General features: G+C 35.8%; 7 protein-coding genes across 7 annotated transcripts; 5 read left to right on the forward strand and 2 right to left on the reverse strand.

Moving 5' to 3' along the window:
* Positions 3,762-4,549, forward strand: LOC109234109 (nucleoporin NUP159-like). Its single transcript, XM_019399958.1, has 2 exons — positions 3,762-4,139; positions 4,343-4,549. Exons 1-2 carry the CDS (start codon positions 3,762-3,764, stop codon positions 4,547-4,549), a joined length of 585 nt encoding a protein of 194 aa, XP_019255503.1.
* LOC109221778 (calmodulin-binding protein 60 D-like) lies at positions 17,810-22,459 on the forward strand. The gene is made up of 9 exons (XM_019386245.1): positions 17,810-17,915; positions 18,435-18,572; positions 18,652-18,727; positions 19,551-19,591; positions 19,706-20,196; positions 20,452-20,612; positions 20,724-20,927; positions 21,007-21,175; positions 21,607-22,459. Exons 2-9 carry the CDS (start codon positions 18,484-18,486, stop codon positions 22,068-22,070), a joined length of 1,695 nt encoding a protein of 564 aa, XP_019241790.1. The 5' UTR covers positions 17,810-17,915; positions 18,435-18,483; the 3' UTR covers positions 22,071-22,459.
* LOC109221858 (dnaJ homolog subfamily B member 6-B) lies at positions 29,824-33,382 on the forward strand. The gene is made up of 5 exons (XM_019386312.1): positions 29,824-30,244; positions 30,385-30,472; positions 30,631-30,698; positions 32,772-32,831; positions 32,939-33,382. The coding sequence occupies exons 1-5, from the start codon at positions 30,137-30,139 to the stop codon at positions 33,122-33,124; spliced, it is 510 nt and encodes a 169-aa protein (XP_019241857.1). The 5' UTR covers positions 29,824-30,136; the 3' UTR covers positions 33,125-33,382.
* Positions 49,389-54,794, forward strand: LOC109221931 (importin subunit alpha-2-like). Its single transcript, XM_019386378.1, has 11 exons — positions 49,389-49,766; positions 50,343-50,439; positions 50,542-50,633; positions 50,730-50,861; positions 51,007-51,192; positions 52,095-52,258; positions 52,379-52,457; positions 53,342-53,470; positions 53,620-53,747; positions 53,838-54,210; positions 54,329-54,794. Exons 1-10 carry the CDS (start codon positions 49,557-49,559, stop codon positions 54,205-54,207), a joined length of 1,587 nt encoding a protein of 528 aa, XP_019241923.1. The 5' UTR covers positions 49,389-49,556; the 3' UTR covers positions 54,208-54,210; positions 54,329-54,794.
* LOC109234125 (proteasome subunit beta type-6-like) lies at positions 55,816-56,505 on the reverse strand. Its single transcript, XM_019399981.1, has one exon. It carries the CDS (start codon positions 56,503-56,505, stop codon positions 55,816-55,818), a length of 690 nt encoding a protein of 229 aa, XP_019255526.1.
* On the forward strand, positions 60,905-61,992 carry LOC109240429 (GATA transcription factor 17-like). The gene is made up of 3 exons (XM_019407079.1): positions 60,905-61,084; positions 61,160-61,261; positions 61,376-61,992. Exons 1-3 carry the CDS (start codon positions 61,067-61,069, stop codon positions 61,706-61,708), a joined length of 453 nt encoding a protein of 150 aa, XP_019262624.1. The 5' UTR covers positions 60,905-61,066; the 3' UTR covers positions 61,709-61,992.
* On the reverse strand, positions 66,496-67,032 carry LOC109234131. Its single transcript, XM_019399994.1, has one exon. It carries the CDS (start codon positions 67,030-67,032, stop codon positions 66,496-66,498), a length of 537 nt encoding a protein of 178 aa, XP_019255539.1.

The raw sequence follows: 71,787 nt of genomic DNA on the forward strand, positions 1-71,787 counted from the left end.
CTATATGACTCATTTGATTAAATATCTATAAAGATCCCTGAAGGATTTAAAATGCCTGAAGCATATAGTTCAAAGTCTCGAGAAATGTACTCGATCAAATTATAAAGATCTTTGTACGGTTTAAAGCAATCTGGGCGTATGTGGTATTATCGCCTCAGTGAATATTTGCTGAAAGAAAGTTACATATATAATGTTATTTGTCCATATACTTAAAATTTGATATACTTGCTGTTTATGTTAATGACATAAATCTCGTTGGAACTCCAGAAGAGCTTCAAAAGGCAACTGAATATCTTAAGAAAGAATTTGAGATGAAAGATCTTGAAAAGACAAAACTTTGTCTTGGTCTGCAAATTGTACTCTTTTTTCTTGACTAAGGTTTTAATGAGGCACATAATAATGAACATCCAAAGAGGAATGCTTTGAAAATATTTTTGTGGATGCCCATTTATTACTCCGTTGTAGATAATCTTCCTGAAGAAGATTATCCATTTAGTACTCCATTGAAGTTTTCTACAAGCAGCTGATGCAGGTAAGTTGCAAGGAACTTAATGAAATGACTTGTACCAGCTTCTTGGTTTGATGAGAATAATTTAAATCGATCTGAAATAGTGGTGGATAATATTCTCTACAAACTCAATTTTTTGAGAAGATGGCATACAAGATTGGAATGCGGATATTCAAATATTTGAAACAAGGTTTTCATCAGGGGGAGTAAAATACGCGATGCACTCTTTTTTCCTTACTAAGGGTTTTTCCCACGGGGTTTTCCTTATAAGGTTTTTAATGAGGCACATTATCTTTTTATGAACATCCAAGGGGGAGTGTTATAAATATATATTATATTATGGATGTTCATTTAGTACTCCGTCGTAAATAAGCTTCCTGAAGAAGCTTATCATTTCGGTACTCAGTTATGGATAAAGATTACCTCCGGCAGAAGATTATCTATACCTGGTACAGAAGCAGCTTACAAGCAACTTAGAAGCAACTTACACAGCAGCTTGCAGTAGCAGCTTACACACCAGCTTGCAGTAGCAGCTTACACAGCAACTTCCTTTCTTCTATAAATAGAGGAGATTTCAGTTCATTATGTACATCAGTTTGGAATCAAATAATATATCAATTTCTCTCTATTTGTCTTTACTTTACGGTATTTATTTTATAACAGAAATGTTATTGAGCTCGTCGCTGCTCAAAATTAAGGTTTGGACAGGTTTTCAAATTTTTTGTTTTAAATATCAAAACCAAAAGCGTCTGCTTTTATTTTCGGAAATTTTACATAAAATGTGTTTTGAAAGAATAGGAAACAATCCAAAGATATACTTTTCACAAAAATTAATTTAGATATTCGTTAAAAATATCTTGTTTTGATTAATCTAAACACGCGATCTTTTCTTCTTTTTTTTATTTTGAATTTTTCTTTGAAATTCTCTTAATACTATTTTACCAATAACTATTGGCCAATTAGTATACTACCATCATTCATTATCATTCACATGTATAAGTTACGTATCACCTATTTTTGTACCTAACTAAACGTTAGAACATGATACATAAAATTATATTTACACAGGAACTGGGAAGTTGCCTATATTACTTATTAGAATAAATTTCACTGGAAAAAAAAGGGGAAGTGGTTGATAATTTGTAAAACGTTTAATACTTTTATTAGTCCACACAGAGTTGCAACTTAAACATCTCTCTACTGGATAGTTGATTGCATATTTACAAATTACAACGTCTGTTTTTTTATTTAATATGTTGTACCTGTTTACCCTTGAAATTGGATAACAATTAAATTTATAATGTGATTTTAAAGATACATGAATTCACCTAATACCAATTGATAAATGTAAAGACTAGTGATAGAAATTAACAGTAAGATAAGGCAAACCAGTGTTTGAACCGAATTCAGCCCTCGAGTTGAGTACTCTCGAACCGATCGATGCAAGAACAGTTAAAAATATAACAATCCGATGAACAAGAATATAAGCTAGAGAATATCGTATTGCTTTGATATGCGTGAATGTAAGGTGTTTACAAAATGATCAGAACCCTCTTTATATAGTAAAGAAATCTTTTCTATGGTATAATTCTAATTACGGAAGTAAATCTCATGATTAGCCTAAACAATCGCCCTTGATTTGATATGTTCCACGATTTCCGCCGTGATCTTCGACCGGTCACGGATATCTCGCTTTTCTGTTATTGCGCTTTGCTCGAAGTCTGCCATATTTGATCTCGATCGTTGCTGGCCTCGATCTCAACAGGCACCTCGATCCTTGAACTCGATACCTTGTCTTCGTGCTCTGGTCTGATCTACTACGAGGCTGGCCTTCGATGCAATTCCCTGGCCTCGATCAAATAGTAAAATCAGGTAGGCTCGGTTTTAGCCGTATATAGATAGTCCCCTCGTTTCTTGGAGTGTAATGAGAAGAAACGAACTGAGTCTTTGATTTCATACCTCAATCTGTCATGACGTCATCCTCGTGACGCAAGCGACGGAAGTAACTGAAATGTCCCGTCGGTTCATATATCGAGGCATTAAATGCCTGTCAGTTGCCGTCGGCCATTATTGGTTCTGAACCGTCATCTTCACCCTATAAATGTGCTTTCCTTCTCGTTGCCCAAACTTTACTCTTGATCTCTGCTCTAATCTTCAAAGCTTTTTACATCTTTTAAGCTTTCCCGTTCTGCTCAATCTCTAGGCTTAGTTATCAACCTTCCCACAAAACACCAAGCCTTATCCTCTTCTTCTTTCGTTAAACTTGCATAAAAATGGCGAAAACATCGAAAATTGTTCCTCAAAGGAAAATGCCTCTTCATCGTGGCCGGCCGGCAATAAAACACCGGTGGAGCCACGCCCTGAGGAGTGTGTTCCCGATAGGGGGTGTGTCCTTGATTCCGACTTCAAAGTCGAGAAGACTTCGTCGGTCCTTGGTTGGTGTGAGCCTATGTCGAGATATATATGTTCGATAAATGAGAGTGACCTTGAGCAAGTAAAGAAAGACTGCCATTGGGAAGATAGAGAGGTGGTGATTCCGGCCCCCGAAGAAGACATCACTACCCATGTGGAAGGGTTCCTAAGTGTTTACACTTACCCTTTCACGATGGGCCCTGTCGATCCTGTCATATCGATTTTTTGTCGCCAATATCAAATAATCCTCGGTCAGATCCACCCTTCTTTTTGGCGGATCGTCATTCTGCTCCGATTATTTGCAAACAAAGCCGAAGGGATGCCTTTCACCCTCAACCACCTCATCAGGTTGTATAGACCTTGTATTTTTCAAGGCGGGTTAATAAAACTCCAACGTCGGGCCACCAAGGTGCTGTTCTCGAGCATAGATGAGGACAAGGATCAAGGGTGGATGGGAAGTTCGTTCGAGTGAAGACTCCCGACCTAATCCCGACCGAGAAAATGCCATTTCCCGAGGAGTGAAATATGAAGCGTAAGTACACTCCTGCCTTTAGCTTTCATTTATTGTTTTGTTTTCTTTGCTTCTCTTTATCGACATCCCTTTTGGCGATGTAGCAGTTTCTTGGATGCCCTATGCAATTCCTAACCTCGAGAGTTGGGTTCGGAAACTGGCTTCGACCTCTTCGTATGCTGAGCGCTCATGGCATGATTTGGAAAGGGGCTGATGGAAGGCCAAAAATCACGGTAAGCCCTTTTTCACATACTTGATGATTTTCGCTAAAATGTTCCTTTTCATACTTACTTGACTTCCTTTCATATAGGCCTCAGAAAAGACCCTATCATGAGGCCCCCGTCTAGAGAGGAGGAGGCTTCGCCCCCGGCCCCGAAGCTGGCAAAGGATAAAAAGAGAAAGAGGGTCTCGACCTCCGAGACTCCAAAGTCCAAGAAGAGTAAGGCTCGTAAGTCGAAGAAAGACACCGCCGTCCTGCCTGCGGATCTAGTTCAGCGACTAAGAGAGAAAGAAGAAGAAAATGAAGATGCTGGCTTCGAGCTGGTGGCCCGAACGAAGAGGATCACCGAGGCTCCAAAAGCCGCTGAGCCGGTGAGGGTCGAAGAGATTCAGCCTCGAACCGAGGAGATCTCAGAAGAGGGCCCGAGCAAAGTCCCCGAGTCGTCGGAGGATGAAGATGCCTCCCGCCGAAATGAGCAATCGATGGGTGTACGTGAAGGAGGAAAGCTCAGCCCAATCCAAGAAAATTGAGGAGCTAGAGGCTCGGTTGGCCGCCGAACTCGCAAAGGTCACATCTGAGGCAGAAAAAGTAAAGGTTGATACGGAGGCGATCGTGGCCGTCTACCGAGCTGATGCTCAAGCTGAGCAAAGCCAAGGAAGTTACTGATACCGCCCAGACTCGAGCATACTAGGCTGCCGAGCGTGTCAGGTACCAGTCTCGAAGAGAGACTCTTGAGGAGATTCATGCTCGTGGCTTTAACCTTGCTATCGAGATCGAGAATGCGAAAGAGCTCGAGGCCAAAGCCAAAGCGTTGCTATCCTCCAATGATGATGATTCTAGGAGCGTGAGTGGATTTCGATGGCGAAGGCGTAGCTCCCGAGGGAAATTAGGCACTTAGAATTTTTTCCTTTTTTGAATTTTTTGTGTAAGATCCTGATCGATCCATGTAAATAATTTCTTATATATAAAAGATCTTTTTTCTCTTTGATTTGTCTTTATTTCAATTTTCACCTCGTACAAATTCTGTTTTGACTATGTCTTGACAATTTTCATAAGTATGAGGTTTGGGTAATTTGATCGAAGTTGGACTAGTGTAGTCTTTATAATCGAGCGAGTATTTGCTCGAGCTCGAAGTAGGATGACCCTTAGGTTTTAGTTGAGTGAGGATGACTTCTCGAACTCAAAAATAAAATGGCCCTTAGGCTCTTGAATTAGGCCGACATGGCCTTAAAAGAATGGCTTTTTTTCCTTTCCGGCTTAAAAGAGTTAATCATATAAAATTTGTTATGCCTTAGCATAAGATTGTTTTGAGAGTTCGAACAATCCGGTATCCCTTTAGGGTTTCGAGGGTTGATGTTATCTAAACCCTTTGTAACTTTGCCGAGGGTAGCCTTTTTAATCGGTTTTGTGAAGATATTAGTAGGACTGTTTTTATTACGGAATTCGGACGTTTTTGAACCGTGGTGGTTTTGCCGTAGCCTTTAACTTGGGATTTTCTGCTTGGGCTTATCTCCCGGTTACACTTCGAACTTGGTCAAAGTGCCAGTCCGCGAGTGGGGTAGCCGTGGCCTATAAAAACGAGGGTTGCCTTTTTAAGGTCTTATAATCTTGAGATTCTAGTGGTTCGATTTCATCGATTTTCGGATGGTAGCCCTCGAGTATGGGGTGAGTTGTTTGAACTTCAGTTGTGATAGGCCCTTAAGCCAGTTTCCACAATAGATCAAAGTATGAAATTGTAAAGTAAAAATTTCTTTAAGGCAAGAAATATTTGACGAGGAAAATTTTTTTTCTCAATAATTTATACGTGCGTACATGTTTACTTTTAGGGCTCGAGTGATCTAAATGGGCACGGCTCGTTTGACCGTTTGGCCTTACAAAGTTTTACCTATCGAGACCCTGCCGACACGAAGTACCTTCCTTGTAACAAAGTTAACATCCGAGGGTGATGCCCCCCAGTATTCGAGGTTGTTTGTAAAGAAGCCTCAGATACTGTTGAGTTGCTCTAAGTTAGCACGAACAATGGTTGCCTAATAAAAAATCTCGTTGGAAAAACCTATTTAGGATAAAAACCGGTCTAAGAGAAAAAGAGTACAACGCGTGCGTTCAGACCTAAGGACTTTGCTGGAAGATCCTTTGATATCTTCGGTTGAACACCTGCAATTGGTTAGTATAAAATGTAAACGAAAATAGAGAAGATCATACCTTAGCAGTAGTATTGTTTGAGAAGTGATATGTTCCAATTGTTTGGTAATTTCTCGCCGTCCATCGTGCCAAGTTTATAGGATCCTTTTTCAAAGATATCGAGGACCTGATACGGTTCTTCCCAGTTCGGGCCAAGTTTTCCTTCCTTTGGGTCTCGATTATTGATGGTGACCTTTCTTAGGACTAAGTCTCCGGTTTTAAAGTGTCGAAGATTGGTTCTTAGATTGTAATACCTCTCAATCTGTTATTTTTGTGCGGCCATCCGAACGAGGGAGGCTTCATGTATTTCATCTATCAATTTGAGGCTCATATTCATAGCCTCGTAATTTGATTCTTCCGTTGCATACCGATTGAAGCTGGGTTCCCCGACTTCAACCGAGATTAGAGCTTCGTCACCGTAGACTAAAGAGAACAGCGTTTCCCCCGTACTGGATTTTGACGTTGTTCAATATGTCTAAAGGACCTTGGGCAATATTTCTCTCCATTTTCCTTTAGCTCCGTTCAACCTCTTCTTCAGATTTTGGATGACGGTCTTGTTTGTCGATTCGGCCTGTCCATTTCCACTAAGATGGTACGTTGTTAACAGGATCCTTTTTATTTTGTGGTCTTCGAAAACCTTTTTCACTTTTCTACCAACGAATTGCTTTCCATTATCGCATACGATCTCGGCAGGCATTCCGAATCGGCGTATAATATGGTCCCAAATGAAGTCTATGACTTCTTTTTCTCTAACTTTCTCGAAGGCCCGTGCTTCAACCCACTTAGAGAAATAGTCAGTCATAAACAAAATGAATTTAGCTTTACTTGGGGCCGTTGGTAGAGGGTCGACGATATCCATCCCCCATTTCATGAACGGCCACGGGGACTGAGTAGAGTAGCTCTCCGGGCTGGTGGATCATCGGCGCATACCTTTGACATTTATCGCACTTTCGAACAAATTCTTTAGTGTCCCTTTCCATATCGACCCAATAGTATCCTGCTCTGATGACTTTGTAAAATGATTCAGCGTCGGAATGATTTCCATAAGTACCCTCGTGAATTTCCCATAGAACATAGTCGGTGTCTCTTGGTCCCAAACATTTCGATAACGGTACATCGAACGTTCTCCTATACAATGTTCCATCCTCGGCTAATGTGAACCGTGCGGCCTTCGTGCGCAGAGTCCTCGATTCTTTAGGATCCGATGGAAGCTTCCCGTTCTTTAGGTATTCTGTGTATTATTCCTCCAATCCCAGGTTAAACTTGTGGAGTATATTTCGGCATGTCCTTCTTCGATAACTGACTTTGAAAGTTGCACGAAAGTCCCCGAGCTAAGTTCATCGTCTTCGATCAACGACCCCAAATTTGCAAGGGCATCGACCTCGCTATTTTGTTCTTGAGGTACGTGCTACAGGGTCCACTCTTTAAATCGATGTAGAGACACTTGTAATTTGTCTAAGTACCTCTACATTCGATCTTCTCAAACCTCGAAAGTTTTGTTGACTTGATTTGCCACAAGTTGGGAGTAACATTTGTCCTCGATGACCTCAGCTCCCAAGCTCTTAGCTAGCTCGAGAGCTGGAATCATGGCCTCATACTCGGCCTTATTGTTAGTCAATTTTGAAGTTTTGATAGACTGTCTAATCGTATTACCTATGGGCAGTTTCAAAATGATGCCTAGCCCGGACCCCTTCACGTTCGAAGCGTCGTCTATGAAGAGGGTCCATACCCCCGATGACGTACCCGATTTTAATAGCAGTTCCTTTTCAACCTCGGGTACGAGGGCTGGCGTAAAGTCAGCCACGAAGTCTGCCAAGATTTGATATTTAATGGCCGTTCGAGGTTGATACTCAATATCGTACCCATTGATCTCGACGGCCCATTTTGCCAATCAGCCCGAAAGCTCGGGCTTGTGCAAAATGTTGTGAAAGGGGTTAGTGGTCACAACACAAATTGGGTGACATTGAAAATATGGCTTTAGTTTCGTAGAAGCGCTTATTAAAGTAAGCGCTAATTTCTCTAAGTGTTGGTATCGGGTTTCGGCTTCACCTAGGGTCCGCCTAACATAATAAATAGGAAATTGCGTACCTTGTTCTTCTCGAACTAAGACCCAACTGACAACTATCTCTAAGACCGCTAAATATAGGTAAAGTTGCTCGTCCGCCTTTGGGGGTGTGAAGCAATGGAGGGCTCGACAGTAACGTTTGAGTTCCTCCAAAGCCTATTGACATTCCGGGGTCCATGCAAAGTTGCTCTTTTTCTTAAGCAGCGAGAAGAAACGGTGACTCCTGTCTGAGGACCTCGAAATAGATCGACCCAGGGCGGCTATGCGTCCCGTTAACCTTTGTACGACCTTGACATTATCAACAACTGTGATGTTTTCGATTGCCTTGATTTTATCGGGGTTAATTTCGATTCCCCGATTTGATACCATAAAGCCGAGAAACTTGACCGAGCCAACCCCGAATGCACATTTCTCCGGGTTAAGCTTCATGTTGTACTTTCTCAGTATGTCGAAGGTCTCCTGTAAATGTTTCAAATGGTCATTTGCTCGCAGGGGCTTAACTAGCATATCATCAATATAAACCTCCATTGATTTACCTATTTGTTCTTTCAACATTCAATTTACTATGCGTTGATAAGTAGCACCAGCATTTTTTAGTCCGAACGACATTACATTATGGCAATAGGTGTCGTATTTAGTGATAAATGAAGTCTTTTCCTGATCCTCTGGGTTCATTTGTATTTGATTGTACCCGGAGTAGGCATCTAGAAAACTAAGGATCTCGTGGCCGGATGTAGCATCGATCATGCGATCGATATTCGGCAGAGGAAAGGAATCTTTAGGGCATGCCTTGTTTAGATCCTTATAGTCTACGCACATTCTATGTTTGTTTCCCTTTTTATGGAGTACAACGACGTTTGCTAACCATTCCGGATATTTTACCTCCCGAATGGACCCTATATAGAAGTTTTGTTACCTCGTCCTTGATGAATGCATGTTTTACCTCGGACTGAGGTCTTCTCTTTTGTTTCATCGGGCGGAACTTCGGATCCAAGATCAGTCGATGCGTAGTGATCTCCGGTGGGATCCCTGTCATATCTAGGTGGGACCAGGTAAAACAATCCATGTTATTTAAAAGAAATTGAATGAATTTTTTCCTGGGCTCGGGAGTTAACCTCGTGCCCAGGTATACCTTTCGATCGGGCAGATGTTCGATCAGCACGATTTGTTCCAGCTATTCGACCGTTGACTTCCTTACATCAGAATCATTTGGGATTATGAAGGTTCGAGGTATCATATAATCATCATCCTCGAAAGTTTCTTGCTCCTTCCATCGGGCCGAGGCAGCTGACTGTGGTTGCTATTTGACTTCTTTCTTTCCCTTCGACTCCGATTCCTTTGTTGATCAAAGCGTCGATACTGATATTACCTCATCGATTGCAAACATTTCTTTGGCGGCGGATTGTTCACCGTACACCGTTTTGATTCCTTCTGATGTTGGGAATTTCAAGACTTGGTGAAGGGTCGAGGGCACTGCTCTCATGTTATGAATCCAAGGCCTTCCGAGCGGTTTGTTGTACCTCATATCACCTTCGATCACATGGAACTTTGTTTCTTTGATAATCCTAGCCACATTCACTAGCAAAATGATTTCCCGTTTGGTGGTTTGGCTTGCCATGTTGAAGCCGTTAAGTACTCGAGTTGCGGGCACAACTTGATCTTGGAGACCGAGTTGTTCTACAACTGTCGATCGAATAATGTTTGCCGAGCTACCTGGATCAATAAACATATGTTTAACTTGAATTCTATTCCTAAGGATAGATATTACTAGTGCGTCGTTGTGAGGTTGTTCGATCCCTTCTAAATCCTCGTCGTTGAAAGACAAGGTTTCTTTCGGTAAGTAGTCCCAGGTTTGTTTTTCCCTTGTGATCGTCACCTTGGTGCGTTTGAATACCGGTCCTTGAGGAATATCGACCCCTCCAACGATCATATGAATCACATGATGTGGCTCTTCCTGCTCATTTCGCCTGTTCGAATCCTTTTTTTTGAAGTGGTTCTTGGCTCGATCACTTAAGAATTCTCGAAGATGACCCTCGTTGAATAAATGAGCTACCTCCTCCCTCAGCTGTCTGCAATCTTTGGTTTTGTGACTGTGGGTACCATGGTATTTGCATATTTGGTTAGGGTTCCTTTGAGCTGGATCGGTCTGTAGGGGCCTGGGCCATCTGGTATACTTTATCCGTCCAATGGCTGACACAATACCCGTTGCATCGATGCTGAAGCTGTATTCTAATAGTCGTGGTGCTTCCGGGAGCTCTTGCCTCGATTATTACTTCAATAATTTCGAACGGGATTCCGTCCTAGGCCGCTGCTTTTATGATCTACGCTGCATGGTTGGTTCTGATCTCTGTCGATCGGGGTTCTCTATCGATGTCCTTTTGAATTCTGTCGACGGGCCTATTTGAATAACCGGAACTGGAAGGAGTTCCCAATTGGTCATCCTCGACCCTAATCTTCGACTTATATCGATTATGTACATCGGCCCAAGTCACAACTGGATATTCAATCAAATTCTACTTTAGTTGTCGTGGCGCTATCGAACTTCATTCGTTCAAACCTTGAGTGAAGGCTTGGACGGCCCAATCAACGGTGACCGGGGGTAGGTCCATGCGTTCCATCTGGAACTGAGATATGAATTCTCTTAGCATTTCATTGTCCTTTTGTCTCACTTTGAAGAGGTTCGAATTCCTAGTCGCAACCTTTATTGCTCTGGCGTGTGCTTTTACGAACGAATCAGCAAGCATGGTGAAGGAATCGATGGAATTGGGCAGCAAATTATGGTACCATATTATCGCTCCTTTCGATAAAGTCTCTTCAAACTTTTTCAATAGAACGGATTCGATCTCATCGTCTTCTAAATCATTCCCCGTTATTGCGCATGTATAAAAAGTAACATGCTCATTAGGGTCGGTGTTCCTCTGGCATACGGAATTTCTTTGGGATGGGCTTCGGAGCTGCACTTGGAGAGAAAGGCTTCTGCACGAACTTCTTCGAATCCAAACCCTTTAGAATCAGGGGTGCTCCCTGTATTTGGTCAACCCGTGCATTGTGTGTTTCTACCTTTTTGTCATTAGCCTCGATTTTCTTTTCTCTTGATTCGATTCGTTTAGTGAGCTCCTCGAGCATCTTCATAATGGCAGGGTCGGTTCCCGATCCATTGTCGTTCGATTTCTCCGGTATAAGTTCGACCCCATGAATAACTTCTTACGATGTTTCGAGCTCAATTCTCTTTGGTGCTCGATTCTGATTTTGGAGTTGTCGCAGCCTGCTGAGTCTGCAATATTTCAAATATCATTCGAAGGCTAATCCCGCCTTCTTCACCGCTTTATTCATTCTGATCGGCTGCTCGGGCATCTCTGCAGATGCTATTTTCAAGGTCGACGCCCAAATTCCCATTAACAATATGAGAACTGACATCGATTGGGTCTACGGCCGGTGATCCATCGGGGTTGAATAGAGGTACTCCGTTTCCCGGGGTGACTATGTTCTCGTTCTCGCCATGAAGACCAAGGCCGATGTCTATGTGAGTGGGTGCTACTTGAGAGTTTGACATGTTGATTCCTGAAATCAAAGACACTTATGAGAACAAGCATAAAGCAGTGTGTGTTTTGAGGATTAATACCAGGCAATCACTATTATCCTTGGCCCCACGGTGGGCGCCAAACTGTTTACCCTTAAAATTGGATAACAACTAAATTTATAATGTGGTTTTAAGGATACTTGATTTCACCTAATACCAATTGATAAATGTAAAGACTAGTGATAGAAATTAACAGTAAGATAAGGCAAACTAGTGTTTGAACAGAATTCAGCCCTCGAGTTGAATACCCTCGAACTGATCGATGCAAGAACAGTTAAAAATATACAATCTGATGAACAAGAATATAAGCTAGAGAGTATTGTATTACTTTGATATGCGTGAATGTAAGGTGTTTAGAAAATGATCATAACCCTGTTTATATAGTAGAGGAATCCTATCTATGGTACAATTCTAATTACGGAGGTAAATCCCATGATTAGCCTAAATAATCGCCCTTGATTTGATATGTTCCGGGATTTCTGTCGTGATCTTCGACCGATCACGGATATCTCGCCTTTTCCGTTATTGCGCTTTGCTCGAAGTTCTGCCATATTTGGTCTCGATCGTTGTTGGCCTCGATCTCGACAGGCACCTCGATCCTTGAACTCGATACCTTGTCTTCATGCTCTAGTCTGATCCACTACGAGGCTTGGTTCGATGCAATTCCCTGGCCTCGATCACGGGATTTTTTCATTCATGTACACTATTGGAAACTTTATTACCCTAAATGTTCATGTTTTAGTAAATTACCCTACCTACACAAGTTTTGTTTACAAAATATATACATTTCACCTCAAAAGGCTCCCAATCCATTATTAGTGCCTTCAATTAAGGCTCCCTAATCTGAATCCTAACAGTGCAATTTTTCAATGGGGACAAAAAATTTTGGAATGGAGATAACGGAGCCATTGTTATAGGAACCCTCCCAAATCCTCGATTCCAATTTGGACGATCCAGAAACTATTCCTTATTGGAAGGATCAGATCACGATTAGAGGCCTAGTGGTGAGTGTTACGCTTGGGACTCTCTTCTGTATCATCACTCACAAGCTCAATCTCACTGTTGGTATCATTCCTTCTCTCAGTGCCGCTGCTGGTTTGCTGGGTTTTTTCTTCGTCAAATCATGGACCTACACTATCGGAGATGACATGAGGAGTGAGAGATGGAGCGTTGCGATCGAAAATCTATCGGAGATGGCGTCGAATTTGGATTCTCTCCAAAAGCTACTCGTGAAGAAGACACCTTTGCCAAAGCCTCTCTCACCTCCCAGTTATACAACTACAATATAATACCACTTAAATATAATTTTTATACAATATGTCTTTTATATATTTTGTATCTAATTTATACATAGTAAAATAAATTTCATACAACTAATTATATATTATACAACTTACTACAACTTATCTACAACTTTCACATATTATTTCTACCCAGTTAAATACAACTACAATAACATACAGCTTAAATACAAATTTTATACAATATATCTTTTGTATATTTTGTATCTGATTTATACATAGTAAAAACAAATTTCATACAACTAATTATATATTATACAACTTATCTATAAATTTTATACATTATTTCTACTCAGTTATATACAACTACAATATCATACAACTTAAATATAATTTTTATACAATGTTGTTCAACTTTCATACAATAATTAAATAAATAAAAAAAAAATATATAAACAACAGAATACAATTTTTCTACAATTTCTGCAGTATAATGTATGTCTCTTCTTCTTCTTCTTCTTCTTCTTCTTCTTCTTCTTCTTCTTCTTCTTCGAGTTTCAATCTGAAATTCAGCCAAAACCAAGTCTAATCTTCACCAAAACCCCTCAAAATTGAGATATAAACTCCAAATCATATTCCCAATCATTTGCAGCAACACCCAATCCAAACAAATAATGATTTTTGAAAAACCAAATTTGAATTCAAAGCTTCAAAGCTTTTTAATAGCTGTCAATGGTGGAATTGCTACTCTCTTTTCCTTTGCTTTACATTACTGAAATTTGGGATTGAGAGATAGAGAGAGACGTAGAGAGAATTCTCAATTCTTTGCAACAACATCCAATCCAAACAAACAATGTTTTTTGAAAACCCAAATTCGAATTCAAAGCTTCAAAGCATTTTAATTATTGTTAATGGTGGAATTGCTGCTCTCTTGTGCAAGATACGTGGGGAGGGGGGAGGGGGTGGGATGTGGAGAGAGAAATGTGGGGGAGTGGAAGATATGTTAGAGTAATTTTAGGACACTAATTATTATCATTAATTTCATTAAAATGTACATAAATAGTAATTGGGTATATAAAATATAATTATAGTAAAACTTGAGTAGGGAGGATAATATAGTTTCATATAGTGTATGGGAATGTAAAAATTGCCTCAATCAAATAATAAAATTGGGTAGGCCCAGTTTTAACCGTATACAGTACGAAACTGGCAAACAATTTTTTTTTCACTTTAAAACACCTTCCTTAAAAACATTCTTGCCTCCAACAATAAGTCTACTACGGTATGTATGAAGTAGTTGATGGTGTAGAGGTATTAATTTGTGAACTAGAAATTATCATTAGTACCTCTTTACTTGGTGTAAATCTATTTTGTTTATTTTTTATTTTCCTCAAAACACTCACACTATCTGCAGAAAGGTCTATAACGACATGCATCAAATAGTCAAAAAGCCGAAAACGACATATGTTTATAAGAATTTTGTCAGAAGTTACCAAATATTTATTTCATTAACATAAACAAAACAAGTTATCACTTTTTACTGAGACTAAGAGATTGTAATAATTTAATATAGTTCAATTGGAGGAGAGACAGGCATGAGACAAATATGAGCAAACAATCTTAGCATTTCTACACTGACAAGAAGTCAAAACAAGAGGGAATTGGACAGCTTCCAATAATATCTTCAAAACCTTGAATTTCCAAGAAAATAACATCTAGGAAAACTTTGTTAAAAAGGAGGAAAAAGTTTTCCTCAACTTTCCAAAAATAACAGGGCAGGTCTCTTTCCCGGTTTCAATGAAATTAACAATGACAAGTTCCTTTGACTGGCCTTTGGGTATTGGTGTAGTCGTGTAGACACTGATGCTGATACACTTGGCTTTCATTAGAAAAATTAATTCGAATTGTTGGTGTTGTCATTGGCAGTAGTTTTTGTAATTATTTATTAAGTACTCCTAAAGTACTTTTTAATCATTTCTCCGAACCCATTACTCAAATGGTCACTTAACTATCCCAAATTATCTCCTAAAGTTACTTTTCTTTCGTTTGTAACAATAAAGTTACTGAACTATACCTATTGCACTCAGAAGGTCATTCAACTAGATTTTCCAAATTTTGGATTGCCAAATACTTATTTTACCCTAAATTATAAACATTTATCTTCTTTGTATTTTTTTTTAATTTTTTAATATTATGATTTTCCCCTTTTTAATTTATATTATGGACTTACCTATAGAATACATAAATATTATTTATAAATTAAAAAATAAAAAGTATTTAAGCATCTATATTCTTGAAAATTATGCTCAATTATATTATATATATTTCATGCACGACTTAACATAGCATATTTTACCCTATATAGATAGCGCCCATGCTTTCCGGTGACATAACTTTGTGTCATCGGAAAGTTGGTAGAAACATAATAATATAATTGGGCATAATTTTCAATAATATATAATGTATATTATAAAAATACCTTTATTTATATAATTATTTTTATATTACGTGCATGTAATATATATTTTACAACCTTTATTTTTTTTCATTCTGAATTGTGTAAATAGATTTTTGAATTTTTGTTGTTAATACGAAGTTATTATTACGAACAAATTATTCAAATTAATTTTTTTACTATGCTCATTATTTTGTTATTCCAGCATTATAAATGCTTAAATACTTTTTTTTTAATTTATAAATAATATTTATTTATTCTATAGGCAAGTCCATAATATAAATTAAAAAGGGGTAAATCATAATATTAAAAAGTTTTTTAAAAAATAAAAAAAGATAAATATTTATAATTTAGAGGGTAAAATAGGTATTTGGAAATCCAAAATTTGGAAAATGTAGTTGAGTGACCTTCTAAGTGCAATAGGCATAGTTCAGTGACTTTATTGTTACTAACGAAAGAAAAGTAACTTTAGGAGATAATTTGTGATAGTTGAGTGACCATTTGAGTAATTGGATAGGAAATATTATAGTTAATATCAAAGACTTTTTGGTTTGAGTTCAAATTTGTTAGTCTCTTTCACGCCGGTAGGTTATCTCAACCAAACGCATTGGTTTTATCTAGTTTTAATTTCCACGCAAGACAATATGGTGTTTTGGATCAAATCTAGAAATACTTGCATAGTATACATGATTCATGTAATAATTATGGGTTTCTAATGTATGATTGATTATTAGGAGTAATAGATGTGATCACTGTGGTTGATATAAGGATTTGAAAGTGGCCAAATTAACGTTCATTTCATTGCTTAACTGTAGAAGTTTTTAAAATAAGATGCTTATAGAGAGACATGCCATTGTGTGGGGATATGCACATTCGCTTCATTACCTTTTTTTTCCCTCAACTTCTTAGAAGTAGTAAAACTGTAAACGTGTCATTTAAAAGTAGTATTTATGACTAATAGCCTTGGCCAAGCTTTTAATATCAACCCATTTTGAGAAGTATCAAAAAATACTTTTAGTAAGAAACAATTTGTGTTTGACTATTTAATTGAAAAAGCACTTTTGAGCAACAATTAGTGTTTGGTCAAGTTTTTAAAAAATGCTACTAATATTTTTCTAAAAAAAGTGCTTTTGGGAGTACTTTTTTCTGATTCTCAAAAATGTTTGACCAAAAAAGTGTTAAGCTCTTTTTAGTTAAACCGATTTTAATGAATAGATAAGGGGCGAATCCAAGTTAAAAGAAATAAATCCTAAATATGTAATTTAGCAGCTTAGATGGTGTGAACCGTGTTCTAATCAATAAAAATGCCGAGTTAATGCTCAATGATTAGATATAAATATGAGAATGAATGTATACAATAAATGTGGTAAAATGGCATTTAATGTAATAAGACGCAATAAGTCACCCAAATGTTGGATGAGGTGGACGATTCCCTCTTCAGAGATAACATGTGACGGCATGTAATGATAATGAACAATGCGCCATCGGATCTTGTGAACTAAAGAAGAATGTTGTATGATGGAACCAAAAAAGACAAGACAAGCCTTTTGTATGTTCTTGATAGTCAATTCTTTTACAGGACGTTCTTTTACAGAAGTTTCGAATCCCCTTAATATTTTCTCTCTCTTCCTATTTAAAAGGGATATTCCTAGAAAATCCTAAAAAAGTACAATGTGAGGGAATATTCAACAAAATATTCCCATTCATAGTCACAGGAACGTTCTAACAATTGTAGCCGTAACTCTGTACCCAGCCTCGGCACTGATCTTCCCCTTTGAGCGACTCCTCGCTACTAGACCGTACATAACCTCGACCTCGGTCTCAGCTCGTCCATTTGTGCTCGCCACGCTAGATCGAATTTTGGCCCATACAGACTATTTTAGCTTCTACTCAAAAATACTCTTTTTCCTTTTAATAGCTTGACCAAACACCTCAACTTTGGAAGAAAAAAAAAGCACTTTTGGCCCAAAAGAAACTTTGGCCAAACATGCTGCTAGGATTTCGTCTTAGACTGCTAGTGGTCAGTGTTGTGTTTACACTACTCTTCCATCTTCATAGTGCCGAGCCTTATTTACTGGTCATTATTTCTGCATTTCTTATATTCACTGGTTCTTGTGTTGTTATTATTTCTACGAGGGTATTGATATATTGTCTCTTTTTGTCTTTTCATCTTCTTAAGCCGAGGGTCTTTCGGAAATAGCCTTTTTACCCCACTGGGGTAAAGGTAAGGTCTACGAACACACTACCCTCCCCAAACCCCACTTGTGGGACTATAGTGGGTTATTGTTGTTATTTTCTCGTTACTACCAAAAAGACATTCTTTCCGACAAAAATAGATTAAAAAAAATGAGTTTATTCCTAGTAAGAAAATGGACGACAAAAATAGTTGATTGTTTGTGAGTGATTTTATTTTGTGTGTCACGCTAGTTGTGTGAGGCTTCTTTTTATCTCACATATTTGTGGATCCATATCTTACACATCTGGATCCACAAAATTCTGGGACTCACACAGTTGTGAGACAAAAAGAGGCGTCACACAACTAGTGTCCGTTACGCACAAAATAAAATTTTTGGACTTTGTCGCGAGTTGCGACCAAACAGACCCGAATTCTTTATCAGTCTAATCAGCAGCTACGCGTTGCATTAATTTTGTGTCTTCCCGCACTTCCACATACTTTGGGTTGATTGTGATTCCTCATTTTCTGCTATCTGCACTTTCCTTGTATTTTTCTGAATTTACGCGGTAGGTTGTTGATCGTTGCTTCTTCTGTGATATAATAATACTACTAATTTCGGTTATTTTCTTGGATTTTTCTTCTTCAAGTCTTGAAAACCCAATTGATGTAACCTATATTCCAAGTTGTAGCCTTGATTAATCAGAAAAAAAAGCAACAATATTTTATTCAAGAACACCCACCCACATTGTCTTCGTGTTATGCAGATGACGACATTGACTTAAAGAAGTCTTCCAGTTTGAATAATATAATTGTGAAGAACTACACGCGCACGCGCGCGCGCGCGCACACACACACAGCACACCACACCACACCGCACCACACCACACCGCACCCACAGTGTGTTTGTGTTAATGCATAAAAGAACCACACCATTCGTGTCTCACTCTTGTGATTAGCATATTAAATTAATTGGATATAACTGAAGCTTCCTACACAGTTCCTGCCAAATGGGGTCATTAGTTTAGTTTCTATATAAGACATTTGTAATTGGCAGTTGAACGTTACCTGTTGTCCATATTGAGCAGGACTATTTCATCATTAGTTGTTGTATGTTCACTCCTCAATTCAACTTTGATGGTACAAAAAAGGAATATCAATCGGGATAGTGATGGCGGCTCTGAGTTTTCAGCTCGGGAATCTAAGCGCCAACATCCTTGTACCCCGTATGTTGCTTAAAATTTCTGTATTTCAGCTGTTTTTTGTGAATTTGGATTCCTTGTTCTGAATGGCATTTTTTCACAGGCTTTTTACGGGGTTAAGGAGTTATTCTTCTCCACAAGAACTTGCACTAAGGCTGGAGCCCTCAATCCGAAAATGGGTATGATTCTATGCTCAAAGCAAGAAAATGTTATCTTTGTATTTGCTGAATAAATGCATTTAGTCTTTGTGGAGGTGCAAAGGGAAGTCATTCGTTAAATTTTGCAACTTCTCAAGCCCTTTCTTGATTGGAAGATTTATTTGGTTAATGAATCATCAGGTTAAAGCCTGGACTTCCTTGACAAGATATATTCACATTTGTTGATAAAGTTGCATTTATGTTTCTGTAAGTTTTGCCTACATTTGGACAAGTTACAAGGTTTTTCAGTTTTATTGCTACCCGAAGTGTTCTTTACCTTTTCTTAATCCTTTTTACCTGCCATTGAATATCTGTACTATGTATCAAAGAAGATTCCTATTTTCACCGTTTATTTCTCCAACTTGTTGTTCTTCCCTTTTATCTGATTGTGTCTTGTTCTTCATTGGATGATTGTTATTGCTTCGTGTTATTATTGATATGTCATCTCCTTGTGCCGAGGGTCTTTCAGAAACGACCTCTCTACCCTCCGGGGCAGGGGTAAGGTCTGCGTACACACTACCCTTCCCAGACCCCACACGTGGGATTATACTGGGTTGTTGTTGTTGTTGTTGTTGTTATTGATATGATTTATGTGCTTGTTCAGTTATTAGACAATACCAGTACATGTATGTAATTCTGCAGGTATATGAGATCCTGTGAAAATGTCCTTCACACGGCAAAATCTTGAAATATTTCTGTTCAATTTCCAATTGGAGTAATTTTGTTTTATTTTATTTCTTTCTTTGATTTGTCTTATGTTAAAGTTTCTGTATTTATCATCGTTTATTTTCTTAAACGGTGATAGGTGCGTGACGAGATTGAGAGAACTCTTCAATTAACCCTGAGGTTAGTTCTTGCTTTTAACCAAATGGCTGTTGATGATCTCCGTGACTTTCCTCTACCATGCTGATGTTTATCTTGTTAAACATGATTTGACATTATTTTCTTTGTTTGTTGCAGGTCCTCACCTAATGAGGAGGAGACTACTCAATCCAGGGCTATTCATCTACATTTTGACGATATACTTCCTTCTACCCTTTTCACCGGTAGTAAAGTAGAAAATGTGGACAATAGGCCCATTAAAGTTGTCTTGCATGATGCTAGTTCCAACCAGAGAATAACATCTGGGCCCATATCTTCGGTAAAGGTTAGCGTGGTTGTGCTTAATGGGGAATTTAATCCCAATGATCGAGAAGACTGGACTGAGGAAGAGTTCAGCAGAAAAATTGTTCGTGAGAGAGAAGGAAAACGTCCATTATTGACGGGAGATTTAATTATTCAGCTAAGGGACGGTGTGGGGCATCTTGGTGATATCAGCTTCACTGACAATTCAAGCTGGATAAAGAGCAGGACCTTCAGGTTGGGACTGAAATTGATTAACCGTTCTGGTGAACTGAGGGTCAGAGAAGGAGTTAGCGAGCCCTTTACTGTGAAAGATCATCGTGGGGAGGGTAAGTTCCTTTTCTGCATTACCTGCCCTATTCCTAGTAACCTATTGATAACTTCCTTCAATGTAGGAAAAGAGGACCGTTGGGTAGAAATTTGTGTAGGCTTTGCTATGTTATCCACTTCTACTTGTCTCAAGCGGATTAGAATAACCATTTCGTTGAGATTTGATTTTAATATTGCTTTCCAGGCTTTGTCCTGTTATTTTAATGTCACCTTTCGTACTGATATTATTTTGTTTTGTTATTCCTTTGGTTTAGCTTACAAGAAGCATTACCCTCCCGCTTTGGGTGATGAAATATGGCGGTTGGAAAAGATTGCAAAAGCTGGTGCATCTCACAAACGGTTGAGTCAGAAAGGAATATCCTGTGTGAAAGACTTCCTACGGCTGTATGTCACGGATCCATCTCTATTACGCGAGGTAAGGTCATCCTTAATAAAATTTAGAATCTGTCTTTGGTCTTAAAGTCAAACTTTTGTATTAATAAAGTAGTTGTTTGTGGTGTCATCTAACCTTATTCTTGATACGTAGGTGCTGGCTTGTGGGACGACAAACAACACATGGGAGAAAATCACAGAACATGCGAACACTTGTGTGTTAGACAACAGTGAGTGGTACATATATAATGCTGGAGAAAGCATAGTACTTTTGTTCAACTGCATCTATAAGCTTGTAGGAGCAATTCTTGATGGACAAAATTGCCAGTCCTTGGACAAACTAGATGTATTTCAGAAGGTGTGTATCCCACTCAGGTATTTATTTGGTTCTTGACAGTATGAGTTAAGAAGCTGATAGTATTTCTTATAACTGCCAGAGAATGGTCGAAGACTTTAAGCGTCGTGCTTACAAAAATTTGGATCACCTCGTTCTCCTTGAGGACCACTCTTTTATTGGCCAAGCAGTCCTAGCATCAGATCTGCGAATTGGCTTTTCTCATATTCCTAGTTCAAGCCAGCAGAATATGAACTACCGAGTTGAACAAGGTACGAACTGTCAGATCACCTTTCTTCAGTCATAAATCGCTTAGGTTACCCTTTACTTTCCATTTTTTATTTCCTTTCTAATTTTTTTTGGGTTGGTGGAAGAGAGGGGTGGGGGGTTAAGGGTTGGGGTTTGGCAGAAATATGTTACAGATAAGCATATCCATGCTTCTGTTTGAGCATAAATAAGTTGTATTCCTGAAAACATTCTCATTGTTTGGACTTTGGACCCAATAATAAACTTCTTTCAATGTTTTAACCATCTAAAGAGAAAAGACCAAAACACCTGCATTTGCTTACCTGGCCCTCTTTGCGGTTATACAGTTAGTCTAAGGTCTTGAGATCCAGTGATGGAATGGCTTTTGAACCAAACTTCGTTGTTGTTCCTCTTCTGCCTAAGAAATGATGGATGATTAAGAAAATGTGTTCTGCAGGTCAAGTGGAGTTACAGAGCAACTCCGACTGTACCACAATTTCACCATCACTAGCCTACATAGTGCAACAAGATAGTCCAACTGCAGTGTCCATGCCTGAAAGCTTTCATGGAATGCAAGCATTTAATTCGACCTTGGCAAGCAGTTTCTTGATCAGTGATCCCTGCTGCAGTATCTACCCTGGTGATTACGACTGGGGTTCCAGTGGTTCAATTGAGTCACTAGGGATGACCGATTTTCTACCTCCCAACAACAATTATCAGCTTGGAACACCAGCATTGCCGGGGAACGGATTGTTCGCGAGTTCAAGCATTCAGCCAGTTTCTCCTAATTTAGGCTTTCACATCGCAAGACGTGGAAATCCCAGAGCAATATGGTGCACAATTCGTGCTGTCCTGAAATGGAAAACATTGGTTAAGCGAAAATGTGTGAAGATGGGAAGGCTTTTACATGTAGATATCTGAAGTTTGTTGGAGATTTTGACAAGCAAACTTCACCTCCATGTCTCAGCCTATTCTTTGAACCTTTCGGTATCTTTCTATATGAATTGCATATAGCATCTAGCATCTAGCATAAGTGAGTAAATTGTACATATAGTAAGGGTTTTGTCAGGATGAAGGTGCATGTAGGATAAATTTGCTTGCAGAAACAATAGCAAGCATTCACATGTTATGCTACCCCAAATGCCATCGTCCTTATGGGAGTTTCGTGCTAAACTCTTTACTAAATAGTATTGTGGTAGACTTCTTGTGTGTTTCAGCATCAGATGTAATAACTGGTGCTTATGTAGGACGTAATATGAGATTATAATAATTAGATGTTGTGTCAATATTTGAATTATTTGCCTATGAAACATTTCTTCAGAAAGTTTTTTCATAGATTTCTAGTAATCAAAGAATGAAGCTCATAAAAAAAATGAAGCTCATGAAAGACGAAAACAATTTTCCTTCGTCTTCTTTGAATGTCTTAATAATCAAAGGGGGCATTCAGAGATTTTATTTTATATAGGCAGAATGTCTTAAGACAATCTTGAACTTGGCGCCGATTATTAGTTTCCTCCACAAACTATGTCTAGTCCTAATTACTCCTACACTTAGAATAAGTGAATTTAAATACCCCTCGGTCTACGACATGGCATAGCAAGTGGCCTCAAGCAGCCTTTGGCGCGTGAGGGTGTATTAAAACTCACACCTAAGCAGCTGAAATGGTAAAAAGCCCCCTAATTAACATTTTCCTCTATTTTCCCATCTTTCCCATGGCTGCTCCTCCTATTTCTTCCTCTTTTTAACTTCCTCCATTAAAGCACAACTAATGCCTTTTCTTTTCCTATAATTATGATTTTTCTTCTTTAATTGCAAAAGTTTTTAGACACATTTCTTGGTTTTCTTCCCAACTTTGTTCAAGAGAATGAAGATGAATCCACTCTGTCAATCCAAGACCGACCACGGCTGAAATACTATTCCACTTGATTGGAACTCACCTACACTGATTAAACACCAAAACCAACAAAATATAAACGGAAGCTCACTGAAATTGTTTAATGGAAATTTCAAGACTAGAACCCTAAGATTTCTAGGTAAATCGAAGGAGCAAATGGGAGAACCATACTAGGAGACCGGAAGATAAACGAAAGGGAGACAAGGTCCTAGCTAAATAGAACACAAATTCCATTCCATCTATTATATCAGTCGAGTCGATCCGATTCGTTCTTATCTATAGATAACGCAAGAGAGAACTTAAGACCTCGCGGATGGATAGGGATTCGAACCCCGGTAGTTCTACAAATACTTCAGTTTTCAAGACCGACTCTTTCAGCCACTCAGACATCCATCCCCTTCGGATTTCGCCCGCCCTATCCATCCGCGTGCTAGCAGGTAGGGGCTTATCTATGTGATTCGCTACTTTTGCCTGCGACTATCGGCTGATTCTATAGCCTGCCGGTTAGCCCGAGCCGCATCCCCGACACACTTGCTATATCTACTAACGCTTCATCCTAACCACCTCCGCACTATCTCGATTAATCGCCTTTTGCGCATGCTTAAAGATATCTCCTTGTTTTATATGTCACTCGATAACTTGAGTAGGAGCTCTCCCTTTCTTTCCCGTCTGTGCTTTCCTCTCCTTCTTTGAATAAAACAAAGCCAGGAAGTCAGCCAGTCTGTTCTTAATAAGGGTAAGCCAGTACGGTAATCCGTCTTTCTAAGAGTGTCTTCTAAATTTCAAATAGTATTCAAGATCCTCTGTTTATCTAATAATTCACTTAATGAAGTAGATTATTTTTTCATTCCTTTCCAAAATTCCATAATCCTTTCCCGAACCAAACATGAATCTTTCGATTCATTTGGCTCTAACACTCAATTACTTACTTACCTTACTGAGAGAGAGAGAAGAGTTTGGACATAATGATTTAATTTAGTTGTTTTTTACAACTTGTTTGGGTGGTCGTTACATGTTGTAGTGTATCGTATTATTACTTTAAATACAAAGTTTATTTTGAATGTTACTTATATTTAATTGTATCGTATCGTTAAATCTATTGTTGGATGAAAAGTGTCACTTTATGAAATGACCGATTTGGTGTCGAATTGTTACCTTTTTTTCTTCATCTTGCCCTTTCTTATTATTAAATAATCTTATTTTATCCTTTACCCTACTTGTTTATATAAAAATTCTACCTCGTAACTTATCTTTTCTTATAATATTGCAAGTTTATTCTTCATATTATTGGTGCATGGCATCATGAAACGAGGGCAAGCAATACAATATATCCTAATATTGTATACATTAAAATGATACAATACAATACAATATAATACTATACGATACATTATGAAACGATACATAACAACCATCCAAAGAAGCTATTAAGTTCATAGGTTTTAATCCGCATTTTTTAAATTTTTATTTCTTTTTCTTAATTTTGGTATAGGTAATACAAAATCATATTATTTATCCTATGTGGAGCACACATCGGATATAAGTGTCCAACAAGGCCAGCGTGTATATAAACTTAAAGTAAGGTGTATGAGATCAAGGGGTATTTAAATTTATTTATTCAACTGTAGGGTGGTAATTAGGACTAGGTATAATTTGGGTAGGAAACTAATAATTTATATTTATATATTACATTAAAAGCAGGAAGGCCTTAACTGAAAAGTTGAATTACATAATTACCCTTCTACTTAATTTAAATTTTCTGCTTAAAACAAATATAATAAAATACCAAATTTATTTGAAGAGGTGCAACCTTTCATAGTAGTATTACTTACTAATGTCAACCGTTGCTGCCTTAAATGAGCCTAAAGGAGGGAAAGACACGGATAAATCTAATTTATATTCATTCCTATCTATATTTGTCAAGAATTATGTTGTGGCAAAATTTACATGTGGGATAAATCTACATTTGGTTGCTGTTTTGTGGATCTTCGTCTTACACAATGGAGTCTATCTAACACATTTAGAAGATAAACAATTCACTTAGACCTTGCGGACAGAAGAAAAAAATAAGAAACAAAGACGAAAGGTTGCGATCTTTAATAACATGCAAGTCTCTTAGATGAGACTCAATAAAAATCGGGTTCTATTTTCTTAACTTCACTTTATTATTTATTTATAAATTTCTACCTTTTGTGACTTTTGTGAAATTTATTTTTTGTAAATATTAGGATACATGACTTATGATGATCCTAACATGCATGTTAAATTTATAATTTTGATATATTTATAACTGTTACTTCATTGCCAAAAAGCATTTAGTTGACAAAAATATATATGTTGCACACTTACATGCTTAAATCATGTGAAGTTTATTTTTTAATTGTGTGATGATATATTTTCAATTACAAAGGAATATTTACCCTTGACCAATGTCTAAATATAAAAATTTCTTACTATCGTGATCTGAAGCTGGTGTAAAACGTGTTTATTCCCAAAGTGATGTTGTCGTATAATTTTATACTACAACTATCCTATTATATTGTTATCTCTTAGTTGAAACTATTATCAATAAAAGAACCATATGAATGGTCTAATATACTAGAGAGAGAAATTTTTTATGAATATTTACCCTTGACCAATATCTAAATATAAAAATTACTTGCTCTCATAATCTCAAGTTGGTGTAAGAGTGTATATTCTCAAAGTGATGTTGTAGTATAATTTTATACTACAACTATCCTATTACAATGTTGTCTCTTAATTTAAATTATTATCAACAAAAGCACCATAAGAATGGTCTAATATACTAGAGAGAGAAAAAAATTTATGACTTTCGTATTTTATAGAAGTAGAGCAGAGAATAAATTAAAGTTCTTGTGAAAGAATAAAAAATGGTACAATAAACTATTATGATCGTAAACCTTCTAAGATTATCAAAGAAGTAAAGTAGAACTATATATTATAATGTGTAAAAATTTAATGTTAAAACTCAACGTTAAATTGATGAATCTTCAATCCATTATTTCCCATTCTTTTTTCCGAAAGAACAAATATGCCAAGTGTTTTATCTCCACTTTTCCCCATATAATCTCATTTATGACCACTACAAATATAAAATCTTAGTGATAAATTTATGGTGGACAAATAAATTGAAAGAAAGATATCCAACATACATGTTCGATAAAATCATTGATTCACCTTATACCGTTCAATATTGGTGGGAATGAGAGATGTTATGCTTGTTTGTAAGATTAAATTTTATGAAACTTTATTTTTTTCTCCACGATGAAGCTTTATATTTACCGTATGAGAATTGAGAAATATATTTGACGGTGAAAGTGAAGGAAAAGAAAGTGAAAATTAGTGCTACTTATTCTTATTTTGGCTGTTGAAATTTTTTTGCCATCCACTGTATTTTACAACTGAACCATCCCTTTAAATTTCCTACTGTATGGTTTAAGAGAGATTCTAAATATAAATATCCTAAAAAATGGAGGAGGATTTCTTTTAAAGTGCTAATAGTTTTAGGTTTTTCTAGGCACATTAAAATTTAAATGCAAAAAAATGAATACGATAAAGAAAGTTTCATTCAATTAAGATTCAATTGATGAATTTTGATGCAAAGTTGTAGAATATCGCTTTGTTCCTAGGTGTATTAGATTTTAAATGATATCACACAGAAGATATAATATCCCTTATGAAATTAGACCATTTAAAAGTTTACAGTTCTCGGATATCATTCATGAAATTTGAAATACTGGTTTTGTGCGTTGTTTAAAAACTTGCCACTGTCCCTATACAAGCGCTCACGAAGAAAAAATTACTTCTCAATATTTTATTTTGTTCAGAGATGTTTGGCGTTTTTAATAACAAAAACTTAACTCTTTTAGTCAATATTCTGCATATTCTACACCCTTCTTCTAACAAGTTACTTGGATTACTCGGTCACATAATTAGTAATACTTTTCCTTTTACTTAATTGAAATATTTTAATATACTCACTACAAAATAATAGCTACCGCCATCGTTAGAATATTTTAATTTATTTTCTATCTCAGATAAGAATGTTGGTCATGATTCACGTGGAAAGTACAAAATATATGTACACATATATATACACACATTATTGTTATTGTTGTTATACTTCTTTTGCTTTCTCTACCTAATCATATTATATTCAGTTAAAATGGCACTCAAAATAAAATTAAAATAATGTGTTCCTACAACAAGTCACAAGATATAACATATTAATAATGATTGATTAAATCGTGCTAACCCCAACAACATTTTAGTGCACAAAGAAGTTGAAATAACTTTTACTAACAACACCATTATAAAAGAATGAGCCAATGACAATGCCACCAAAAAATATTTCAAATGATTTTGTATTCTTGAAAGAGGCGGGAAGTTTTTTTGTGATGACACTATATTTGGTACTTATTTATAGAAATTTATGAATTATTTTTGTACACAATTAATTAATGCTTACCACTAATATTTTAATCCCACACCTTTTAGATGTAGTTTGCATGTTAGTAACACGAAAATCACTTATTGGAGCTAGGGGCGGAGCTAGAGTGCCGCCAGCGGGTTCGGCCGAACCCAGTAGCTTTGGTTCAAACCCTGTATTTGTCTTAAAAAATTCATTGAATATGTATAAATTATTAATTTAGAACCCAATAACTTAAAACGTTTAAAATCCTGAACCCATAAGCTTGAAATTCTGGCTCCGCCTCTGATTTGGAGCAGGATGGACTTAAAGAAGAGAGTACAAATGAAAATTAAATTTAAATTACACGCATGAAAAATATTTTGATGTACTATACAAAATTATCACTTAGTCGAGATGCTTCATTAGATTGTACCTCATAAAATTAAAATAAGTAAGAATATCATATGTATCTAATTAAATTTTGATTGTTCGTCTATGTAGGCTCAAACACAATCATCTTGACATCGACAAAGAAATTCACCATAGGACGATCTACACAGTTTTTTTCCATAGAAATTTGTACCTTTTTTTTATGGTTGATTATTTACTCAAATCGATATTTTAATTATATTTATAGTATTTTACAAATTTATGTACCACATAGCTCGGCATACACGTGCAACGCACGTATCGAGAAACTAATTAGTATTAAGTTTAAGAGTGTTTTAAGATATTTTGCCTTTAATTAACAGGTTCAGAACAATGTGAAAACCCATCAACATTTTGGATTTGAGCTAACCCAATTCATGATGTTCATGTTACCGGAAATGCAAATATCTCTCTGGAAAATACTTATAATCGCACTCATTGTTTATATCAATGTATTTAACCTTGAGAATTACATATTAAAGGAGAATACATATCTCTTAAGCATATAGTAGTAGATAGGGGTGTCAATGGATATTTAAAAACTGACTAAACCGATCAATCGTACCGCACCGAATCGATTTTTAAGTTTTTTTTTTTGAATAAAATCCTAGGTTTTTATACAAATCTACAACCGTACCGATAATTTGGGTAGGTTTTCTATTTTATGAAAATACACCGAAAAAATACCGCACCGTACCGAATAAATTTACATGTGGAAAATATATTTATATATTAAGGTTAAAATTAATAAAACATCAAAATTTTCCTTGGGTCTTGGAATTATGAAAATGATTACAAGCGAACAAGTAAAATCAAAATCCAAATTTCCAATTCTATTAAACTACTCCTACTGAAACTAAATTATTTCTAGCATATTCACTAGCAAGACACAAATTTTTCTAACGATTATGAGCAGCAAACTACAATGTGTTGAATATGTTTCCTTTCGTATGATTTAGATTTATCTTTTTGAATATTTAATCTTCTACAGACTTTATTTTGAGTCCTAGCTTAGTTAATATCTTTCTATTCGTATGATTTATCTTTTCTTATCTTTGCTTAGTTTCTTTTATGTTTTTGTAGAGTAGTTATGGATTTATATATAGCCATCTTTCATGTTTTCTTAAGTTATCACCATTTAAATAGTAAAATTATCTAGAGAGTTTGCTAAGTCTTATAAAAGTATGTATGTTGTTGCATTAAACTTTTAGTAGTGACTTTTACACGACATTTAAAAAAATACCAAAAATTAACTGAACCGTACCGATACCGTAGAGAAACCGACATGATTGGGATGGTTTTGAAAAGTCTAATTTTGGTTATACATAATTCAAAAAACCGAAAAATTGGTATGGTACAAATTTTATAAAATAACCGGCCGAACCGAACCATTAACACCCCTAGTAGTAGATCGTAACGATAACTCTATATGTGTGAACTTGTATTCTGCAAATATTGAATTATTCAGATTTAAAATTAAATGTAACCCCATTTGCTTATCTAGGATAAATGGTGGACAAAAAACTTTTGAGTTGGGGAGCCATATGCCTAATAAATGAACAATTAGGTTAACTATGAGTTCAACATTAATAAGCATAATTATAAATAAACAAAAAAAGAAACTATTATTTTCTTCTCTAAAGGTAGATGGAACAAAAACAACCCCTATTTTTTTTTTTTTTTTAAACAACCCCTATTTGAATTACATCATGAACTTCAGCCGAAAAAAACATCATGTAACCATTCCCGCTCTATTTGAAGATAACCCGGAACCGTGAAGGTGACACATTACATCATGACCCGGGAACCGACAACGACTTTATCCGATCCAGTGGCACTTTTCGTAAATTCCACATCCTTCAAGCCCAATTTCAAAACTCACCCAAAAAAATATCTTCTCCGTTTGGAAAATCTTAAATCTCTCGAACGTTCCTTCTCGCATCACACATCTTTTCTCTTGCCAGATATTTTCATCTTCCTTCCCCTGTTAAACACAAATCTTCCAAATCATCTCTTCCACGTTTAACATTACGTTTCTGCCTCCATCTCTTTCCTCTTCAACATCTTCCCCTTTTTCCCTCTTTAAATTCTCAAATTTTCGTAACCGTATTTACCTATGGTTTAATAGAATTTATAACTTGGATGTGTGTACCTGTTAGTTTAGGTACAATCTCTGTTTTGGCATCAATTTTTGGAAATTTGGCTCTGAGTTAGAGACAACCAAAAACGGGTATGGATCGAGAAGGAGGATCCGCCGGATCTTGTTACTATTCAGTGCTTGGGATTCGTAAGGATGCCTCCTGCTCCGACATTCGATCTGCTTATCGGAAGCTAGCTCTGGTATGACGCAGAGTATTTATTTTCTTCAATTAACTCGGAATTGAATAAAAAGTTAAACCTTTGTACAAATATATAGTGAGTACTATGTGTAAGTGCATATGCGAGTATAGTACTAACATGCGTGTGATTTTTGGGTGAAGAAATGGCACCCGGATAGGTGGGCAAAGAATCCGTCGGTAGCGGCAGAAGCGAAACGCCGGTTTCAGAAAATCCAAGAGGCTTACTCAGGTTACAATTGATTAATTTATTTAGAATGATATAAAAGTAGTGTCTTTTGATGGAATCCGTTGACGGACGTCTGTAGTTATTTTAGCTTGTTGAAAAATAAAATGTCCGTCTTTTGAAGGATATTGACGGTGGTTAGTTCTCCGTTATTCGTGTGGCAGTTCTCTCAGATGAAGACAAGAGGTCAATGTACGACGCCGGTTTCCTTGATCTGCTTGAGGAAGACGAAGTACGTAATAATCCTCCTTTTTCCCTTGTAATCATTAAGAAATTAGCAGATTTTTTCCCCTCATGTTTCTGATATTGCCACTAAGAATTTTTACTAGTTCCACAATTGCGGCCTGGTGGTCGTGATATTTTTAATGAATAGTAGTAATATTTTGATTAAAATGTCTTTTTTAAGGGAATAAATATAATATTACAATCGGAAATTATAAATGATGATTTATCTGCTGAGTCGAGGAGAAATTTTATTTTGGGCGAGACTCACCCCAGCAAAGTTGTGGCCACCCTCTATATTTGACAAGTGTGATTGTCCCTTTTCTGCATTGGTTAAATTTGAATAAATTAAGAAGAAAAAGTGATTTTGTTATTGATGTGGGACCCACTCCCACTCGATTGAATAGATCGTTAAATAGATATTGCACGAGAGAAATGAGTGGATAGAAAAATGTGAAAGACATTTCCCTCCTTGGTTACCATAATTTGCTGATCACCACCAAACGTAATATTTATAATTTTGTATATATGTCTTTTCTTCTTTTTCATTATCAAAGTTCGTATCTTTTCAAAACCATCTTAACTTACCAAAGCTTTAAAAATGAACCTTTAGAGGTTGTTCATTGATATAAATAAATATGAAATATATTATACATAATTTGTCAATAAAATGTTCCTCATTTGATACAGAAATACAAAAATGTGATCACTAGCATTGAGTACTTTTGCATCTTGATTCATTTGCTACCATGTTTAACCTGCAAGATCATTATAAAAATATTATTTACTATAAAATTAAAATAAGATTAATATAAATTTTTATCATTAAGAGGATGTTTCACTACAAAAAAAAAATATGTTATTGTGGCAGTTTATTTTACGTTTAGCGGCGGTTTTCCAACCGCCACAATATGCTCTAACGGCGTTTTTAAGTCAAATTTGAATTGACTCAAAGGCTTGTCAATTCAACTTAGAGCAGTTTATGACTTGTTTTAGTGTTTTATAAACTTAAAAGTAATTTTAAGTCCAGTGCTTTTGAGTTAAAATAATTCAAAACAAACTAAAATTTATAATTTGTGCATCTTAACTTATTGCTTTTTGGCTTAAAAACGCTTGAGTTTTGTCCAATTAATTTAATTTTTTACCCTTATAAAATATCCCCTCCCTATAAATCCTGAAGGCTAAAGCCAGTCATTTCTATTGATTTGATTATAGAGAAAATCGAAATTGGTATACACTAATTGCTTCTCCATTTGTTTATTTTTTCATTTTTGGATTTTTCTTAATAAGTTTTGGTTTTTAGTTTTCGCAATTCGGATTTTCATGCATATTTCCCTTACGGCCGTGTGCCTGAATAAATTATACTAAGATTGTGCAGTTCTCTAATAAAATTTATTTTATATAAAAAATAATATTTTGGACAAACTAACATAATTACTGTTTAAAGAGATAATTATAATTGAGCTAGTATATGTGATCTTATCGAAACGTGTTTTGCAACTTGAAGTTGAAGGCGTGCTAGAGCTTTGATGTATACTTGGAAATCAACAGCTATTTTCTTAGTTATATCAAAATTTTGCTCCTTGTGCATTTTAATTACAAAGTAACGTCAAATTATTATTACTAAAGGTTATTTAAATAACTAAATAATTCAGAATGGTTTTTAGATTAATACCAATGAGGAAACGCTGTTTAAGGACAAATTTTGTTTTGGGAGTTATTTCAAGTGGAAAACCTGAAAAGCTCTTATTTTTAAGTGTTTAGATTCTTTAATTCAATTCAGATTGAGATTGTGGCTTTTACGTGGAACAATAGTCCAATTTACTTTTATTTATATAACTCCATATCTAATCCTTTAGGTGGCCCACATTTCATCAATTCACCTTTTTTTTTCTTTATTTATAAGTCAATGTGAGTAAATGGGCCCACAGTCACACTTGTCAAATATACAGGGTGGCCTCATACAAGTTTTGTTGGGCGAGTCTCACCCAGAATAAAATTTCTCGTAGTCCTGCTGTTTTCGTCCTCTTACTTTATGGTAATTATGAATTTACCCCCTAAAATTTGGTGAAATGGTATGCAGGGAATGGGTGATTTCCTGCACGATTTGATGAACAGAATGGATCAAAATGTTGGGGCGGCGGTAAGAGAGTAATTAGTTACTCCTACATGGATTTTTTAAGTGTATGTTGCCCTCTGAAAATATTGTATTTATTCTGTTTTTGTTTTTGTTTTGAATTAATTGGAAAGGAGGAGAGTCTGGAGGATTTGCAGAGGACGTTCGTAGAAATGTTCGGTGGAGATTTAGCAAAGATGATGGATGGGGAAAATCCAACGGTTAAGAAGAGGGCACGTGATTCAGGTTCAAACATAAGAGCTGCTCCAAAACGCAACTCCACTAATGTCAATGCCAATGGCATCTCTTCTCACTGTTAATTTTAATCAAACAATGGTGAAGTCGTCCCTACCCAGTCCCTCTTGAATTACCTGTACAGCCCTTTTGGTGTTGATTTAATGGGCTGGATTAGATGAGCCAGGGAGAAACTTAACTAGTTTATTGTGGGTACTTTAGGCAAGTCAAAAAGAACTTTTTTAGACTCTTAATTTTCCAAGGAAGTTGTTCGGTGGCTCGCAAACTTTGAAAAAGTGTATGGGGCTTGTTGAGTTGCGTAATAAAGCATCTCTTTGCTTGAATATCTTTTTTTTGGTGCCTCTAAAATATTTGGGGCTTTTGCATTCGTACTCGGTTTTGGGATAACAATTGAACCTATACCGACTTTGTAAAAAAGTTTGCAGGTGTAAGATCAACTTCAGACTTATCGGGTTTGAAGTTTAAAAAAAAATGTTTGAAGTGAAAAAATTACGCTTCAAATGCACTTAAGGCCAAATAGGTCTGAAGTGCAACCAATGGTTTCATGCACTTAAGGTTAATAAGTCTGAAGTAAAAAAATTGCGCTTAAGGCCAATAAGTTTGAAGTGCAACGAATGTTTTAATCTGTTTAAGGCCAATAAGTCTGAAGCACAGATGCGCTTAAGGCTAAATATGTCTGAAGTGTAACCAATCGTTTCATGCACTTAAGGCCAATAAGTCTGAAGTGAAAAATTACACTTCAGATGCACTTAACGCCAAAAGGTCTGAAGTGCAACAACGTTTTGCTACACTTAAGGCCAATAAGTCTATAGTGAAAATGGCATTTCAGATGCACATAAGGCCAAAAGATATGAAGTGCAACAAATGTTTTCCTACACTTAAGGCCAATACGTCTAAAGTGAAAAATTGTACTTCAGATGCACTTAAAGCCAAAAAGTCTGAAATGTAACCAACGTTTTGCTACACTTAAGGACAATAAATTTGAAGTGAAAAATTGCACTTCATATGCACTTAAGGCCAAAAACTCTGAAGTGCAACAAATGTTTTCATTCACTTAAGGCCAATAAGTCTGGAGTGAAAATTGCCCAGAAAAAGAAATTTGTTCATCGAATTATAACAATCTAATATACGATTTAATACCTAAATCTACTCCAAATGAGCTCAAATTTGAAACATAACCTCCAAATATCATTAAGAACAAACCTCAATTATCAATTTGTCAAAACAATAATAAATCTAATGAACCCATTTTGTAATTAAGAAAAATAATAAGAAGAAACTCTAAGCAATAATAAAAAATAAAGCGTCATGATAATGCATCATTGTAAAACATCGTAAACTATATTAAAATATATTCACAAGCACCATATATAATCATTGGAGGAGGAGGAGGAGGAGGAGGAGGAGGAGAAGTAGGCCAGAAGTTATTTAAAAAGTGGTTACAAATTAAAAGTTTTTAAAAAAATTAGATATAGGTTAAATGGAGACGACCAAATAGGTGCCACGTGCAATTTTTACAAGTATCATTGCATCGTTAAATTTGTGGTGAGTGGTTTCTCTTAGCTTGTGAATTACTAGCTTTTTATTCAAGTTTCATCTTAAATGTGATTAGTAACATCCGATTTGGATCATCAACTTTTAATTGTTATCGAAACTTTTTATGCATATTTACTCAAAAAGTTAAAAATCTGAATGAACCTTTTAAGATGCATTGCATAGTCGAAGAGTGGAATACTTTAATTTTGAACCATTGGCTGCCAATAATTCATTTAACTCATTCTTCAATTCATTCCGTTTGATAGCTTATCATTATAGTGCTTTTCTTTTTAGCTTATCAATTATAGTGCTTTCCTTTTTCTCTTATTGCTCGAAGAAACATGTTTGGCTAAACTTCTAAAATTTATTTATTTGGAAAAACATTTTTCTTAAAAATACTTTTGTTGAGAAATATTTTATATTTAATTAATTAATTTGATTGAATTTTTGAACAATAATTAATATTTAGTTAAATTTTTAAAAAGTGTTTCTAAGTATAAGTTTCTCAAAAGTGTTTTAAAAAATGTACGAAAAAGAAGTTATAATTTTTTTGTTGTTGAAAAACTGTTTTTGCTTCTATTTTGAAATACTTTTTATTTATAAAAGTTTGGTCAAATATGTTAACTTTGACAACAAAAAAAGATACCTTTGGCCAAACAAAAATATTTTGATTAAAAAAAAAAACTTGGCTAAACGGGCTAATACCGTGACATAGAATTTATACTGAGTTCTTGTGTTGTCACTAGAGAATAAACAAATTAAAGAAGGCGTAGGAATGTCACCTGAGCAATGATTGAGCAAGAGAGGCAAACGGCGAACTGGTGGTTCCTTGGAGAAAGTAACGGAATGGATCAGAAGTAAGGGTGTTAAACGGGTGGGCCGGGTCGGGCCTGTGTTATTCGAACCCGTACGGATTTGGTTCCGAGCCGGTTTCGGGCTAAGTCTTAACGGGTTTAACGGGTTCGGGTTCATCCGGGTAAAAATTGAACCGTAATGGTTACGGGTTGAGGGGGGGGGGGGGTCGGCCGGGTTTATTGTTTTTTTGAAATTTTGTATAACTATTGTAAGTTATATTAATACTTTGTATTAATTTAAAGAATACAAGGAAGATGAGAAAAAATTGCACTTATTGGAAGTGCTACTTTTATTTCATAATTCAAATTTCAAACTTACAAATTGAAAGGTTTACATTTTTAACAAGTAAATTCAAAGGTTTTGCATTGCCTTAGTAAGTTCGTCATAATCAATATGAACTGAGTGACCTTCTTCTGGAGTATTAAATTCGGATTGGTTACCATGTGTTAATATATCTCCAAGTTCCTCGTCTTCTGGGCTATCAACATCTTCACGTCCTTGATTTCTTCTTTCCGATCTAATCCAATCTCTGAAACATACTAAAACTTCCAAAGCATTGCTTCCCAATGAGTGACGGGTGTCTCCAAGTTGTTGTCTTGCTTGGCTAAATGCACTCTCCGATGCAACAGTTGAAATTGGCACATTCAGCACGTCCCAAGCCATTGCGAAAAGAACAGGAAATTGCTTTCCGTTCTCATGCCACCATCCCAACGGTGAAAATTCCTTTGTGCGAGGCTCTTTTTGCTTCTGCAAGTAGAATTGAAGTTCATCAATGTTCCTGCAACTTGTTTGAGTGTTAGAAAATGTAGAAAAAATATTAAAACTATCATCAAAGCCTTCTTCATCATTCACAGTAGCAGAAGTGCTACATTGCATAGTAGGATTAACATTGCCTACAGTACGAGCAGCATCATCAATTACATTTGCATAATAATTATATAATTTCTGTAAATAATCATTTAGGTTGTTCATAGAAACATATAAATTTGGGGTTTCAGTTTCTCCAATCTCCATATAAGTATATAAAGCATTCATTAATTGGTGACAATTAGACATCTTAATAGAAGGATTTAAAACAGCACCAATTAAGTAAATCGGAGGAATTGAAAAGAAATATTTTTTGAATTTCGCTTGCATTTTTTCCACAACATCCTTATATTTTTCTTTCTTCTTAAATTCAAAGGGTAGAAAAGAAATTTCAGCTATATGTACTAAAGCCATAGTAATAGAAGGGTAATATGCTCTAGAAAACTCAACAGTTGTTGTATAAAATTTATGTAAAAATTTAACAACATCATTAATGACCTCCCAAGTGCTAGTTGTTAACATACGGCTTGGATCAGTACAATGCGCATTAGCAACTTCAGTTATTGGGAATCTATATTTGTAGCAACATTTTAAAAATATATATGTATAGTTCCATCTAGTAATAATTTCGTCTGGCATGAATCTGGGTTGAAGGTTATACTGGACACACTTATTCTTAAATTCCTTTATTCTAGATTGTCTATTATTTCCTTGAATAACACCAACTGCTCTTCTAACATGAGTAATCTCAGTTGAAAATAAATCAAGACCACTTTTAACAATTAAATTATAAACATGACACGCACACCTAGCATGGAAAATTTCATCAAGAGGTGGTTGCAAATGCATTTTTAATATTGAAATTGCGGCATTGTTGTTAGAAGCATTATCAAAAGACATACACAATACTTTTTGCTTGAGCTTATAAAATTCAACAACTTCACAAATAGTACTACTTATAAATGCAGCAGTATGACTCTGATCTTCATCATATCTAAAAGCGATAATACGTTTTTGCATACAAGTAGTATCATCTATCCAATGACATGTAATTGTCACATAATCACGTCCATTAACAGCATGGCCAATATCAGAAGTTAGAGAAACTCTACAAGGAAGGTGGCTAAACAAATAACGTATATATGTTTGATATTGTCCATGAAGTCTAAAGATATCAGCTCTACAAGTACTTCTAGGGATACCTTTAAATAAAGGATTGTAAATCCTTTGAATATACATAATAAAATATGACGAAGAAGCAAAAGAAAAAGGTAGACAACCTAAAGCAATCATTTTTGCTAACTCCTCACGATCCTTCATTTTATCATATTTAATTAATCCTCCAGTACTAGGGTTAATAGTTGCTTGATTTTCATCACCATCAGAGCCCCATTCTATGGGATGTGCAATTCTCATATGTCTACTATGCGTTCCAGTTCCCCCTAAATTTCCTCCAGTCAAATGTTTAAGATCATCTTTACAAAGTTTGCATTTAACTCTATCACTACCTTCAATTATTTCAAAAAAATTCCAAACCTTACTTTTTTTCTACGATTAGTAGTCGGAGCCACAGGTGGTCTACTACTAGTGCTACGACCACCACCCCTTGTAGCAACTCCAACACTACCAACTCCAGCACTAGTAGGTGTAGCTGTTATCTCATCTTCCATTCCTAATTCATCATCTTCTATTCCAAAATCTTCTTGTAATTGTTCATAATCTATATTATCATTAGGCGATGTTTCGGGAACAAGAGAAATTGGGGTACTATTACTACCAGATGCTGAAGAACTACCTCTTTTTTTATTTTCCCTACCAGTAACTTTTCTACACGCTCTTTTAGCAGCATTAAACATATTGTGAAAATTAAAGTATAAGCATAAAATAAATATGCAATTAAAATATTAAATAAGAGAAAGAGTTGGAGGGAGTGCACCGAATTGGATAATAAATTGAGCACTTGATTACGCAATTCCGATGTTACCACGAACAAACGTCAAGCAAGTATTTCAATTTGAAGTTCAAATGTATAAACTTCAAAACCCGAATGATAAAACACGATAAATAAAATTCAAGAAAAGAGAGCCAAATAAAATTAGAAGATGAAATGATGAATTGAAGACTTGAAGTCTTGAAAATTGGAGAATAAGAGAATGAGAGAAATTGAGATAGAGAAATGAGATATGAGTGAGAAATGAAGAAGAGAGGTGGGGTATTTATAGTTTTAGAGAAGGTTAATTTTGTAAAATCAAAAAGGGTTAAAAATAAAATAAAAAATGGCTATTTTTGCAATTGATCCGTTGGCTAATAGATCAGTTTAATTTCTAACCGTTGCCAACGGTCAATGGGACCCACACCTGACAAAAAATTTTAAAAAAACAAAAAAAAATCTCTAGCCGTTAAACCGGGCCGGTTCCGGGCCGGTTAAATCAGTTACATGTACTGTTCATCCGGACCGGGTTTACCGGGTCCGGTTAACCGATGGAATTTCAAACGGTACAACCCCCTCTATCCCTCCTACCCAGCCCACCCGGCCCCTTATGAACCGGGCCGGTCCGGTTCCGGTTTTAACCGGTCTGGGCCGGGCCGGTTCCGAGTCAACCCGGCCCGTTAGCCACCTATAATCAGAAGAGAGGAAAAATTTATTTTGTACCTTACGCAATATATATTAGTTGTATGAAATATTCTTTTTGTCTCTGTAATTTTATGAATCAAAAAATATAAGATTTGAATATATAAATATATTAAATAGAAAGAGAACTCATAATTAAGTATTCATTATGTGCCGGTCGTAAATGTTGAAAATTCTTTAGGTTATTGCAGGAAGCGTCCTGTTTTTTTGTCTTCCCTTAGTAGCGGTTTGGTCTAAGGGATTAGATGAGTTATCTTGATTGAAATTTTGGGCTTAAATTAAAATTCTGTATATAGTTGGAGGTATTAATTAAAATTGATATTATTTTTACACCTAAATCTTAATATAACTTAAATAAAAAGAGAACTCACAATTTTCCTTTTTTATTTTGATCTAAAATAAATATTCATTTATATAATTAAGAAAAAATTTGATTAATTTTTTTAAAAATTATCCTTATGTACGTATCTCTTAAAAAGTCTTTTACTCCTCGCATTAATTATGATGTAACATGTAATTAAGGGTAGTTTAGTTACACTAATTATTTTTGTCTAGAATTTAGTATTTCTTTAATGGATATGTCCAGGACAAATTGATCAGTTATTGTGAACCGTAGGGAGTACTAGTTTGGCATCATATCTTTTCGTGATATTTATTGAACATCTCATATCTTCGTTAACTTTTTGCGTATCACTTTTTTTTTTTTCATGTATTTTATATTGGATTGGTTTGCCACGTCAAAAAGATTAACATTTCATGTACTTTGATTCATTCGTAATTGTTAAATTTATGTTTAATAAGCCTATTTTGACAACATAAAATACTTAATACATCTAGCCTAAAATTGAGGTGTTAAAATAAAGCTTCATGCCAAATAAATTGTCGATGTATTTAGCAAAAAAAAGAAGAAGAGGAGTGAATTCACCAAGGTCATGAAATGGTAAATCTTATATTTTCTGTAATTCAAAAAGGGAAAAGCACTATTCCTTCTTGTTCTTTAAAATTTGTCACCTCAATAAAACATCCGTCGCAAAATATTTGGCACTTCAAAAAATTAGAAGACATTAATGTATTTTCTTTTTCACCCTTACTATTTCATGAATTTGAAAATCAATATTTTTCATTTAAAAAAGAAATAAGAGTAATTTAGTTAGATACGACTTTTCGGTAGAGCCTCCCCCCCCCCCCCCCCAACCCCCTACCCCCAGAAAACGCCTAATTGATGTGTGATGACTAATAAGTCCTCGAGGTTCTTGTCTTTCTCGGTACGAAGTGCTCAACTTTGTGCACTGAAACCATATGTCCTGACTCCTGACCACAAGGCCCACAACTAGTAACATATCAAAACGATGTGACCTGAAAATTGCAACTCTTCAAGTTCCGGTCCCCACAAGTTATTCGAGTATAATTCATTCATTTTAATTTAAACGACACACTTTTTTATTAATCCGTTAGAAAGAAAAGTATTTTTATATTTTAAAATAACCCAACTTTATACTTTCTCATAAATGGGGTCTGGGAATAGTAGGGCGTACGCAGACCTTACCCTTACCTTATAGAGATAAAGAGGTTTTTTCCAATAAATTCTCAGCTCAAGAAACAGTGAAGATAAAACAACAAGTAGCAAACATATGTAACACCTATATTATCCTTGATGAGAAATATTTATAGCCACATTAATGTTATAGACCTGCAAAAATTTTGCACCTTAAGCTTTTAAGACCACAAATTTTAAAAAAAATCTTTAAAATCCGTGTCAAGTTAAACTACCTCGTGTAAATTGAAACTCGGAGTAGTATATATTTCTTGATCAATACAGATTCTTGTTTCAGCAGATAAAGTAATGGCGAGGACTATGAAATACCAGTACAGTGGTTTGTTTGTTGATAAAAATGAAACCAGATTATATGTACAAGCGCGACATAGCATGTGGCAGAGATGGAGCTAGAAATGAAGAGGAAAATGTCCAGTCCTTGTTTTATTTTCTGTGAATAATAAGTAGTTTATAAAAATGACAATAATAATGGGGAACACGTAACTATCAACAAAAAATTCAGAATGTAAGCGTAAAGAACAGGGAATCGCAGGTTACACAAATAAAATAAAACTAGGGAAGAAATTCCTGTTGTGTGGTGGAAGATTTATGAAGGAGTTGAGCAAATGTCATTTAATGCGAAGAGCTCTTTCCTTTTTCTTTCTTTTTTATTCCTTACTTTTGCTAAATTTAGCCAAGTTGCTTACCCTTTTTTGTTTCTGTTTCCAATAAAAAAATTGGCCAAGTTGCTAAATAAAAAAGAATATTTGGTTATCTACTTTCCACATCATTCCATTCACGTGATCAATGACGTTTCTTGCTTATACAGCGAATGTTGAATTAATAAATTTAGAAGCACCCAAACTGATTGATTCAGAAAATAGATTAGGATTTAACTCGTTCAGAAAATACTTAAATGGTAAAAATTTACCTGTATATATCATAAAATGTATAGTATGTGTAAATTATATCACTTATGCCATCTGAACTTAATTTAACGGTCTTGGGTGAGTGATATAAACAAAGACAGGTTCATAGTTGTTAATTTGCACTGAATTAATCGAACTATGACTGAATTACAATATGCAAGGACAATTTAGCAACAGATCTTTGATTTCATAGAAGAACGAGAAGAGAGAAGAAAATGAGCTTTTAGCTCTCTTAATTTCGGTTAAGCACAGTAATAACCGACTTAGTCATTTTATTGACTGAGTTGGTTATTACTTCTAATACCACCAAATAACACCCCTAAGTTTCATTATTTCCACATTAGTCCTAATCACTAACTAACAGTTAATTTGGCAATTTCACACTCCCCCTCGAGCCGGAGGGTGAGAAAACATTGAACAATCCTAGCTTGGATATTAGAACTCTATGTTGCTCAGCTCCTAACCCTTTAGTCATCACATCTGCGAGCTGCTCCTTAGTGGAAATGTATTGAGGTCTAATCAACCCCTCTTTGATCTTTTCTCTCACAAAGTGGCAGTCAATCTCTATGTGTTTCGTTCTCTCATGGTAGACTAGGTTGGCTGCAATTTGCATAGCTGCTTTGCTATCACAGTGCAGCATCACTGGCTCCCTTATAGTCAATCCCAGCTCCTTCAGCAAGCCTACTAGCCAAACCAACTCTGAAGTTACTGCTGCCATACTTCTATATTCTGCTTCAGCAGAACTCCTGCTCACAGTTGGCTGCTTTTTTGATTTCCATGAAATCAGTTATTCTTCGAGTTTTATTACATAACCAGTCACTGATCTTCTTGTATTTGGGCAAGCTGCCCAATCTGCATCACAATAAGCTGTGATTTCTTCTACTGCTCCTTTCTTTAACAGCAATCCCATTCCTGGTGATCCCTTTATGTATCTAACCACTCTCAATGCAGCATCCAAATGTGATTGTTTTGGATCTGCATGAACTGGCTCAAAACTTGAACAGCAAAACAAATATCTGGTCTTGTAATAGTGAGGTAAATCAACTTTCCTATTAGTTTCTGATAGCTTACAATGTCCTGCAGCTCTTCATCCCCCTTAACTTCTGCATGCTTGTCATACTCAACAGTTGTCAACTTGATATTCTGTTCTAATGGAGAACTAGCTGGTTTTGCACCACTCAACCCCACTTCTGAGATTAGTTGAAGTGCATACTTCCTTTGGTCAAGCACAATTCCATTGTCTGATCTCACGAGCTCAATTCCCAGGAAGTATCTTAGCTCACCTAAATCTTTCAGCTTAAAATGCTTGTGTAGGATTGCCTTTGCCTCTTCCACCAGTGTATTGTTGCTCCCAGTAATCAGTAAATCATCCACATAAAGGATGATTACCAAGTCTGCATCTGTCTTCCTTGTAAATAGGGAATGATCATAGGCACTTTGCAAGTATCCCTCACCTATCAGTGCATCAGTTAATTTGATATTCCACTGCCTTGATGCCTGTTTGAGGCCATAAAGGGACTTGAGTAGCCTGCAAACCTTGGACTCCCCCTGCTTATGAAATCCCTGAGGTAATTCCATGTACACTTCCTCATACAAATCACCTTGTAAGAAGGCATTATTAACATCCATTTGGGACAAAGACCAGCCTTTAGAAACTGCTAGATTGATCACAGTTCTGACTGTCACTATCTTGGCAACAGGTGAAAAGGTTTCATGATAGTCCAAACCTTCCTGTTGTGTGTATCCTTTTGCCACCAGCCTGGCTTTGAACCTCTCCACCTCACCATTAGCTTTGTGCTTGATTTTATAAACCCACTTTGAGCCAACAGTCTGCTTTCTTGGAGGGAGATCTACCACTTCCCATGTTTTGTTTTCTTCTAGTGCCTGAATTTCCTGTTGCATTGCCTTTATCCACCTATCATCTTGTGATGCCTCCTGGAAACTTCTTGGTTCCACTTGGGCTGAGAATGAGCTGAGATAACATTGGTAGTGTTCTGAAAGGTGATCATAGCTTACATAATCTGTAAGTGAATAGAGACAGTCTCCTCTTGGTTTGCAAGTAGTCACATAATCCTTGAGCCACACTGCTGGTCTTTGTGTTCTTGTAGATTTCCTAGTCTCTGTAGGTTGTTGCACAATTGATGGCACTTGCTCAAGTACCTCCTCTGTATGTTCTAGTTGTTGTGAGGTACTTTGCCCATCCCTCTCATCTGAACTCAGTACCTCCATGTCATTAGTTGTCTCATTCAGTGACATATTTGGTGAAGTATCTATCTCAGCTTCAATTGCTATTCCCAGATCATCATCAACCATAAGTGTTAAGGCAGGCTGATCTTGTGTGGCTGTTGTTGGATCAGTATCAGGGATGAATAAGCTCTCAGGTTGCCAGGGTAAGTTCTTAAAAAGGAATATGTATTCTCTGAAACTTACATCCCTTCTTACCAAGAACTTATTTAACTCCAAGTCATATAGCTTTACCCTTTCTGCACTTCAGAGTATCCAATGAACACTGATTTCAAAGCTCTTGCTGCAAATTTGTCCCCTCTTGGCAGTGTACTAGCATAACATAAGCATCCAAATACTCTAAGGTGATTTATCTTTGGTGTTTTCCCATAAAGTCTTTCATAAGGTGATTTTCCACTCAGCACTGTTGTGGGCAACTTATTGATTAAGTAGACTGCAGTTTTCACACAGTCCCCCCAAAATCTAGCAGGTATGTTGCTTTGAAATTTCAATGCTCTTGCTACCTCCAATATGTGTCTATGTTTCCTCTCTACCACTCCATTTTGTTGTGGAGGGTAGGGACAACTACTCTGATGAACTATTCCCAAGGATGCAAGCAATTCATTGCAGTTTTTATTGAAAAATTCTCTACCATTATCAGATCTCAACACCTTTATGGAAGAATTAAACTGATTTTTCACAAGAGCAAAGAAGTCTTTCAATACCACTATTACTTCACACTTAGAATGCAACAAACAAATCTAAGTGTATCTACTATAGTCATCTACTATGGTTGCAAAATATTGCTTCTTGTCATAGGTTGCAGTTTTGTATGGTGCCCATACATCTATATGTATAAGCTGAAATACATGATCAGATTTATGACTACTAATAGGAAAACTTAGTCTACTTTGCTTAGCTAATGGACAAATTTCACAGGACATCTGCACATCTTTATTTACTTTATTCTTCAAATCTGGTAAGCACTGCAATGCACCTATAGAAGCATGTCCCATTCTTTGATGCCACAATTCTGCACTTATCTCTTCCTTCTTGACTGATCCAGCTACTATGTCATCTTCTTCACTTCTGATTATGTACAAGCCTCCATCTTCTCTACCAATCCCCAATACCCTGCCATTGTAAAGCCCCTGAAACACACAAAAACCAGGGTAGAAGCAGGCTGAACAACACAAATCACTGGTCAACTTAGATATTGATATGAGATTGAATTTGAAGTCAGGTACATGTAGGATATTTCTAATCTTCTGCCCTCCTAGTATTGTTGCATCACCTGTGTGTACTATTTCTGATCTACCTCATGTGGGTATTTGAACTCCTCTATTATTTCCTTTGTTGATTCTCCTTAATTTTTCTAAAACTTCCTTATAAAAGGTGATATGGTGTGATGCCCCTGAATCTACTATCCAATCATATGATCTTGCATTAGATAGCAATTACTTTATACCTGTCATATTTGCTGAACTTGAAGTGTTGTAGGAGTTTCCTTCTTGGATGATTTTGTTAACAGGTTCACAGGGTGCTTGTACCGATCTTCAGTCATGTAATTTCCTTGTGGCCGTTCATTCATTGTTACTTCTTTCTCACCATTGACATTGTTAGCATATGTTTTTGTAGGAAACTGACTCTTCTTTTTACTTTTGAAATCTGCAGGGTATCCAATTATTTTGTAGCAATTCTCCTTCAAATGCCCTTTGTATCCACAGTGCTCACAGATTATACCTACTTTCTTCCCTTTCATGAATTGATTTCCTTTTCCTGCTAACATTATCATTGGCTCCCTACTTGACTCGACTACTCCTAATTCCCTCTGGCTTTCTTCTTGCACCACAACAGCATAGGCTTGATTCACAGTAAGAATTGGCCTTTTTAGTAGCACTGCACTCCTCACATGACTGTAACTCTCGTTTAATCCCATTAAAAATTGTAAAAGCCTTTGTCTCACCTGGTGATCTACATATGGATGTGATTCCTCACAGTCACATGAGGGTAAAGGTGCTAAGATATCTAACTCATTCCATAGATCTTTCAGCTTTGAGAAATAAGAGGTCACAGAATCTGTACCTTGCTTGAGAGCCGCAATGTCAGCAAAAATTTGATAGATTCTAGTTAGATCATCTTTGTCAAACCTTTCCTTGAACTCGTCCCAGAACTTCCTCGCATTTGAAGCGTACATGATGCTCGACACCAATTCTGCCGCTACAGTGCTGCTGAGCCATGAGACGACCATTGCGTTACATCTCTCCCACTGCGCTGCTAACTCTCCTTTGTACGAAGTTTTCTGATAAGTTCCATCCACAAAACCTAATTTGTTCTTCACAAGGAGAGCTAATCTCATAGATCTACTCCACAGGGCATAATTTTCTGGCCCTGTGAGTTTGAGAGCTGTTAAAGTTGTTCCCGGTGAATCTGAATCCTTCAAGTATAGTGGATGATTGTGAGGAGGCTTAGCAATTTCATCGTCCGCCATTGTTGTACCTTCTCAAGCTCTGAAAATGACTGTTCTCAGATCTGCGAGACAGCAGCACTAATCGATCGATAACCGCTCTGATATCATGTTAATTTGCACTGAATTAATCGAACTATGACTGAATTACAACATGCAAGGACAATTCAACAACATATCTTTGATTTCATAGAAGAAATAGAAGAGAGAAGAAAATGAGCTCTTAGCTCTCTTAATTTCGGTTAAGCACAGTAATAACCGACTTAGACATTTTATTGACTAAGTTGGTTATTACTTCAAATACCACCAAATAACACCCCTAAGTTTTACTATTTTCACATTAGTCCTAATCACTAACTAACAGTTAATTTGGCAATTTCACAATAGTGGATTTAATCTAGTATTTCAAATGAGCTAAGTGAGTATGAGTTAACGTAATTTCGGTCCCACTCAACAACTCCATTACTCCATTCGTAAGTCACGATCTACACTTTTAGTTTAACGGTTTTATTTTTTTTTAACTTATTCAACTTTAACCTCGTTCATTTAACCTCCTTGAGTTTATCTAACCTGAGAAGCCTAATACAGACGCACACGCAAACTAAGATTTCTAGAATATGAGTGTACCATTAAATAAAGGAAAAAAAAAATACTTAACTTGAATATTTTTTGTTTTTATATAACAAAACACAAAATCTTGGAGCAACAGTAAAGTTATCTTCGCATAACCTATATGTTACAAGTTCAAGCCGTAGAAACAGCCACAAATGTTTGTATTAGGATAAACTGTCTATATCACATCCTTTGAAGTACGATCTTTCTCTAAAACTTGTGTGAACGCGGGGCTGCCCTGTGTAAAAAAGCACATTGGTTGTTTGTTTAGTTATACTGTCTTCTCAAGCCCTCCCAAAATAGGCCGGTGCACCGATTTCTATTGGTCAGTAGAGGCATAGTTATTCCTTGTTAATTCAAATTATTCCATTTGAAGAAGTATTTTAATACCTTGGATTATATGATACAGTGGATATACCTTGAAAAGGGAACACTTTCCTCAATATTAAATAGAGTGTGGTCCATAATGGACTTACTCGTTACTAGAAGGTGCTCTTTTGATTTGAAAACACGAGAAAGATTATTAAAACCTGTTTGGTTCGGTTTCTTAAGGCCTAAAAGGGAAGTGGTTGATAAGCAACTGTTTCTATTTCTTTACTCCGTTGCTATTATCCTATTCGTCCAACTTCATTGATTCCTTTTTTTTCCTCCTTTGACATTTTCTTTTTTATTATATGACATATAAAATAATCAAAACTTTTTATTTTATAAAATCAAATAGTCATTCAGATTTAATATTTACTTTTTCTAGCCATATATATATATATGTACACGCATTCGGCGACTATTTTATTTTAAAAGATTAGGTGAGCGGTTATTTTGATTAATTCTTCTAATTTTTCATTGTAAATTTTAACAGAAAAAATTGCACGGGGCGCCCTATTTGGGCGCCCCCTTTTAACCTGTAGCCGCTTTGTCTTTCTGTTTGCACCCGTACCCACTTTTTAAAAAACTTCAACTTCCCTTTCTCCTCCCCTTCTCCTCCTCCTCCTCCTCCTCTTCTTCTTCTTCTTCTTCTTCTTCTTCTTCTTCTTCTTCTTCTTCTTCTTCTTCTTCTTCTTCTTCTTCTTCAATACCACAGTTCTTGCTCTTCACTGTAGTTAGTGTTTGAGATAAGCCTTTACAAATAGAATATGAGATTGGAACTTGCTAGTTTTATGCTTTGCTGGTAACTGAAGAAGATAGATTTTCTGGATTTAGCTTTGCACGATATGTAATCGTCAGATTTTCATTGACCATTGTAACAGATTTTAACGGGAAATAATATGTAGCTACTTAAACATGATATTTCAAGACTATCCGCCAAAAATTGCTAGATATTTCCATGTAATTCCTTTGATGAATGTACAAGAAACAGTACAAGAAACAAAGACAAAAACTTCAGCTCTAGAGCTGAAGTTTCCTAGTTACAACATAGAAACTTCAGCTCTAGAGCTGAAGTTTTTATTTTATAACTGGCAAACTTCAGCTCTAGAGCTGATGTTTCCTAGTTACAACATAGAAACTTCAGCTCTAGAGCTGAAGTTTTTATTTTATAACTGGCAAACTTCAGCTGTAGAGCTGAAGTTTTCCGGTTACAAAGACAAACACTTAAGCTCTAGAGCTGAAGTTTTTCTTTCAGCTCTAGAGCTGAAGTTTTCCAGTACAAAAGAAAAACTTCAGCTCTAGAGCTTAAGTTTTTATTTTATAACTGGCAAACTTCAGCTGTAGAGCTGAAGTTTTCCGGTTACAAAGACAAAAACTTCAGCTCTAGAGCTGAAGCTGAAGTTTTCCGGTTACAAAGACAAAAACTTCAGCTCTAGAGCTGAAGTTTTCCAGTACAAAAGAAAAACTTCAGCTCTAGAGCTTAAGTTTTTATTTTATAACTGGAAAACTTAAGCTCTAGAGCTTAAGTTTTTATTTTATAACTGGAAAACTTAAGCTGGAAAACTGCTTAAGTTTTTATTTTATAACTGAAAAACTTAAGCTAGAAAAGAGCTTAAGTTTTTATTTTATAACTGGAAAAGCTTAAGTTTTCATTTTATAACTGGAAAACTTAAGCTGGAAAACTGCTTAAGTTTTTATTTTATAACTGGAAAACTTAAGCTCTAGAGCTTAAGTTTTATTTTATAACTGGCAAACTTCAGCTGTAGAGCTGAAGTTTTCCGGTTACAAAGACAAAAACTTCAGCTCTTGAGCTGAAGTTTTCCAGTACAAAAGAAAAACTTCAGCTCTAGAGCTTAAGTTTTTATTTTATTACTGGAAAACTTAAGCTCTAGAGCTTAAGTTTTTATTTTATAACTGGAAAACTTAAGCTCTAGAGCTTAAGTTTTTATTTTATAACTGGAAAACTTAGCTCTAGAGCTTAAGTTTTCCGGTTACAAAGACAAAACTTCAGCTGAAGTTTTCCAGTACAAAAGAAAAAACTTTAGCCCCGTGGGCTGAAGTTATGTGAAAAAGCGGGTACGCTTGTAATTTTTTTTGCAAAGCGGACACAAGTTAAAATGTGGCACAAAAAACGGGTATAGATGCAAATGCCCGATTTTAACATGGGATCAGATGAGATACAATACTTGGGCCTCACGTTACCCATTTGGGCCGAGACACATCCGATGATGTTTGGGCTCACCTTTCTCCCTTCTAATGTATAGCCGTTCCGCTTCATTCATTTTCAAAATTCAAATTTAGTCCTCATTCCGCAAATATCTCTTAAAATAGTGCCCTTTTCCACAACGGCGCCTATCCCTTCAACAAACCCTATATAAACCCTCGTATTCTCTTCCCCTTTTCAAATCAAAATCCAAAACCCTTCCGCCATCACTCTTTTCTCTATCCCACTGCTCCAGTTGTGCGCATATATATACACTGTACCGCTCTAGGTATATACATTTTCCCTTGATTTATTGATTCATCGGAACTGAAAATGTCGCTGAGACCGAGTGCGAGGACGGAGGTTCGTCGGAACCGGTATAAGGTAGCGGTGGATGCGGAGGAAGGAAGGCGTAGGAGGGAGGATAACATGGTTGAAATTCGTAAGAATAGGAGAGAGGAAAGCTTACAGAAGAAGCGACGTGAAGGCCTTCAACCGGATCAGCTACATAATGTTCCTGTTCAGACAGCCTCTGGCGAAAAGGTGGAAAATAGATCTGTATTTTTCATTTCCTTATGTTTTATCGACTAGTACTGTTAGATTAAGTTTCTGATTGGATTGAATATTGACCTTTCCTGATTTTTATCAGTTAGAACATTAACTTATGATTTCCTTGATTTTCATCATGTATTTGTCTGTTTGGTGAAATTTAGGATTTTCCTAGTAGTATTTTTCTGAACATGGATTGATATTGAATACGGATTTTCTGTTGAGTTGTCGTTAAGCTTTTGACAAACTTGTATTGACTTGCTATGAAGTTTTTTCGAATGTTTATGTTTGGTCGTTGTTGACTTGTTTGTAAATATATGCCCAAACGATGAGTGAGGTGTTGTATAGATTTGAATATTCGTTTTGTACTAGACTGTGGCTTCTTCCGAGTATCCATTGGTTTGTTTATATATCTGCACGTGAAGCAGTTGCATGGTTTTGTGAAGCATATTGAACATATTGGTTTTGCGACAAAGTTTTGTTGTATCGATCTACAATACTTGAAATATATTTTACTCTTTTCTTCATTTGTAGCTACTGATGTTTGTTTCAAATGCCTTTATTTTGCAGTTAGAGATGATACCACAATTGGTTGCAGGTGTTTGGGGCGAAGATGGCAATGTACAGCTTGAGGCTACTTCTTATTTCAGAAAAATGCTCTCAATCGGTAACCATTGCTATGTAGATACAAATATTCCTGTTTTTATTGCCGAGTTTTCTGGTGGTTTCTTACCCAGTAGACATATTTTCGATTTTGATAACTATACAGAAAGGAGTCCCCCAATAGCGGAAGTAATTCAAGCTGGTGTAGTTCCTCGTTTTGTTCAATTTCTAATGAGAGATGACTTTCCACAGCTTCAGGTGTTAAACCCCTCCACTACTTGCATAATCCTTGTATCGTCCTGCAAGATAGATAGTCTGACTACGAATTTCCTTGTATCTATCAACATTACTCAGTTTGAGGCAGCTTGGGCTCTCACAAATATTGCATCTGGAACATCTGAGCATACAAAGGTGGTAATTGATTCTGGCGCAGTCCCAAGTTTTGTGAAACTTCTTGGTTCTCCTAGCGATGATGTCCGAGAGCAGGTATACACGAAAAAATAGATTAAATTTTGTTCATAGTTATTTATAATGGATTTGTCTTGTCCTTGCTCTTCTTCTATTATACTTCTGAGGTATGCAATAATATTTGTATTTCTGGTTCTGACAACATGACTTTTTCATCATTTAGGCTGTGTGGGCTCTAGGAAATGTTGCTGGTGATTCACCAAAATGCCGTGATCTAGTCCTTAGCTGTGGTGCTTTGGCTCCCTTGTTGGCCCAATTTAACCCAAATGCCAAGCTATCTATGCTGAGAAATGCCACTTGGACACTTTCAAATTTCTGTAGAGGGAAGCCACAACCTTCTTTTGATCAGGTATGTCCTAAACGCTTGATTTATTTGTTGATCAGTGATCAATGATACAGACTTTTAACAGTAGTCATATATTCTTAGTCCTTGCTGATGAGGAATGAGCAAGGAGTTCCATTTCCCTTATCATAAGTAATACTGTGGGAGGTTGTTCCTTCCCTCATTTCTTAATAGCTTATAGCAAATAAAATGCAAATGCCCGGAGTTCAATTTAGGTGAAGTTGTTTCATTGGACAAAGCAGGGTTTTTTTTCCAAGACTGTAACAAACCACCAGGTTGTCCTAGATGCATTTTACCTGTTACAGTCTTCTTTAGAAGCAATTAATAATTTACTGATTTTGTCGAAAACTTAAGATAGGTTTTCTGAACAAAAGCAGTGGAAACTTCTATCTTATTTATTGTTTGAATAGTGTTAAGACTCATTACTACGATTTCCTTTTCTACATATGTATGTTTTTAAGTTACTGTTTTATGATATGTAAGACACGTTAGCCCAACTTTTTCTGTCTTCATTTTAAGACTTCTTTATCCCTTAAGTGGTAGATCGAAATTGACATTTACTCCCTCCGTTTCAATTTATGTGAACCTATTTGACTCGGCATGAAGTTTAAGAAAAAAGAGAAGACTTTTGAACTTGTGGTGTAAAATGAGGCACATATATTTTGTGTGGCTATAAATCATTGCATAAAGGTAAATTATTTCCAAATATGGGAAGGGGTAATTCATTTTGGCACGGACTAAAAAGGAAATAGGTTCACATAAATTGTAACAGAGGGAGTATAATTTATTATCCAAAGTATAACAGAAACATGTTATTTGGAAAATGAATGAAACGAACATGTTATGAGGAACAAATGTTGAGGAAACTGGAAGCTATGCCTATCATAATTTGTAAACTGGATGTACAGACAAGGCCTGCTCTTCCAGCTCTTCAACAGCTAATACATTCGACCGATGAAGAAGTTTTAACTGATGCATGCTGGGCACTCTCATATCTTTCCGACGGTACAAATGATAAAATTCAAGCTGTTATTGATTCTGGAGTATGTCCCCGACTGGTTGAGTTGTTAGGGTAAGTACCCTGATTTTTTTAGTGTATTTCTGGGTTATCGAGTTCTATAATTATTATCTTTCTCACTGATGGGTGGCATTTGTATGTCCTGATCTTAATTATTGTTTTTCATATTTTTAGTCATCCTTCTCCATCGGTGCTGATTCCTGCTCTAAGGACAGTTGGAAATATTGTCACCGGAGATGATATGCAAACTCAGGTATCTGTTAGAATAATTTTTCAGTTTATACAAATAATGTCTGCCTTGCGTTCGTAGTAGTCCTTGGTTCTTCCAGTGCATGATTGCTGAATGTATTTTTTTTTCCATTTCCTATGGTTTAATCTGCATCAAGCAGCATTACATTTATGTTTGTCCTCTTTACTTGATGACTTTAGGTTTATTTGTTATTTTGCAACTGCCTTTTGGATTTTTGATATTTGAGGATGGCATACTCATCTGGTGGGAAGTGTTTGATTGCTTTTCTGTGAGAGTGACTTTTCAAGTTTCACTTGACTATTATCTCGCTTTCTTTTAATTTCCCGCCCCATTGATCTACTTTGGAATTTGTGCATAGTCATTCTTTATTCTTAGCTCTTGAAATGCTCTTAACCTGATGTCGGAAACTAAAAGCAAGGACGGCAGAATAAAAGATATTTTGATGTTTCTTGACCTCATGGATGAATAATTTATAGTATTTCCGTTTATGTGATGTGTGAAACAACTTCCAATAAAACTCTTTTTTCTTGATGTATGTATTGGAGATGTAGAATGTTGAAGACCAGAAATTTCTGAACTTTCAAGAAATTGGCTGTAGAAATAAACACATTGAACTCAATTGCTGTCTCACATGTTACTGAATCTTTGGATGATATTACGTTGACAAACTGTGCTATTATTATGTTGCACGCACATGTTACTGAATCTTTTATATATACGTCATCTTATAAGTGGTTATAAATGATTATGTTGTGATATTAACTAGGACCCCAAGAATTAGGGAACTTTTCTTATTCCATGTAGTTCAAAACTCCTCTATAAGGGAGCATTTTTTTTAATTACAAGGACATTCTCTCTAAACAATTATGTCTCTTTGTTTCGGTCAGTGTATCATCAATCATCAGGCTTTGCCCTGTCTCTTGGTCTTGTTGAATGGTAATCACAAGAAAAGTATAAAGAAGGAAGCTTGTTGGACAATTTCAAACATTACAGCTGGCAACAAGGAGCAAATTCAGGTAAACAGTTGCTAGCAGTATAACATCGCTCACCCTCCGTCCACACCCCAACAGAAAAAAAACATCTGGATTACAAATTTAGCGATCTCTTTTGGCAATCCTTTAACTTCAATTGCACTTCATGGTCAAAGTATTCTTTCTTGCTGCAGTGTGTAATTGAGGCTGGTGTTTTTGGTCCACTTGTTAATTTGCTTCAAAATGCGGAGTTTGAGATTAAAAAAGAGGCTGCATGGGCAATCTCCAATGCCACATCTGGTGGTACTAATGAACAGATCAAGTAAGAATTTGATATTCTGGTTTCTCAGAACCATAATTTTTCTGGCATACACTCAGACGATCTTATTTTGTTTTGTATCATATCCTGCAGATACCTTGTAAGTCAAGGTTGTATCAAACCACTCTGTGATCTCCTAGTTTGTCCTGACCCGAGGATTGTCACAGTTTGTCTTGAAGGGCTTGAAAATATTTTGAAGGTTGGCGATGTTGAGAATTTGGGTGAGGCAGGAAATATAAACGTGTATGCTCAAATGATTGATGATGCAGACGGTATAGAAAAAATAGAGAATCTTCAAAGTCATGACAATCAAGAGATTTATGAAAAGGCTGTGAAGATTCTTGAGACGTACTGGTTGGAAGAAGATGATGAGACCATGCCACCTGGTGATGCATCCCAACAGGGTTTCCAGTTTGGAGGTGGGAATGTGTCTGTACCATCAGGGGGATTCAACTTTAACTGAAAGGTCTGTCACTGAACTTTTTATTCTTAATGTTTCTAAGAATTTGGTCAAGGAGTGATTTGCTCGTGCATATATATTTCTCTTTGTTTTTTAAGCATGGAGCATCAATTTTCAACTGCAGGATTTTTCGGGTGATGCATTACCTCTACAAGTGAAAACTGATTCTGCTGGTTCCAGTTTAAGGTTTTGCATAGCTGAAGGGCTTGCGTAGGAGCAATATCAGTGTCCTGGGCATTAGCCATTCAATCTATTTTCTATGAAGGATCCTCAAATATTCTCATTGCCTATTTCTTCTTAGCTAAGTCAAAGTCCTATATCGTTTCACCTCCCAAGCAATTGTTGGGAATTTTGCTGCGTTCCTTAAAATTCATTGTTCACCCGACTTAAATGATTTATTGACATCACATCTTCTTGGTGTTGAATTAAATTGCTTAGATCTTAGTGTTGTATTCCTTGTCTGTTTCGATGATGAAAGTTAGTAGCATTATTACATACTTCCATTGAATGCATCTAGTCTTTTGTTGGATATGCCAAACTTTGTGGCTTGATTTTATCCTCGAATGAATTAACCCATTTCTTGTGGCTGATGCTCGTTGATTTTTTAATTTCGGTGTGATTGTATATATATGGTTTTTTACATCTTCAGGATGATCTACTATAGCATGGTTTTGTGGTAATAGAGTTATAACCCGCTGTAATTGGTTGTGTAAAATTCTTTATTGCCAAATCTCTAACTGAAGGTAACAGTATTAGCCAAAATATCTCGATGAAAATTGATATAATCTATAAAAGCTTCAATACCATTCTCTGCCGACCTGCAAGTTATTATAGCAAGAAGCCGTAATTTTGATAAAAGATTGTAATTCCAATGTGAAAAGCGAAATTTTGCCAAAATTTCACGGTGTAGCCAGTTTTCGGATTGGTCAATCAAAAATAGCCAACGTTTACCAAGTTAATGAAAAATAGCCACCGTTTTGCTGCAATAGAGACCGGTCCAGCATAATATACTGGAGTTCGGTGCATTTGTGTATGAACTCCAGCATATTATGCTGGACCGGTATACTTTGCTGGCTCCAGTATAATATACTGGAGCACTGGTGCTCCAAACTCCAGTATATTATACTGGACCATTATACTTGCTGGAACTCCAGTATATTATGCTGGAGTTCTAGTGTATTTATGCTGGAACTCCATCATAGTATGCTGGAGTTCCAGCATATTATCCTGGAACTCCAATATAGTTCAAGTATACTTATGCTGGAACTCCAACATAATATACTGGAGTATTTTTCGGATTTTGAACAGTGTTTTCGCTCAGATTTATCTTTACATAAAAAGTGACTAAATTTCGATTACTTTTGAAATTGGACTATTTTTGAACGACCACTTGTAAATCTGGCTATTTTTAAAAATCACCCCGAAATTTTTGTACACTTGAATGAGTTACAGTACAAGAATAGCCACCAAATGAAGCATATTGTTTATACACAAAGGACAAAATAACAAATGTGTAGGAGCATAATATAATCAAGACTATGGTATTAATATTTAAACAAAATCTTGCAGTCACTACTAGATCGCCACTGTAAGTGTTAGAAACATACGAATCTAGAGACCCTCATTGATATTCAGCAACAAAAGTAAATGTGCTCGTATACATTCGAGCATTGGCTTCTCATTCATATGCTCCAATTCCAACTTCTCTGACTTAATAGGAAGTGTGGCATAAGGGTGAAAAGCTGTCGTGAACCGTTTCGAGTTTACACTCGCAGTTTGAACACCACAGCCGCTGTTAATGTTGTTGTTTAATGACAATGCTTTCACCGCCAATTGCTCAGCTTCTTCTTCAGTCATTCCTTTCTTCCATTCTTTCTCCAAGAAATCATTCAAATCAACATCCCCATATCCTCCTACACCAAAATTAGACTTCTCCATTACCACCCCACTAAAACCTATCTCATATATTTTGCCTCCTCCATTCTTGTCCCCTCCACCCAGAAGCACCGCAGTTTGTAACATATTTTTCTTGTTGTTAATGTCATATGCAGATAATACCATACCAACAATCTCGGCCGCAACCGTAGCAGTAGTTTCTTGATCAAGAAAGTTGCGAGCATCTTCTAGAAGGACTTGTGTATCTGCTCCAAGTGTACAGTGACACAAGAAAACATTAGCAGTCAGCTGTGTGATTATGTCAGTGGAGCCAAGAATGACGCCGCCGTCGTAAGAGACGCCGACGATGGTGGTGGTGGTTTTTGACGGGTGGGACTCGTCGGAATCAATGATGAAGATGCACATACTTCAGGTGTTAATAAACATTTATCAAACTAAGTAATGAGAATGATGTGTGGTGGATTAAACCGAGGGGTGTTTATATATAAAGAGTTTTCACGAATTTGATTCGGAGTAGGAAATAGCAGGAGATTTCCTAAATGGGATAGGGGAACCGTAGTTCTGTTACTAGTTCAAGTGGGATTATGAAAAGAATACTAGTTCAACTAGGATTATGAAGAGGAGACTTTCCTAAAATGGAATTACAGTTATTTCAACTTTAGTAATTATGATATTTTGAACCTTACCAACTCAAATTGCTTGGTTGACCCTTTCATGTTTATGTTTTGTACATATGGAATTTTGGACGATTGTTGAAATAGTGGTAGAGCCGTCAAAATGGGCTTGGCCCGTGAGGCCAGCCCGCTATTTGGGTAGGGTTGGGTTGGAAATTTTTTAGCCCATTTAAAAGTGAGGCCTATAAGCTCGGCCCGAGTCAGCCCGCTGGCCCTTGAGGCAGGGGCATTTGCACCTATACCCGCTTTTTGGGTCGCGTTTTAACTTGTGACCCTTTGCAAAAAAATTGGAAGCGTACCCGCTTTTTCGCGTAACTTCAGCATACGGGGCTGAAGTAGCAAAGGTAATCACGCAAAACTTCAGCATTCTAGTAGACGGACCTGAAGTAGCAAGTGTACTGAAGTTTTTGTTTGTAATTGCCGAACTTAAGCATAGTAGCTGAAGTTTTGTTCTCTATTTGCTGAAGTTTTTGTTTGTAATTGCACTAAATAAGCTGAAGTTTTTTTGTCCTGGATTCTTTAGTTTTGTCATTAAGTTTTTTCATAAACTTCAGCAGAAGATGCTGAAGTTATTTAGTTCATTTATAAAAACTTCAGCACTAAATAAGCTGAAGTTTTTTTGTCCTGGATAAGCTTTTTCAAAAAATTCAGCAGAAGCTGCTGAAGTTATTTAGTTCATTTGTAAAAACTTCAGCACTAAAAGTTAAAATTTTTTTGTCTTCGATTCATTAGTTTTGTCATAAAGCTTTTTCAAAAACTTCAGCAGAAGATGCTGAAGTTATTCGGTTCATTTGTAAAAACTTCAGCACTATATAAGCTGAAATTTTTGAAAAAGCTTTCTAACATACTAGATAAATAATCAGATTGCCAACAATATCTAAATCATAAATTTTGGAAACAATAAACGTGAAAAGAACAGAATTATCATTGTCTACTAACTTACGTATGTGGAAATATTCACAAATTATCGTCAATACGTAATTATTAATAATTTCTTTTTAAATAATCTGATAAATATATTTATGGCAATCATCCCATGAACTGAAGTTTCATAGCAGCACCAACAGGAGCAGAAGAAAGAAGAAGAAGAAAACGAAGGAGGAGAAGGAGGAGGAGAAAGGGGGCTGAAGTTGTTTAAAAAGTGGGTACAAGTTAAAACTTTAAAAAAAATGGGTATAGGTTAAATGGGGGCGACCAAATAGGGCGCCCCGTGCAATTTTTACCTTGAGGCTTGACTGAGGCTGGACCTGGGCCGGCCCGTGGTCCAAAAATTAAATAAATTCAAATTTAAATATTTAAAAAAAAGTAAAACCTAAATTTTTTTAAACTATAATCCCCATTTCCAACCTTAGATTTCTCATTATCCTTCCATATCAACTAGAATTTATATTTTTAATATGCATGTATGACAAGATTAGTTTTTCATTTGCTTAATTAACAACGAACTAGGAAAGTTTTAAGCGGTCAATAATAATTTTTTTCAAAAGAAAATATTACTTTAAGTGGCCAATGATTAGTTTGGTTACTTTAATATATTATTAATTATTAAATTACTCTTCAGTATAGTAAAAGGTCAAGTTTTAATAGCCAAAGAAAATTGACAACACTAACAGATTTCATGAATTCTAAAAATTTTATGGACTATAATAATGAAATCAACAATAATGTATAACCTAAATTATTAAACCTTAACATATAAACTTATTGAAGCAATTCATGAACCTAAGGAAAGTGAGATAAAAGTACTAAAAAATATTCATGTAACGTTAAAAAAAGAAGAGCTAGAGATATAGAGAATTTGCATTTCAATTACGAGATTCCTTGTCAAATATCAAGATTCTTGTACACTCTAAATAAACAAAAGTCGTTCATATGATTAAGAGATTATGCCACGAAAATATATCTAAAGATTTGAAGAAATATTTTTTTCTAAAAAAATTGAAGGGCCGGCACGCCTAGCCCGCGACCCTCATAGGGTTGGGCTGGGCTGGCCGTTTTAAAGCCCGTATAGATGGAGGGCCCGCCCGCCCTAGCCCACAAAATTTAAAAGCCCATGAGGCTTGGGCTGGATTGGGCTGGGCTAGCCCGTTTTGATAGCTCCAGATAAATATCATGGTATAGCCAGTTTTCACACTGATCAATGAAAAATAACTACTATTTTGCTGCAACAGGACCGGTCCAGTATAATATACGGGAGTTCTGGTGCATTTGTGTACGAACTCTAGCATATTATGCTGGACCGGTATACTTTGCTAACTCCTGTAAAATTTGTGGGAGACTGGAGCACCAGTGCTCCAAACTCCAGTACAATACTTTGCTAACACTTGTATAGGATTATTAGATTAATCTGAATTCAGATCTCGAAAGGTTCTTTAAAATCCGAAGTGTTTCTTACCAAAATTCTTATCATTCCCGGAATTCTAATTCAAAAACTTTGATTAAACGCAAAAAATTGTATTCATCTCACTACAATTTTTAGTGATAATTGCTTACTATACCTAAATTAGGAGCATGAACTCTATTGCATTCCTGTTGGAATCTTAAGTGGGTTGCTGCTATGAAATGAGAAATGGGGTCAAGTATTCTAATAAGATCTAGCTACTTTGAAAAGAGAGATAAGGTTAATATAATGTACTCTAATTAAGTCTGAAATCTTGTAAAACTACCTTATGGAGTCAATCATATTGCTTGCAGTTTAATATTTTAATAGTATTAGTATAATCTAATTATTTTGATATGATACTTTACCAAGTACATCATTTCTCATGAACTATAAATTTTGCACATAGACATGCCACTTTTATTGAAGAAAAGGCTAGCTAGTTCCTTAAACTTGGTGGAAACCGAACATTCCCTTTGACTACTCCAGTTAGTCTATGACATGTGTAGACAATAAATTTGCGTCAAGAAAATAAAATTAAGATCGAAAAATATCGCAACAATCGTAGTATTTTATTTCGAATATTTGAGTGTTACAATCTCTATGAATCCTCTGGTTCTTCTTTTCAATAGTAAATAAATTCAAGGGCCTTTAAGCTTGATCTTGAATTTGAATATTACTTATCCGTCGCGAACACTTTGATTGTTGCCACGAATTGTATCACGAACAAATAACATTGATCTTGAACGCCTTGTATTTAATTTGACTTCGTTCTTGATCTTGAATACTTGAATCGTTCTTCGTTCTTGAGCTTGAATTTGATTGCTTGAAGCTTGAAACTTGTAGAGAAATTTGCGGCGTTTGATGCACGAGCTCTCTCTTGCTTCTTGTTATAGCTTCTAGTGGCTTTTTTGAGTTGTGAAGACCCCTATTTATGGTTGTGGAAGGGAGGAGTCATGATAAGAACAAACTTTTTCCGACCAATCAAATTGAAGTGTGACATGACCGCATTTGATTGGCCAGAACATGTTACTTGCACACGTGGCGCGATTTCATTGGCCTTTCAGCGTGACTGTGCATGCCTTGTCATTTTGACACGTGGCATGGTCCTATTGGCTCTTCCGCTTGACTTGGCGCGCCACGTCATTTGACACGTGGCACCAAACTGAGCCTCTAGGAAGATGTCATCTTGGGCTTAATGAAGTGGGCTCATCACTTTAGCCCAATTAAATGGGCTAGCCCAATGGATTAAGACTTATTTATTTAATTTATATATGTTGGACTTACATAATTAATTTAATTATAATAGCCCAATAAATTTATTTGAACTAATATATTTTAAATTTAAAATATAATCCAAATTATTTTATGGATTTAATTCCAATAAAAGTTACTATGCCTACAACATGTATCAACACATGAATTATTAGATTTTCTTATTAATCTTTGTGTTTATTACAGAACTTTTCATCATCTTTTATTGCTTCCTTTATTACTAGTACGTACTTATTATTTTTTTTCTTGTCAATTACTTCACTTACATCATCTCTAAAAGCACACTCAAAAACCAGAGATCTAGCGCATGCAGGTCGACACGTGGCAGAGTTAACATTACTTTGGCAGGTCTTTTGTGCCGTCAAAACGCAAAATGGAAGGCCATTTTTGTCATTTAACATTGAAAAATTAGGGTTGAATCCACTTTCTTTTGCAGTCTGTCCTTTTATAATATCGAGCTCAGACCATCATTACATCAGCCCCTTCACCCCCACACCCCTGCTTCTCCCACCACCTTCCCCTCTGATCCTCCTTACTCCCCCGCATTATCAATTTTTTTTGGCTGTTTTCTTCAATTATTCCCATTTTCTTCACTTAAACTACGTCCTTTGTCGGTTCAATCTTTCTTCATTAGTTCATGGATCCAACACTAAAGGTAAATTAAGACCCTATTTATACTTCAATTTGCCAGCATTGTCGTTTTGTTTCTTATAAATTGTTACTTATACAGGAAGATTCTTTGGATAGTGAGACAACTGAGAGTACTAAATCTTGCACTGATTGCAAAACTACAAAGACACCCTTGTGGAGAGTTGGTCCTTATGGGCCTAAGGTAAGTTAATTACACCCATTTTTCGGGTCATAATCATCGATTTCTGATCTGGGTTTTGTTTCATATCAGTTGATCAGCTGCTAATTCGCATTATTAATTGCTAATTTATTGCAGTCACTGTGCAATGCTTGTGGGATCAAATACAGAAAGAAAAAGGGTACCCCATCTGGATTTAGCAAAGACCCAGAGAAGAAGAAGAAAGCGACAGACATTTCTATCAGTTGTACGGACAATCTAGCTCATAGCCAAAAGGATAAAGTTGGAAAAGATGGGAAGCTAAGCAAAGGATTGAGGGTGAGATTTATGATGTTGGGGAAAGAAGTGGTGATATTACAGAGGCAGAGATCTTCAATGAAGAAGAAGCCAACAAAGCATAGGAAATTTGGTGAAGTTGAAAGAGCTGCTCTTCTTTTGATGGCTCTGTCTTGTGGCTCTGTTTTTGCCTAAAGTCAGCACTAGTTAGTACTAATTACTAAACCCTAACCTCTTTTTTTTTTTTTTTTTTTTGCTTCTTAAAGTAGATAAACCCTTGTTTTTTTTAGCTTAGTCTAAGGTTTTAGGGGTACTATAAAAAATATTCCAGATTGGGTTAACATAAAAAAGAATCTGGTATTAGAGCCTTTTTAAAGAAATGGCTTGATTTTGGTAGCTTAGGAAAAGGAAAGGAAGAAGGTGAAATTGTATATATATGATGGTGCTGATGAATGAATATGCCCTTTTTGAGTTCTGTCTATTTGCTGCCCAAATTGGATTATTCATTTGATAGTTTGCAATTGTTAAATCTGTTTGTTCTACGAAGTTGATGAAGGACCTCAAAAGTTTTGCCAATCTCTTTTTTCTATTAGGGACTAGGGTGGGTAGGTGAAATAATTTCAAATTACTCTTTGATGTTGAAGACACCGTGCTGTAGTTTAATAGGATTAATTCAACTTTTGTTGTTCTGTTTTATGCTAATTCATTAGTTCTAACTTGGAGGAGAGAAAAGAAAGGGCTTGATTTTGGTATTAATATATGGTTAAATAATCAGAGCCTTCGAAAGAAAGGGCTTGATTTTGGTATTAGGAAAAGATAGGAACAACTTTATAAGTTGTATGATGTATGAAGGACAAGGTGCTGATGATTGGAAATGCCATTTTAGATTTGTCAATTGTTGTCTAATTGCTTTCCTAAAATGGATCACACAATTGACATTCTGCAAATGTTTATTTTTGGTTGTCTTGTAAAGTAATCACTCAAAATTTTGGCCAATTTCATGTTTTCTTCAATGGGATATATATTGCAAGTTGCGGATGTGTTCCACACGGATACAAATTGTTGTGTTTCTAATTTGAAGCCTTCAATTATTCTCTTTGCAAGTTGCCAATTTCTTTTTTATACTCCTATTGACTAGTTTTACTACATATTTTTATGCCAATTTGTTCCAAATAATTTTGTTCATTATTTGGTCGTATGTACTTCTCTAATAAACTTTTCCAGCAACGCCTTTATATGTTTGAAATAACTAGTTTTCGGACACGTGTGAACCCAACATCCATCATTACTTAACTTGTAGTGTTTAACTTAAAAAATATATATTATCTCCTATATATATATATATATATATATATATATATATATATATATATATATATATATATATACTAGTTTCTCCACACGTGCGTTGCACGTGTATGCCAAGTCATATGGTACACAAATTTGAAAATAAAATCAATATGTGTATGCCAGGTCATATGGTACATAAATTTGAAAATAAAATCAATATTATTACAAAATTTTGATTAAATAATTATACACGAAAAAATAATTTTGTGCATTATCAATACGGTTTATCGTATAGAGACTTATTTGTTGATAGTGTCCAGTTCCTCATTATCCTTAGATAGGTCAATGCAATTGGCATAACAATCGCTCTCGATGTTTCCTTAGATAGTGTAGTCTTTCCCGTTCCTAAAATAAACATGTCCACAAAAAGAAACATAAGTTACATTGTGGATGGTGAAATTTTCTATGAAATATAAACGGCACCTATCAGAGGCTTTTTTTTTTTTTTTTTTTTTTTTTTTTTTGTGTGGTAATAAACGATAATATTTCATTAAAACAAAACATATTACATAAGGGGAGCTGTTTCATGGTGGTTGTACAGTAACATTATACATGAGTGTTTGTGCATACCTAGGTGGGTCTAAAGTAGGAAGTAATGACAAAAAGGGAGCTACATTATACATGAGTATCCGCATTCAGTAGATCCAAAATAAAAGAGGACGCCTCATAGTATATGTTGGTGGTGACATCTGTTGATGTATCAAAAACGTGCTTTGCTAAGCCATCTGCAACCATATTTATGTATACTTGATCAAGGGATTACCAGTTGTTGGAGGACGGATCTGCAATCATTTAACAAATGTAAGTAAGTTGCTTGTTGAAAATGGATGACCAATCTGTTTATATTATACATGATAATCCCAAGAAGAGGGCTACATCTCCTTTTTTCCCATATTGCGTTAGTGTAGAGAGAGAATTTGGTGCTTACGCTGAAAAGTCTTTTTTTGTTGGAAAAATGATATTGTATAGTCCCTCTCAATATAATAACTGAAAAAATATATATTTTTTTTGTGTATATATACATTCTGTATATTATATACAAGTTGTATATACTTTTCGACTACCAAATATAAATAATTTATGGCGTGGGCTAAAAGTGATAATACCTCTTTCTTGTTTCCCTAGCATATTGTGTAGTCATATAGTGGGAGCAATGGTTACATGTGAATTTACCAGCATTTGTATATTATGAAGATCGAAATACCAAACAGTAATATGGTTACATGTTTGGCAATTCTATTAATGATTCACTTATACAAGAGTATCGGTTGTAAAATCCATAAATAGATATTTTCAAAGTAAAGGGTATACTACTAAATGCTAATATGTTAAAAGGGTTCTTTTAACATATTGACAGCCGAATTGAGCTTCATTTCTCAGTCAAAACATGCCCGTAACACGTTTAAGATTTTGATCATTAAAAGGCTTCTTCAGTAAATGTGCAAGGTCTCTTGTTTCCCTTAGATTATACATATCTATGTTCCAATAACAATTAATTGCAGGTGCAACAATTAAAAACATTGATGTATATAGGTTGTGGCATCAGTTGCTCCACTCATTGTTAATTTTGTTCTCTGGCACAAGCCAATAAAAAGAACATAGCTTTAAGACTATTGTTTGATTACGATAAGAAGAATAGCATCTAGGAAAGCAAGTACAATAATAGCAATGCCGTATAGGCTATGAAATTTAGCTCTTAGGGCAGAGGATGAACATGGTGTAAGCTATTTGAAAGATTCAAAGATGAATCCTTGAATTCAGCTATATATTATATGTAAGTTACCGATATGAGATAAAATGGTGTGATAATCAAATAAACAAGGTTAGATTTCCAAAATCTCTCCTCTCAAAAACCCAACGCGAAGATGAATGATCGGTTCTAGGGAATTGCTTCGATAACATGAATCTACAAGACAAAATATAATCCAATAGCTCCAAGCCTCCAACATTGACAAACAAAGAATTATGTAACTTGGGATAAATCATTAATAGTTAAAATCTTATGGCACAGACGGAACAAATACTCTTGTAACAATAGTAACATTCTAAGTGTAATAGTAAATAAAGTAAGATAGATTATGTACTTTCTATTATGAGTAATATTCTTGTTTGAAATTGTTTTGATTAATTAATTAGTAAAATAATAACAATTTTCAAATGAAAGTTCCTTTCAAACAAAAATTAAACTTTAAATGTTTGTTCCAAACAAACTCCAAACTTTGCTAACAAGCGATTAACTTACGCCAAAATACTCCATATAAAAAAAACCTCCTAATACCATCAGGTGACAAAAATATATATATGCATGTGAAGTCAGTATCAACCCTAAATTTTGAATGAATAAATGTCTATTGCAATAATCAGTAAAAATAGCACGGGCTAGCCAATTTTCGGACTGGTCATTCAAAAATAGCCAGCGTTTGCAAAGTCATTGAAAAATAGCCACTATTTTATTGGACTGGTATATTATACTGGAACTCCAGTATAATATGCTGGAAGTCCAGTGTATTACACTGGAACTCCAGTATATTATGCTGGAGTTCCAGTTTATTATATCGGAATTCCAGTATATTATGCTGGAGTATTTTCCGGATTTTTAACAATGTTCTCGTTCATATTTATCTTTATATGAAAAGTGGCTAAATTTCGAGTACTTTTGAAACTGTGGCTATTTTTGAGTCCGCACTTCAATTGGCTAAATACTCAAGCCATAAATTCAATAACAATCATGTTAATTGAGTCGTCGTCCATGATTATTCCAAATCAACAAAAATAATCAACGAATTAGTATCATTGAGTAAGCAAACATAAATTGTTACACAAAACTTGTTACAAGAGTACAGGCTAGAAAATTAAAATAAACAATTACTTGAAAGGATATAGATAGACCTTTAACCACCCAGCGCCAAATTTCTTCCTTTTTCAATCATGATTTATCATAATGATAATGTCCAATGAAAAATAATTAAAAATAAATACCTTACTATGTTTGTTTGGTTCGGACGATCAGATTTCTAATTTTTATGCAATTCTCCTAATAACTTGTACCATCAAATATCAAAAAGAAGACAAATATGTAATAAAATCAAAAATAATGAACCTGGTTGCTCATTAGGAGATGCATGTGTGACACTGTGCGCCATTTCTCAAGCAAGTAGATTTGGGGAAAACTATAAGAAGAAAATTGATGGAAAATTGCCATGAGGCTCTAAATTTTAAAGAGAAAGAAAATTAAACGATGCAACTGTTGGGGAGATGATTTTAGAACGATGTTCTCTTTGCGTCTGTCGCCAAGGAGCGCAAGGAAGCAGGGGACGTTTCCGTAGTCGCGTGTAGCGGATGTTTTTAAGGTTATTTTAAAAGAACAAATTTAATAAGATACGGGTAATTTTGTAATTTAACTTTTAAGTTAAGAGTTTCCTGTTTTTAATATATTATAGATATATATATGTGTGTATGTGTTTTCTTAAATGGTTGAGTTTAAAATAAAATTTATAGCATACAAAAAACTAATATTGTGTAGCATTTACTATTTTTTAACCTCTTAACTTTCTTTCTTGAGTGATGCACGTAACTGGAAGTAATTTTTTTTTTTTTTTTTTGGAAATAGGGATAGATTCATTCATAAAAGATTAGGGGGGCATTACATCACTGTTAGTAGTAGCAGGAATAATACTAAGGTTTTCAAGTACTGCTAATATATTACATATAGAGCTTGATATTAGTCTAGTAGTTAAAACTTCATTTTTATCGTCTTGGATTGCCTTCTTTACTGCATCCGGAGGTGAGTGCAAAATAATAGTTGTAGAGCTTAGGTGATGCTTGGAACCCCATTTACACAAAAAATGTGCCACCTTGTTGCCTTCGCGGAAACTATGCCGGATCACTGGATTCCCCAGTTTATTCAACAAGTACCTGCATTCCAAGATAAAGTTAGTAATAGCAGGGGATATATTATGTTGAAGCAGTTTAATTATATCCGTTGAGTCAGTGTCAATCTCCAGTGGTGCTAGTCGTTTTTCATATGCCAGATTCAAACCTGACTGGAGTGCTTGCAATTCTGCATGTGTGGAGTTATGGGCTTTGATCCTGTTGAAGAAGCCTATAATCCAGTCTCCACAACTATTTCTAATTATACCCCCAATGCCTCCCGTGTTATGTTTATCCATGGAGGCATCAATATTTAGCTTGTACTTGTGAGATGGTGGTGGTTACCACTTGATGTGTACCGAAGTTTTGTGTTTTGTGCCTTTATAGTTGGATGCTAATAACTTAAACTCAATGGCTCGTGTATTAACCATGTGGTAGTTTATGGTGTTTGAAGAATTATGAAAGCAGTTGTTGTTTCTATTTAGCCAGAGATGCCATATTGCAAAAGGAAAGATATCCTCCCAGGTTATGGAGCTATAGTTAACCGGTATTTGGAGGTTTTTAATAGCTAGAAGCCAGTATTTGTTGCGAGGGATGTTGTTAGTGTCCATGCCTATAGTATCCCAAAAGATCCGGGCTACAGAGAAGTCGAGGAAGATGTGAGTTATGGTTTCTTCTGCTCTTTTACAAATTGTGCAAGTATTCTCCATTGTAACTTCGATTTGATGAAGGTAGGAGTTTGTGGGCAGTCTATTTTTAAAACACTGCCATAGAAAAAATTTGATTTTGTTTAGGGTGTGTAGTTTCCAGATCCAATCATAGTCGGTTGTTTTTGGGATGTGTTGATGCAGTAATTTGTAGACTGAGTGAGTGGTAAAGGTGCCATTTGTGTTTGGCATCCACAGGGGTGTGTCTACTGCATGGGGGTTTTGTGTGAAGGGGCTGGGAGTGATGTCTGAGGTAATATTGGTGGGTAGTTCAAATGATATTTTTGACCAGTCCCACTGGTTATTTACCCAGACCTGATCCAGGGTCAGGTTGCTCTCATTTTTGGTTAGGGGACCATGAATGATTGAGCGAATGTTCGTTTTGTTTGGGGCCCAGCAGCCATAGTAGAAGTTTATGAATTTGCCATTTCCAATATCCCAAGCAAGTCCCTTGCTGATGGTTTCCCACCCTTTCATGACATTTTGCCAAATGAAGGAGGTGGCCTTGATATTGATTCTGTTACAGTTGTTCTGGATTAGAGTATCTGCCCACAGTGTGGATGGGTGAATAGTCTCCAAGCAAGACCTGCTAGAATGGCTTGGTTTTTATGCCCTGCCTTTGGTATCCCTAGGCCACCTGGATCCTTTGGAAGGGTTACAACATCCCACGAAACGTAATGGATCTTCTTTTAGTAGCGGTTGTCCCCCAAATAAAATCTCGCTGGATTTTGTCAATTTGGTGAAGAGTTTTCTTTGGGAGGGATATGTATTGCATATTGAAGTTAGGGATAGCATTGAGGGCTGCTTTTGCAAGGGTTGCTCGGCCTGCAAGTGTCAGAAAGTTTGTTTTCCAGCTAGGGAGCTTATTTCTCATGTTGTCAATTACAAATTGAAAATCCAATGGTTTGGGCCTATTATTGGTAATTGGGAAGCCTAAATATTTTCCAAACTGGCTGGTATGTTTAATGTTGAAAAGGTTGATTGTGTAGTCTTTTATGGTAGTAGAGCAATTGCCGGAGAATAGAATTTTTGATTTATTGTTGTTGATTTTGTGGCCTGAGAGGGAGCAAAAGATTGTTAGAGAATGATGAATAGAATTGATTGTTTTTCTATTTGCTTGGGCCATGAATGTTAAGTCGTTTGCGTAAAAGATATGTGATATTAGGGGTCCTTTTGGTCCAATTTTGATTGGGTTCCATAGGGAAATATCGACTTGATGATGTATGCAAACTGATAGCAATTCCATGGTAAGGATGAACAGGTAAGGGGATAGTGGGTCCCCTTGTCTAATCCCTCTCGATGGTTCAAAGTAATTTGTTTGGCCCCCATTGACTAAGACAGCTATTTGACCAGTGGTTATGCAGTTCATGATCAGGGATGTGATTTTTGATGGGAATTTAAAGAAAATGAGGGCCTTGTAGGCAAAAGACCATTCTAACCTATCAAAAGCTTTTTCAAGGTCTATTTTAATAATTAATTGACCATTTCTCCCTTTCTTTTTTTTGAATTGGTTGATCACTTCTTGAATAATAATGCCATTATCACAAGCCCTCCTACCTTTTAAAAAACTTGCTTGACAAGGACTAATTAGTTCAGGAAGAAAGTATTACTTCTAATTTTATAGGCCTTTGCAACACCACTTATAAAATTGGAAGTAATATTAATCGCCTTTAATTTGTTTGTTAACACTATGTTTAAGTAATTTTTTTTATAAAAAAAAGAAAAGAAAGGCAGATTCAGTTGTCAATGCTACAGCATTTTAGCAACGATTTCAACTATTTGTAATTTCTTTCAAGATCATTCATTTATCAATTTGTAATAAAATATTAACCCTCTAATTTTGTAATATTCACGTCATGATTAAACTCATAAAAACTAAAGATCTAAACCTTAATAGAAATGAAAAGGGATAAAATTTAAAAATAGCTAAACGAAAATAATTACAAAGCGTAAGATATCATTTGATACGTCCTTCAAACACAAAAATATAACATGCTTTTTTCTCCATAAATAGTTGTACATTATTGCAACCATAGTACACTAAAAAAGAATGTATCAATTCACTGGTGGTCTTCATCATCTGTGAAGTTTGAAGGTAGTGAGAGTTGAAACTATTATGATTCAAGCATTTATCATATCTACATACTTCTCCAACTCTCAATTTCTTTTATGATCCTGCAAATTTTATCGATGGAAATGAAAAAAGGAAGAAAATGAGAATGTAACATCAAAGAAAATCTGCTACCCTAAAAGCGTCCTTGAGGGAAGTGGAAATTATTTTGTTGCTTTATGTAGTTCGTTGTTGTTCTTTGGGCTTCCTTTTATATATTTACTAATGGAATTAAACCTCCATTAACTTACGTAGGTATAACTCCTCTATAGATTTTTGTAGTAACCAATAGGTTGGCTAAGTTGGTCAGTGTTTCTTTTCGTTTTAATGCACTGGTTAACGGAGGAATAAGTTACAAGAGTTATATAGAAGATGAAATGTGAAAAGTTTGACATTGTAAATAATAATTAAAAAAAACAACAACTGAAATTATTCATTTAATAGAAGGTTTTATTTTTTGGGGTGAAGGACAAAATGATCACTCAGCTTCTAATGGGTAATTTGGTAATTCTATTTTAACATTTGAAGCTTCCCACTTTTAGTATAATATGATATGATATGATATGATGATACGACATGATTGTTTAGGTGTACTGACAAAGTAATTTAACTTCGTGCAAAATCCTTATCGTCATTGTCAGTATAAAAGTTACTAATTTTGACTTATTATGAACAATTATTTACGGTTATTTTAAGTGACTGAATAGTGTAAATTTCATCACTGTCAATATAAAAGTTAAATTTTGCAAAATTAACCATGCTTTTGGGTGGAAAATTCCGGGGCAATATTCTTGGCAACTTGGCATTATAAACGATTTGGAGGCACCAAATTTTAATCTATAAAACTACGAAAATTATTCAAATCATGCATTTAGGTACGGTAAGGTTGAATTGCGAACAAGTTCAGCTTCCTCGTGTAGTCCCCGCATTAATTTGACTTTATAACTTAAGAAAAATTCTTGATGTTGAGGGATTGTGTGGTACTGTTAGATTCATACGCAGAACAAGAAGAAGAGAGAAGAAGATTCACAGTTTGGAAAATAGCTCAACTCATTGATCTTGGCATAAACAGACTATATACAAGTATAACTAACAGTTAGTTACTAAGTATCTAAATTAAATTTAACATACCACAACTTCTAATATGTAAACTGATAATAGGTGAATTTAACTATAATCACGCCTTAAATAATCACCTTCTTGTATAGCTTTGATGATAAAAGTGATAACAAAATGCTCTTATTAGTGCTTTTCATGATTTGCAGGTGATATATGATCAGGGAAGGCTAGGGAGTATTTTTGGAGTCAAAATGAAGAAAAAGAGGCCAACTGTGAAATTCCCCAAAGAAACCACGCAAAACAGGCCTGAAGATTCAGAAGACTGGTTGACCGCGGTTCCACCGCGACCGCGGTAGAACCGCGGTGGAAAATAGCTGCGGATAACTTCAGATTCAGAGAAGACATTTGGCCGCGGTTTGACCGCGACCGCGGCAGAACCGCGGCGGAAGCAGAAAACTTTAGGGACTAAAGTGTAAAATACGGGATTTTTAGACCTAAACCCTATTTTAAATACAAGACTTCGCCCAAGAGAGGCATGTATTGAATTTTAGAGTATCTTGGCAAGGAAAACAATTGTGAGAGATCACCCAAAACATCTTTCTTCTTTTCTTTGATTTTTATTGCTAGTTATGATGAATTCTATCTTAGTTTGTTTTCCCATAGCCATGAGTAGCTAAATCCTTTGTCTAAGGCTTTGATGGAACCTATTGGGGGATGAACATCTTGTTTATGTTAATACAATTTGCTAGTTTCAATCTCTATTTGTTCACTTTGTGCTTGTTGTAGTTAATTGACAGGATCCTCAATTAGCTGTGCCTATTTAGTGTGCATAACTTGGGAAAGAGTGCATATTTAGGTTATTATTGAACAACACCACTCCCAAAGTATAAGAGGAATCTATAATTGCGGGTTTAAAGGCGGGATTAGGGATAACGAAGCCTTGGGTGTAATCTAAAGTGAATTGTGCTAAATAAAGTAAGCTAGTGTATCTCGGGAGAGTGCAACTAGTATATTACTGTAATTACTCGGGAGAGATTTACGGTAAGGTGAGCGTTCATGATTAATAGAGATGTATTGGTAAATTTGTATGAGCATAAACAGAAGGGATTCTTTCAATATGGGAAATCATTGCCTTAGCTTCTTCTCATCATTGTTTACAACCTTAGCATTTTAATTTA

The sequence above is a fragment of the Nicotiana attenuata genome, chromosome 1 (assembly GCF_001879085.1).
Source record: "Nicotiana attenuata strain UT chromosome 1, NIATTr2, whole genome shotgun sequence".
Taxonomy (NCBI): domain Eukaryota; kingdom Viridiplantae; phylum Streptophyta; class Magnoliopsida; order Solanales; family Solanaceae; genus Nicotiana; species Nicotiana attenuata.

Bases quoted from the DNA above. Each gene is read 5' to 3' on its own strand.
- LOC109234109 (XM_019399958.1), top strand. From the start codon at position 3,762: ATGAGGCCCCCGTCTAGAGAGGAGGAGGCTTCGCCCCCGGCCCCGAAG. The intron at 4,140-4,342 runs GTACGTGAAGGA...CGAGCATACTAG, and splicing joins GAAATGAGCAATCGATGGGT to GCTGCCGAGCGTGTCAGGTA.
- LOC109221778 (XM_019386245.1), top strand. From the start codon at position 18,484: ATGGTACAAAAAAGGAATATCAATCGGGATAGTGATGGCGGCTCTGAG. The intron at 20,197-20,451 runs GTAAGTTCCTTT...CCTTTGGTTTAG, and splicing joins GAAAGATCATCGTGGGGAGG to CTTACAAGAAGCATTACCCT. The intron at 21,176-21,606 runs GTACGAACTGTC...TGTGTTCTGCAG, and splicing joins GAACTACCGAGTTGAACAAG to GTCAAGTGGAGTTACAGAGC.
- LOC109221858 (XM_019386312.1), top strand. From the start codon at position 30,137: ATGGATCGAGAAGGAGGATCCGCCGGATCTTGTTACTATTCAGTGCTT. The intron at 30,473-30,630 runs GTTACAATTGAT...TTCGTGTGGCAG, and splicing joins AATCCAAGAGGCTTACTCAG to TTCTCTCAGATGAAGACAAG. The intron at 32,832-32,938 runs GTAAGAGAGTAA...TTAATTGGAAAG, and splicing joins ATCAAAATGTTGGGGCGGCG to GAGGAGAGTCTGGAGGATTT.
- LOC109221931 (XM_019386378.1), top strand. From the start codon at position 49,557: ATGTCGCTGAGACCGAGTGCGAGGACGGAGGTTCGTCGGAACCGGTAT. The intron at 49,767-50,342 runs GTGGAAAATAGA...TTTATTTTGCAG, and splicing joins AGACAGCCTCTGGCGAAAAG to TTAGAGATGATACCACAATT. The intron at 50,862-51,006 runs GTATACACGAAA...TTCATCATTTAG, and splicing joins GCGATGATGTCCGAGAGCAG to GCTGTGTGGGCTCTAGGAAA.
- LOC109234125 (XM_019399981.1), bottom strand. From the start codon at position 56,505: ATGTGCATCTTCATCATTGATTCCGACGAGTCCCACCCGTCAAAAACC.
- LOC109240429 (XM_019407079.1), top strand. The intron at 61,262-61,375 runs GTAAGTTAATTA...AATTTATTGCAG, and splicing joins TTGGTCCTTATGGGCCTAAG to TCACTGTGCAATGCTTGTGG.
- LOC109234131 (XM_019399994.1), bottom strand. From the start codon at position 67,032: ATGGATAAACATAACACGGGAGGCATTGGGGGTATAATTAGAAATAGT.